At 39.2% G+C, this 72089-nt stretch overlaps 1 long non-coding RNA gene across 1 annotated transcript; it reads right to left on the bottom strand.

Annotated features, from left to right (window-relative positions):
* Window positions 1-30274: 30274 nt before the first annotated feature.
* On the bottom strand, window positions 30275-51259 carry LOC148048196 (uncharacterized). The gene is made up of 3 exons (XR_015695814.1): window positions 51181-51259; window positions 31634-31800; window positions 30275-30625 (listed from the first exon to the last, which is right to left on the bottom strand). It is a non-coding gene; the product is annotated as an uncharacterized LOC148048196 (long non-coding RNA).
* Window positions 51260-72089: the final 20830 nt, after the last annotated feature.

The following is a 72089-nucleotide window of genomic DNA, read 5'->3' as shown; positions in this document are numbered from 1 at the left end:
CTGAATACCATCTCTGTACTACAGTGAAAAAAATTCCACTTTCTTGGCTCTCCCCAGTGACACTGTTAAAAGATAGGGCTGAAAGACCTTCTATGGAGATTCTCAATCATCCAGGCCATGGCTGTCCCAAAAGTGCTTTTTTTCAAAAGGCAACTGGACTTTCTTGATTTTTTTTTACTTTGAAAACATTTCACTTCTTATCCAAGAAGCTGCTGCAGTTCACTGCAATTTCTCTAGTGCCTGATTACACCAGAAATGATGTATTTATCTTGTCTTAGTCTCCTTAAGCTCCAAAAACGCCAACTCAAAATTGCTTAAAGTCCTTTCACACAGAAGCAGTATGCAAATTATACTATAAAATAAATAGAGGCCTAGAGGTGGAAATGAAAAGCACAGAGCCAGACTCTTTGCACCACTTTCCTAAGGGATATGGCAGAAAGGAAAACCATCCCAATTAGATAACCGTGTTTAGCCTCTGGCTATTCAGTCAGAAAAGATTACACAAAATAAATTCTATAGGTATCTCTCAATGGTTGGATTCAAATTTTTTACTACCGGCTCTGTGGCTTGTTGGGCGTAGCTTGTTGGGTGTGGCAGGTGAAGGATAATGTAAAATCTCCATTCCCTCCCCACTCCAGGGGAAGGTTACTGCAAAATCCTCATTTTCTCCCAATCAGCTGAGACTCGGGAGGCAGAGAATAGATGGAGAGGGGGATCTCCATCTCTGTATCAGGACCACAATAGAAAGTCCTCAACTTACAACCATAACTGAGCTTGGAATTACAGTCATGCCAATCACTACATGATTTTACAACATTTTTTTGGGTTGTTAAGCAAAATGCAGCAGTCATAAAGTGAATGAATAGTCATAAAGTGAACATAGTGGTCATTCAGTGAATCTATGCCACAATGGGAATTTTTCTTCCTGGAAACCAGGAACCAGAAGTAAAAACTGGTTTCCAAAAAACCCCATCATAAATCATGGTCACATGTCCACAGGATGTTATCACATGACCAATGGGGGCAGCTATCAGAACTTCAAATCCAGTTTGTAAGTAGTCCTGGGGAGGTTCATTGCAACTTTGAATGATTTGATTTGATTTGATTAAGTTTGTATGCCGCCCTATTCCCGAGAGACTCAGGGCGGCTAACAATAAAAAGGGAGGGGATACAAAAAAATAAAATAAAAAACAGCAATTTAAAATTCTACAACAGCCATAACCTCGAATGGGGCTGGATAGTTCAGCAGCCCCAGGCCTGCCGGAACAGCCAGGTCTTAACTGCTTTGTGGAAGGCCGGAAGGGCAGTGAAGGTCCGGATCTCCACGGGGAGATCGTTCCAGAGGACCGGAGCCACGGAGAAGGCCCTCCCCCAAGGAGTCGCCAGCCAACATTGGCCGGCAGATGGAATTCGGAGGAGGCCTAGTCTGTGGGATCTGATAGGTCTTTGGGAGGTGACTGGCAGGAGGCGGTCTCTCAAGTACCCAGGTCTGATACCGAATGGTAGCTTAGTGACCAGTCTCAAGACAAAGACTATCTGTATATGAAAACTAGATTTTGACCACGAACCAACAAACATGATATCATCCATGAAAACATCAGATAGTTTTCAATCTTGATCCATTTTTCAGAGGGGCCCAGATCATGCAAAGAAATCGGTGCATTGATAGCCAATAGACTCTAAAAGGTAAATGGTTCCCCATGCATATATGTGCTAGTTGTTCCCGACTCTAGGGGGCAGTGCTAATCTCCGTTTCAAAGCCAAAGAACCAGCACTGTCTGAAGACGTCTCCGTGGTCATGTGGCCAGCATAACTAAACACCATTTATGCATGTTTTATGTGCTTTCGAACTGCTAGGTTGGCAGAAGCTGGGACAAGTAATAGGAGCTCTCTCTCTCTTACGCGGCACTAGGGATTTGAACTGCCAAACTGCCAACCTTTCTGATCAACAAGCTCAGCGTCTTATCCACTGAGCCACCTCATCCTTATGGAAAAATAATCGTGGGACTGAGCTGTGCTTCACATTTTTTTCTTCCAAAAGTACTTCAGAGCAAGCAGAAATGCAAATTGTCTCTGTGATTGTTGCAAAAAGGATTACACAGCTGCTTTTTACAGGTACTATACAATCCTGGAAAAGTTTTTTTTTTTAAGGTGTTGCACAAAGGTGTGATATTTGGGCTCTTGTGTGCTTTCAAGTACATTTTGCAGATCAAATCTGCCCAGCTCTAATAATTCCCTTCATCAGAACATTGTACTAAGGGACTTTTCATAGAGGGTGGGCTGAAACCAGGTATTAAAAAATAACTGCACATTTGGGCCTATTCTCATACTCCTTATTTAACTAGACAGCCTGTTCCATTTCTCTGCCACATAGCAATATCAGGTCTAGCTATATTTTCCCCGGGAAGGTGTGTTATTAATGATCCAGCAAAACTAGAAAGCATTTGAAAATCTGAATTTAAATTGATACTTCCTCTCTGCACTTATCTGAGGCTTCCTCACATTCCTAATGCTGAAACTAATCCCAAAATCTAATGCCAGTAGGGTAGTAGCACCCTGGTTTTGTATCTTGTTGAAAGCTGTCAGCTGGGTGCTGATCTCAACAGTTTAGTCCCTTACTCATTATATAGTTTAGTTCATTATACCTAAGTGTTCCATCTTGATAAACCTCACTGACTCATCTAGCATCTGACTCATACCAGATGGTTGGATATCATAGCTTAAAACATAATTTCCTGTATTATCAATTGCAAGCACATTAATTATTCTGTATCTCTATTCCTGCTGATGAAAAATCTGTGTATGCTAGTGGGCCACACAAGCTCCCTGATCTTCCCCGCTCCCCAAGCCTTCAGTGACTGATGAAGGTCAGGGGTATCTGCAGACCTTAAGCTTTAAACAATCAATCTGGTGACTTTTGTATCTAATCTCCAAGAGCCATGGTGGCGCAGTGGTTAGAGTGAAGAACTGCAGGCTACTTCTGCTGACTGCCAGCGGCCTGCAGTTTGGCAGATCGTATCTCACCAGGCTCAAGATTGACTCAGCCTTCCATCCTTCCGAGGTGAGTAAAATGAGGACCCAGATTGTTGGGGGACAATATGCTGACTCTGTAAACCGCTTAAAGAGGGCTGGAAAGCACTGTAAAGTGGTATATAGGTCTAAGTGCTATTGCTATTTTTTTTCAATTCAGAACCTGCCATGCAGTTTCCATGGCCAGTTTATAACACAACCCTTAGACACCATAGTACTTCAGAGGAATTTCCCTTTAAAAAAATGTATTTATTGATTGTTGGTATAAGCAGTCCTTGATTATAATCCTTCATTTAATGACCATTCATAGTTACAACACCATTGAAAAAAAGTGACTAATGATCAGTTTTCACACTTAGGATCATTGCAGCAATTCCCACATTTCCCATGATCAAAATTTGGGCATTTAACAACCATCATGTATTTATGGCCATTGTTCTTTCCCAGGTTCATGGTATCACCATCTGTAATCTTCCCAGCCAGTTTCCAACAAGCAAAGCCAATGTGGGAAGCCAGATTTGCTTAATGACTGATTTACTTAGCAACTGCAGTGATCCGCTTAACAACTGTGGCTGAAAGTCGTAAAATGCAGCAAAACACACTAGACAACTGCCTTGCTTAGCAAATAGCAATTTGGGCTCAGTTGTTGTCATAAGTTGAGGTCTACCTGTATTGACTCTTTCACTTGGCCTTTAGGTTGCTCAGTGGAGCATTTATTACTGTTATAATAAAATCCATCCATTTTCTTGCTGTCTATCTTCTTTCTCTTCCTCCTTGAACTTTTCCAAGATTATAATCTTCTTAAGAGAACTGTCTCTGCATGCATCCACAATATGATACTTAGAGATCTTTTTTTTAAAGAACAAAAGGCTTTGTAAAGTTAATTCACATGTTTGGTCATGCCTTCCTGTAGTTCTACTGCATTTTGGCTTAGTATTTTATACAAGTTACATAACTATGGTTTATGAATGGGGGTTAAAGAAAACATAGTTTAGTGTGATGTAGTATGTAAAATTACTATTCAGTTTTTCTAGTAAAAGACTCATCCTGGCTTAGACAGCATCATTTAATACTTTTCGGATATGTGTTGATTTTCTTTCTTTGTATTTATGAGACACCCAATTCCATGGCCTCTGGGAGGTGCAGAAAACTGGAAAACCTATAAACTCTGGCAAGCCTCCAAACCAAACAAGCAGCCAGAATAGAACAATCTTATAAACAACACAAATCAAAGAAAGAAAGACAAGGGTTCTGAACAAACAATAATACATCAATCCCAGACCAGGAACTAAAGTCAGATTTCAGACCTTCCCAGAACCCCAGGAGAAGACGTAATCCTTATCTTTGGTGCATCCTGCTCGAGGGGTGGGGAAGCATCGTGGCACAAGATGACAATAGAATGTGTGTGTGTGTGTGTGTGTGTGTGTGTGTGTGTGTGTGTGTTCCATACTCTCTCTGGGGAAAAATACTATGGGGGTAAGACACCTCTAACACTCCTCAGTGTGTGTGTTCTGTTAAGATACAGCCTGTTGTGCTGTATCTGGCTTCTACTATACTGCCGTAAAATGACTTCTACTGTGCAGTGCAGTGGTGTTGCCATAGTAATGGCTTCACAGTACTCCACAAGGGGGCTCCCTCTTGTAAGGGAGAAAATCCAACATTAGAAATTACGTTTGGTCCGGACATGTTCCCCACTATAAATAAATACCCAGGCAATGCCAGGTTATCAGCTAGTTTAGAATAAAATCACCTTTAACAGAAAAGACCTGGAATGCACCCACTCTACCAACAAACACCAGGGGGTAAGAAATGATTGAAGACAAATGGTCCCTCAGATATCCAGCCCTTATGTCATACCAGGCTTTATAGGTAGGAACTAGCACCTTAATCTTAATACTAGTCTTAAAGGATTGCACTGCTACTTACATATTATTACTAGGACTTCAAGTTTTTAGTAAGGATGTTTAAGGCCCTTAAGATCTTAGGATACTGACATTTGAAAGAGCATCTCTCTCAATATCTACCAGTCTGAAATTTAGGATCTCAAAAGAGGACTCTCTTCAGAGCCCCAAAACTGGAAGACCCTCATTATGTAGAGATGCCTTTATTGTGGTACCAAGTCTTTCATGTCTCCTTCTTTGAAAGTCAAGCGGTTTCACGAGGTGTTATCTGGTGAAAACTTCTTTTTTTAGGGAGGGATGGAAGGAAGAAGGAAAGAAGGAAAGGAAGGAAGGAAGGAAGGAAGGAAGGAAGGAAGGAAGGAAGGAAGGAAGGAAGGAGGGCAAACGTTTATGTAGAAAAATAAATTAGTATTCAGTTGCTATCCTTTCACTTCTGTATAACCCTTCCAACAGTATTTGAAGCTTTATTGATAACGTTTCATTTTCTTAAGGGTTTGGAGCAACCTCACAAGTCAGGAAGAACTCTTGTCTATTACTTCTCTACATTCCTGATCTGTCCTCTTCTTTGGAATATCTGGTTGCACACTGTGTTCTATTGTATTTAGACAATGTATTTGTTGTGAGCTATCTATACCAGGCAAGCCCTAACTTGCCTCGAGCAGAATAAAACCAGGCTCATACTGGAGAAAAAGTCTCCTAGTATTTGAGCTTATTTAAGAAAAAAATTTCTTTCCAGCTATCTCTATGTTCAGAAAAGTATGTTCCAGACATGTTTCTAGCATGACAGCTATCATAACAGAAGGTATTCTCTGAGAATAAGGAAAAAAATATTGAAAAATTGCTCTCATCATAGTTTCTACTTAGGCTATTAGCTATTATTATTATTATTATTATTATTATTATTATTATTATTATTATTATTATTATTATTATTATTATTATTATTAACTATTGTAGTTTCATTTCTGGCTGAGGGAAGCAAAACATAACAATGTATGATTGTGTGCCCCTATGCTCAGAAATAATGATTGGTCAGAAATTAATCTGGGCTCCCTGAATCTAAAGGGAAGCATCAAATAAATAGTATTTCTCAGTACAGTTGTGGTAATAAATGAATCTTCACAAATTCTTGTATAGGAAATATAGCATAGGAGTAAATTTCAATCTCATTGACAGGGAAAAATAATGTCCTAAAGGTAGCAGTACCAGTTAGCAGTTTTGGATGCTTTTTCCCCTTCATTTTATTATTTTTACTTCATTTTCCTTTTTTATTGAGAAGAGGATAGATTGTTCTGTTTGCATTATTGACAACATTGTCAATTTTTCATGCTTTTCCCTTCTGGATGGGGTCTATAAGCTTCACAGGTGAGTGCACACAAACACGTACACAAACAAACATTTCTGGGTTTTAATTGCCCTTGTTACATTTGCCTGTTCTACCAGATATACCTCTTTGGATGGAGTTTTCCACTTGATCTGCAAGAAAAATGAAAGCTGGCAAACTTTCACCCTAATTCTTTTGGCATTCCTTCTGTGTCTGCACACATGTTTCACCTGTGCAAAATCTTAGCATTCGTCTGGAGTAGCAATAGGAGCGTAAGGGAAATGATGGGAATTTTTACTCCAGCCAGTGATTTGTTCTTCTGCAGATCAGAGGCAGATGAATGACAGGAGAAATTGGATTTTAGGGCAAAGGCAGAATGGCAGGGTGGGAAGGAAAAGGCCTAAATTAAAACATCTGGCTTGGTAATTACATGCACTAAAAATTTACAGTCTAAACTACCCACATGTAATTGATCTAGCTATAGTGATGTGTCACTTTCATTTACCCATATTAAGCAGTGGGCTTCACCTAGTTATAACCCATGCTAACCTCCACCACTGACCTGCTACAGTATACTTATTAAAGCTGCAATTATGAGGTGATCCTTAATAGGTAGGGTCTTGGTTCAGAGAGAGATTTTTTTTCTCTCTCTCCCTGTAGCTCACATGCAACAATTAAAGATAATTTAAAGTGTAAGTAATTGAGCTCAGTTTCTGAAAACTACTGTAGGGGTCTTGTCCCAAAGCATCTGACAGATGAAGTGGTATATTTTGACAAGTTTTCTGCAGACTTCCATTAACTACCAACCGGGAGTTCTGTTTTCTTTGGAGTCCCTGACGAAGAAATGGCGCTTGCGTTGCCAAGAATGAGGATGGTGCTCACCTTAACGGGCTAACCACGGGGGGCGGGGGGCGGGGGGTCTTGCCGGCTGAGTCATTGTCAAGCCCCAAAGAAAGGGAGGGTTCTAATGTCAATGTCAATAGCTTTCAGATATCTATTTCAACATTCAAACCAAGGCACCTTCCATGGAGTCCTCATTTAATGAAAAAATTGATTGGGAGTCAACTGTGAAGTGCCTGGTTTGTGTGATATTCTGGCTGTTCTAATCCATACAGATGTCTTTTTATGAGGCCAAGAAGAGCTTAGAACACTTTTGAACACCAGGCCTTATATGAATGCAAGTCATTTGGATATTTGTGTATGTAATGCATGGTTTCCAAATTATTCAGAGTGATCATCTCCACCGCCTGCTGCCAATTACCTCCCAAAGACCCATTAGATCACACAGGGTTGGCCTCCTCCGGGTTCCGTCTACTAGCCAATGCCACCTGGCTACTACCTGGGAGAGGGCCTTCTCTGTGGCAGCTCCGGCCCTCTGGAACGAACTCCCCACAGGGATTCGGACCCTCACCTCTCTCCAGGCCTTCCGAAAAGCCATCAAAACCTGGCTTTGCCGGCAGGCCTGGGGTTGATGAGTTCCCTCCCCTCTCGACTTGTGTGGTTGAGTGATTCTTGCTGATTTTAATTATCTGTATTCTGTTTTTATGTTCCCCCTTTTCCCTTTTTGAATTGTTCGCCGCCCTGAGTCCTTCCCGGAGAAGGGCGGCATACAAATAATAAAATTCAATTCAATTCAATCCTTTTTGCAGTTATTGGACTAACTGTAACAGACTGTAGATGAGATGCTGCCTAGGGAATGACCAGGCAAAAGAGGGCATAGCCCATAGCTGTGCAATCAGAAGACATCTCCTTACCCAAGTTCAGGACTTCTGGGGACAGCAATAGAGGATTGAAGATGGCTCCACTTTTGTGCTGATGACCACAGCAAAAAGAGGAGATAGGCTCCTAAAAGACAGACTAGAACTAAAAATTAAAATAAGCAAGAAAATGGTAAAAACAACTGATTGATCTTAATGAATATAAATCACCAGGGTCTGGAGGAATCTGTCCCAGAGTTCTGAAGAAGCTGGAAGATGTCATCTCATAACCATTGTACCATATATTTCTTTGGAGCACTGGGGAGCTAATGGAGGATTGGAAAAGAGCTGATGTGATTTCCATATTCAAAAAAAGTAAGGGGTGGGGAGCAGAACAGGAAACTACAGATCAATCCATCTAACATCAATAGATGGAAAATACTTGGGGGGAGGGGGAGACCAGATCTGTAAACATCTAGAAAGTTATAACTAGAAGCCAGATGGGTTTGTTAAAAAAAAAGATCTTGCCAAATCAATCTTATCTCATTTTTTGATAAATTAGTGCCTGGCTAAATAAGTAGACCAGCGAAATACTGTGGATATAGTATACATAGACTTCAGAAAGACGTTTGACAAAGCAGGCCAGATTACTTATTGGTAAGAAAAAAAAGCTAGAAAAATATGGGATAGACAGCATCACCATCTGATCAGTAGTGGGTTTCAAATTATTTTACTACCAGTTTGCTGCATGCGCAGAAGTGTCCAGGTGGGTGGGCGGAGCCTCCCGCTGTTGCCACTACCGGTTCGCCCAATCCGGGCGAACCAGCAAAAACCCACCTCTGCACCTGATGGGATTTTTAACTGGCTGACAAACCATACTCAACAAGTAGTCCTTTAAAGGCACTACATCAACATGGAGGGGAGTAAGAAATGAGGTGCCACAGGGTTCTGTCTTAGGTCCAGTACTCTTCAACTATCTTCATAAATGACTTTGATTAGAGAATAGAAGGGGAATTTTCAGATGATACTGACAGGGATAGTCAGCACCCAAGATGATAGTGAAATCGTGATCTCCAGCGGGCTTGAGAACTCTGTGAGTTATGGAGAGAATTATGCCTAGGGCCTAAGCCATGGTGTGGCACTGGGATTGTCTGCTTCCTCGCTTAACTACTTTAGGAATCTCCTTATTGATATTCTAGATATTAAAAACATTAACAAATATTTCCTGTGGGATATTTAAAATTTTGTAAAAGAAATTGAACATTTTGAAATTAATTGTAAGAAATCCTCCCACTGAAAAGTTTGGTTGATTGGAAAATAAACAGATGATAAGAGATCACTTGAAGGTTAACTAAAGAGAACTAGACAGAACTAATGGTTAGAGACCCATTAATACAGTGGAGTAATATTCTTTGACTTTAGAAGAAATTAAGCTTGTTTGGGAAGAAAGTGCCCAAAAATCATTTACAAGATTTTCTGATACTATAACAGAGAACATATAAAAACCACAGATTTACTGAATTAAAAAAAGAGACTGAGGCTAATTCCGGATTACAAAAGTGATATGAAAATGATATTAGGGACATAAAAATGGATTTAAAAATATGAAGATACAGGAGTGATATGGAGAAAAATGACACAATGGCTTTAGAAATGAAATATACAAATAATAAATCAGACAAACAACTTGGAAAGCCACTTAGCCTGGATTTACAAAAAGGACATATTAACTAATGAAACTGTTCCTAAGAGAAGATAAAGAAAAAATGATGAGAAATCAGTTTATGGGACATGATTTGATGGGATTAAAGATCAAGTAAAGTAAATTCAGACTGGATTTCTTTGATCTGTGTGTGTGTGTGTGTGTGTGATGGTTTATAACAGCAAGATTTGTTTATAAATGGGGACAAATTTCTTTTGCTCTTAGAGAAAAAGATAAATCAGAATACAAAATGGAATCATTAGATTAAGGTTAAATATTTACTATTTCTGGTAGCTCTTAATACATTGATTAGAGTGAATAATAAGTTTTTATAATTTGATTATGGAAAGGGCATGAGATATGGGAATAAATTTTTTATGGACATATTGGAAATGGTGTTAAATTACTGGAGTTGTTTATATTAGTTTGGAAGGAGGGGGGGGTCATCTTTTATACAATATATCTGTGTGTTTTTTTCTTACCACTTCTGTTTTCTCTCTACTTCTTAGTTTGTGTTAATCTTTTATCTTCGTATTTGCAAACTCTAATAAAAGTATTTAAAAAGGAAGAAGAAAAGGCAACATTTCTCTTCCTCCCCACGTTATCAGGCAGAAGGAAATTTGTACTTTCAGATTTTCAAGGTTCTGTTAATGTTGAATTACAGTAAAGTATAATTCATTTATCCAGTTGTGTTTTCTGGATAGTTTTACCTGGGAATCCATTTTTAGTGATCAATTTTGGTCAAGGGTTAAACCCCAGTGCATGCCCAGAAATATGCCTGAGGCTGACTTTCAGTGTAGCCTTTTGCTCAGAAATCCCACAAACAGTTAAGAACATATACTTTCATTAATGCTTCCCTCACCGACCCCTGAATGGATAGTCTCCAGAATTCTCCAGCCAACATGTCTGAAATCTCATCTGAAATCGCCAGGCTGGAGAAAGCTATCTTAGCTTTAGCCTTGAATTCCCTTCTTGATGCCTGTTTCACATTTTGCTCATAAGGATGAGATATATTTATACCAGGACATCGAAGCACCCACTACTTCATACTTAAAATGATCTGGAACAGTAAGATTTTTTTTAAAGGGGTCTTTGCCTTCTCTGTTTTCAGCAGAAAACACTTTCTGGGCTGATTGTTGAGGGTGAGTCAGGGCGAATTGTTTAGTGGCTTGGCAACCGCAGCCTTAATTGTGCCTAATACAGGAGAATTTGCTTTACAATATCCAATGCCTCAAAGAGATTTCTTCAAATAGGCATCTAATTGCTGTCCCAAATATCCCCACTGCCTGAAGTTCCAAAGCATCGTGAGTTGCTAGTAAACAATTAAGTGTTACGTTGGGAGAACATAACCTATTGCCCCAGGCTGTCTTGATGACATAGAATTCAGATTTCTTAATTAAGAACCTAGCATTTGACCTTTGTGATAGGAAACATATGGTTGACGGCTTATTTGTGTACATCCTGCTGTTAGTACTTCCTCTCCTCCCCCCCCCTGCACCCAGGCTCTTGTTTCTCTCAAGCCTGGTTGGCAAATGAGAGAAAACGAGGCCCCCACCAACATTTTCTTTGGTTTGTTTGCCCATTTTCATTCACATGGAAGGGAATTGCTACTAACCTTTTCATTTTTCAAGAAAAGAATATGCCAATGACAATTCCATAGAAGAACAGTGGTGGTTACTGAAGTGACAAAATGAAGATGGTATGTATGTGTGGGAGAGTGAATGAGCATCCTGCTTTCATTATACAATCATCTCTCCAGTGGACTTCCTGGTTTTCCACACTGTGGTTGAGGGGAATCTCAGAAGGAATCCCAAAGAAACTTCCCTTCAGTCTAGGACTGAGGAGAGGGGAGCTTAAAATCAAGACTGCAGCTGTTATTATACAGGGCGGGGCATAACCTTTTCCTAGGGGGTCACAGCAAGATCGACAGCAGTTTACAACTTCCGCGACACCTCATTTTAAAGCCCATAAAAAACTGAATTGAATGAGCTATTAAATGTTAAATTTGCTTTAAGAATGGCTGGAAAATTCAATTCGGAAGAACAAAGGATCATTGACAGAATAAAATGCATTGCCTTTCGAGAGGCTCGCGATGCTGGAGCGACGTTTATCAATCGAAAATGGATTGCAAACAAATTGAAACGTCATCCGGATTGGGTTACTGATAATTGGAACAAAACAGCCCAAGAATGTTTCACAAAATTTGGAGAAGGGCGTCCTCTGCAACTGTCCCAAGAAAGCAAAGCCATCATTGCAACTGGCAGTCGCAAACAACGAAAAGGAAACCGAAAAGTGGCCCAAGAAATCCTTCAAATTCGTGGAAAACGAGTTGATCAAAGGACAATCGGCCGATATCGAGAACGAGAAGGTTTGAAGCCATTCCACGTCATTTGCAAACCATTGAAAACTCAAACACACGTTCAAGATCGGCTTTGGTTGTGCGATTGGTTGTCTGAATGGACCGAGGAAGATTTTCTTCATTTGGCGCCATCTGACGAATTCTTCGTTTATGCCATTCGAAAACCGAATTTCCAGAACGATCGAATTTGGGCTAAAGACATCGACGACATCGCCAAACATGAACGATATCGACAAATCGTTCGCAATCTGACTTGCATCGGGATTTTCGTCATTTTCACAGCCAAGAAACTGCATTGGGTTTTGAAGGATAAAGGGGAATCCTGGGATGGCAGTTATTTCCGTGAGAAAATTTTATTGGAGAATGTCATTCCATTTCTCAGTGATCCAGACAATGTCTTGGTGGTTGGTGAGGCTGTCTTTCTTCATGACAAAGCTCCTTGCATGCGTGCAAATGCGACTCAGCAATTGTTAAAGGAAAACAATGTCGAATTTTGGGGCAATGACGTCTGGCCGGGAAATTCGCCAGATCTCAATCCGGCAGAGAACATTGGGGCCATAATTAAGGATGAAGTGGAAGCTCTGATGATTCAGGAGCAAGGTCAAAATCTATATTCGGTTGAAACTTTGAGAATGAATTTGGAAACTGTGTTGAAAAATCTGGAAAATCGAACGGAACTGTTTGAAGATTTGTTGTGTTCTTATCCACCTCGTTTGAATGCTGTTCGAAGGGCTAATGGTGGTCATACTGACTATTAAATCGTGTCAATAAACTCAGTTTTTGATGGGCTTTCGAATGGTGTATGAATTATTTGTGTTGTTATTACAAGTGTTGCTGTGATCCCCTAGGAAAAGGTTATGCCCCGCCCTGTAGAACCAAGCAGCACACATTAAAAAAAATGATGCTGATCCACACTTTCCATCCGAATGTCAATTGTGGATGCCAATGTTTCACAGGATGCATGAGAAGTGCTTGTGGTTCTAAAATAAAAGGTTGCAGAGATTTTTTTTAAGTGATTTTTTGTTGAGACAAGCTTAACTTCTGGTGGCATCATGACCTGGTCTATATGGTTTTCTTAGCAAGAATATGGAAGTGGTTCGATACTGCTTATTCTGGGATTTTTTTAAAAAATGAACAAGGCCCCAAGTGTTGATTGTGTTTTGCCTGAAATAATGAAAAGTGGTTAGTGTAGTGGTTAGAGTGCAGCACTGCAGGCTACTTCAGCTGACTGCTAGCTGCAGTTTGGCAATTCAAATCTCACCAGGTTCAAAGTTGACTCAGCCTTCCATACTTCTGAAGAGGTAAAATGAGGACTCAGATTGTTGGGGACAATATGCTGACTCTGTAAACCACTTAGAGAAGGTTGTAAAAGCACTGTGAAGCAGTATATAAATCTAAATACTATTGCTATTTACATTCATAGATCAGACTGGTTATATGCCAAAAGATTCAGGACTGGCAATATTAATCCCAATGTATAATAAGGGCAATAAGAATGATCTATGCTACACTGTAAATAAATCATGGCTAAGGCTGATGCCCACATGATCGTGGCTATATTCCAATCCTCAATCAATCAGAATAGAGCTGGAAGGGACCTTCAAGATCTTCTAGTCCAGGGTGTCAAACTTGATCATGTCACATGTATCACAACTTTTTTTGCCTTTGTGGAGCTGTGGTAGGCGTGGCATGTATGTGACACATCTGGCCCATGGGCTACCAGTTTGACACCCCTGTAAAATCTTGTACAATCCCCTACTCAAGCAGAAGACCCTACCATTTTAGAGAAATGGCTGTCCAGTCACTTCTTTAAAACCTCCAGTGATCTCCAGTTTTTCATGCTGTTTTATGCATAAACTAGGCATCTTCAGCCTCTTTTGCTGGTACAGGGCAAGGTGCCACAAGCAGGCTGTCAACATCCTGTCTACTTGCCTCACTAAGAATGATTTTGAACACCACTAAGCCATTTCAACCCTGACATGAGAAAAGTAGGTGTGCTTATTACTAATTATGCCTCTGGAAAAAGATTCACTTCTGGTCACACACCTATCACATGGGAAACAAATCCATGCTAAGTAGTTCATGTAGCATTTCTTCCCTGGCACAACTAGTTGTATACTTTCAGAAAACTCAAGAAAAGGGCAGAGTGGAGCTAAACGTGATGAATAGCCACTTATTGTGAAGTACTGTTTGTGTAGCTAAATAAGCATGCAATGACTTGATCAACCTTGTCAGAACAGATTACGGTTATAAGGGTTATCCTTCCACACATAGTGTACCTCTTTCTGAAAGACAGGGGAGGATGTACTTATTTATTTATTTGTCAACAAGTACGAAACAAGTATGAAAACACATGAAAAAATGTCACAAATAAATGGATATAAATAAGCAAAACATAGCCACATAAACACATAAAAAGAGTACATATAAATGGGACACTAGGACAGGGATGGTAGGCACGCTGGTGCGCTTATGCACACCCCCCTAGGGACCTCTTAGGAAACGCGTAAGGTCCACGGTAGAGAGCTTAAGGTAAAAAGTAGGGGGGTTAGAGGAACTAACAACAGGGTCAGGTAGGGTGTTCCACACATTTACTCCTCTATTGCTGAAATCGTTTTTCCTGCAATCAAGATTAGAATAGATTACATTTAGTTTGCAGCTATTAATAGGCCTTGCATTATATTATGGACTCCAAACAACTCAGAGTGATAACTCCCCACAATCATTTTCAAGAAACATCAGTGGGAAGGAAGGAAGGAAGGAAGGAAGGAAGGAAGGAAGGAAGGAAGGAAGGAAGGAAGGAAGGAAGGAAGGACAACATGGCTTAAAAGAAAAAATATTTTATATTAAAAATTAAAATCTCAACCTACTCAGACAAAGCTCTCTCGTTTTGTGAGATGTGCTATTAAAGGGATTGAAGCAATTCGAAAGTTGTTACCAGGATTAAATTTATTGCAGTTTCGGCAACAGTGTTGCCAGCAAAGATAACTTTATGGGGCATTTGCAGTTGCTTGTCATTTTGGAATTTATTTTGCACTCAAATTAATCTGGCTATATAGAGCCAGTTGTTGCCATTGAGAGATTGAATAACGGCATATCTGAAGTACAGGGATTGAGCACGGTGTTCTTTTACAGTTCAATTCCCCCAATCTGTATAGAGGAGCAAGGGAGGCCAAGGACAGCCTTAGTCCTATGGCAGTCCTTAGGCTTTAAAACAGAGCACATAGTTCAAGTTTCTAGTCTGCTTTCTTGGGTGTTTCCTGCATATCTAATAGCCTTTGTCGCCCGGAGGCTGCAGCACCAACGGCCCCTTTCGCAGCCCCTCATTTTTCCAACATTTCCCCCTCCCAAATCATATGCAGAGAGAAGGTACTGAACAGAAGTCAGTCATGACTTTCAGCAATGCTGCAGGGAGACAACATGGGAATGGGACAACTCAACAGCTTACATGGCCAATTTGCTGCATCCAACTTGTTGTGGGACTATTTAACAATTCAGTTTCATTATTTAAACTAATTAAAAGTTATTATTTTTGTCATTCACATTTCAATTTGTCCCTCCTTTTGCATCCTTCCTTTCATGATTATATTCCACTATTTCTTTGATATTAACATAACTCTGTCCAATGGCAAATTGTCTCATAGCGAGTTGACCATGTCAAGTTATCCTGCAGCAAGTTGGCCATGATCAGTTGACCTCTACAAATTAGCTTTGGTGAAGTGGCGTGGCATGTTCCATATGGTGTGCTACCAGGTATATCTCTGCCAAAGATGGCTAAAGATGCAACTGCTCCATGTTTGTCTAGCCTTCTACAGCTTTTCCTCCAGCTACCTGTGCACCCCTTAGTTCCACATTATTTTTTGCCCCTGGAAGGATAGAGCAATGTCTTCATCACTCTCAACATCTGCAGTGAATTGAAATGCATAAGCTGAGAATGTGTTTCATGTCATTTCATGCTGGGTAAAGAAGAGTCCAGATCATAAAGAACACTAATGTATTCAACCGTTCACATGTATGTTCTTATCTGTGGATATTGTGCTGATTTTGTGACCATTTACACCCTGTGAATAACAGCATATAAACAACTGGAATGGAACTAATAGCTATGTCCCACACCCTCACTTCTGTAGGTGCCTCGGTGTAAATAAGGTGTTTCTCTTACAGGTAATCTCAACATACAAGCATTAATTTAGTGACTATTTAAGTTTACAATACTGAAAAAAAGTGACTGATGACTGTATTTCACATATATGACCATTGCAACATTCCGACACTCACGTAAGCAAAATTCAGATGCTTGGCAACTGATATGTATTTATGACAGTTGCAGTGCCCCAGATCATGTGATCACCTTTTGTAATCCTCTGACAAGCAAAGTCAATGGGAACGCCAGAATCATTAACAACTGTACTAGCTTAACAATTGCAAGGCTGCCGTGATTCACTTAACAATTGTGGCAAGAAAGGTTGTTAAATGGGGCAAAATTCAATTAACAAATGTCTCATTTAACAACAGAAGTTTGGGGCTCAATTGTGGTCATATGTCAAGGACTATCTATATATATGATAATATCTACATAATATCCAAAGGCAGCTAAATAAGCGAGAGTTGAATAAGGATGCAGACAAGATACCAAAAGCTTCGAGCAAACTAGTATCATCTTGGTGAGTTCAGCTCTGAAAAGGTTTAAGGCCACTTTCCCAACTTGGGGAGCTGAAACTATAATCCCCCCCCCCCCCCAAAAAAAAGGAAGGATCAAAGGAAGCATAGGAACTAAGGTCTGGGAATTCTGCAAACTGAAGTATAATACATTGGGATGAGTCATATCAGAGGTGGTATTCAGCAGGTTCGGACCAGTTCGCCTGAACCAGTAGTGGACCCACCCACCCACCCACCCTGGCTCTATGCAGTCCTATTTAGGCATGTTTTCAAGCCATTCACATGCATGCAAGCCACATAGGTGATTAAAACGCATGCATGGAAGCCTGAGCACATGCACATGTGTTCACATTTGCGAAAGTAAGTGAATACCACCCCTGGGTCATATGGGAGGAGGAATCTATTAAATCTATTCTCCTACCATATGTAGAGTCCCACAAATAGATCACAAAAAAATGGCAGCTTCCAGGAAATTACTCTGTTCAAAGACTTATTGTTTAATCAAAACAGACAAGGGTACGCCATCTTGCCATCCTCCAAGCCAAAACTATATATGTCTCTCAAATAAACAGAGGGTGAAATACAGATGAAAAATTACTTTGTGACCTCCCCCCAGGAATCCTTTATGGATCCCATGTGGGAAGGCTGTCGACCTTTTGATCTGATGGGTCTTAGATCCAGCTTTTTCCAAAGCCTCCTTGCAAACACCGGTGTGCTAACCTCAGGAAAACAAACTAAGAATGGCTGGCTGCAATCCTAGTGGGGCTGAAAGCATTTGAGTCCTAGCCAGGCTGAACGGAGCATTTGGTTGCTGTTTTTAAAGAGCCCCTCAATTCATTAAGACTAGGAGTTGGCTAATGTTTCCCAGATTGGTCATCAGCCCAATGTACTTTTCTGCTATTGCTACTTATCCAAGGCAGAGTGAGGGGGTGGGGGAGAGAAATAGGAAACCTTGGAAAACATTTATTTTTTTGAAAGGGGAAAAAAACATTGTTTGGCACTACTCTCTGTCTAATTTGCATTTCATTAAGGGAGATTGTGTTTGCCCAAACGTTATTTGCTTCTGATCTCTTTCAACCACATAAATGGTTTCTCCTGCTCTCCCCCCACCCCACCCCCCCAAAAATCTTTAGGTGATGTGTTTGTTCCTTTGGGCACAAGTATTTATATTTACATTTCTTTACTGTTACATGAAGTAACAGACTCAGCGGTGTTCTGAATGTCAGACAAGTCTAAAGAACGTGGACTGAGCATTTTTTTTATTTCAGTCATAGCACTGAGAGAAATATACATTTGGTTAAGTGTGTCTGATTGGGTTCATAAATGTGGTTCACTTAACAAGAGCTCGGTGAGGGGGATGGGCGGTTGTTAAATATGATAAATAAATATGTGAGGTGAAATGTTTCCATTTTTATTCTCATCTTCTGACTTTTTGAAGAGGGAATCAAATGAGAAGGGAATGTTAATAATAAATAATAAATATGTGAGGTGAAATGTTTCCTTTTTTATTCTCATCTTCTGACTTTTTAAAGAGGGGATCAAATGAGAAGGGAATGTTAATGTTAAAGAGCCGAGGTGGCGCAGTGGTTAGGGTGCAGTACTACAGGCCACTTCAGCTGCCTGTTATCTGCAGTTCAGCAGTTCTAAGCTCACTGGCTCAAAGTTGACTCAGCCTTCCATCCTTCCGAGGTGGGTGAAATGAGGACCCAGACTGTGGGGGCGATATGCTAACTCTGTAAACCGCTTAGAGAGGGCTGAAAGCCCTATGAAGCGGTATATAAGTCTAACTGCTATTGCTAACTGCTAGTATTCTTTCTTTATGTCATATTGTGCCCCAAGATGTATGTTCTCAACTTACAACCATTTGTTTAGTAATTGTTTGAAGTTATAATGATGCTGAAAAAGTGACTTAGGACTGCTTTTCACACTTATGATCTTGCAGCATCCCCATGGTCACGTGATCAAAATTCAGATGCTTGGCAACTGGCATGTATTTATAATGTTTGCTGTGTCTCGGGGTCATGCGATCACCTTTTGCAAACTTCTGACAAGGAGAGTCAATACGGAATCCAGCCGAAGTACACTAAACCACCTTACTAACATAACTGTTGCAGTGATTCACTTAACAACTGTGGCGAAAAGGTCATAAAATGAGGTAAAATTAATTGAGCAACAATCTTGCTTAGCAATGGAGATTTTGGGCTCAATTGTGGTCATAAGTCAAGGACTACCTGTAGACTTTATCAGAAGCAACTGATGTTTAGAATGGATATATCCATATCCACAAACTATATTAAGGAGTGGTAACCTTTTTATGCAACAAGCACCGTCGTGCAACAGAAAATAAAACATAAAGAACACAAACTAAAAAGGGAACTGGAATTTCATGAGGTTTTGTCATTCTTGCCTGAATCTTGTGGTATATGTGTAAAATTGTTGGAGATTGTGAAGATAATTAAAGTTAATAGTTGTTGGTTTTAGATGTTCTGTTGGCACCATCTAGGGCAGGGGGACAAATAAAGCAGCCTGAAATGTGCAGTCTGCCAATTTTTTATATATATTATTATTACTATTATTTTGCTCCCTGGACTACTTTCTCAAGTAGATAGGACATAACATTTAAGCTTTTATTTAGTTTGGGGCACTGGGAAGAATTTTAAGGAGCTATAGCAATAGCAATAGCAATAGCAATAGCAATAGCAATAGCAGTTAGACTTATATACCGCTTCATAGGGCTTTCAGCCCTCTCTAAGCAGTTTACAACATCAGCATATCGCCCCCAGAGTCTGGGTCCTCATTTCACCCACCTTGGAAGGATGGAAGGCTGAGTCAACCTTGAGCCGGTGAGATTTGAACCGCCGAACTGCAACTAGCAGTCAGCTGAAGTGGCTGCAGTACTGCACTCTAACCACTGCGCCACCTTGGCTCTTATATAGCTAGTTGAGTGCTTCAGTATTGGAAAGGTGTAAGGCATTCTTTCTTTACTCTTAAAAACTTTTCAGGTCTATAAATTTGGCCTGACAAATATTACATCTTTGGAGTGCAAGCTTAAGCATACCATGTCATGGTCCGACTTGTTAGAAGTTCTCTAGCCTGATCTCAGTTGCTCCAGGAGACCTGGTGATCACAAGCAATATCATCATATGCAGATATTCTCTGCTTAGTCTACCATATAAATGCAGGGGCCCAGTTATGATTGTCATCTCCATGAATAGGTGAGAAAGACTTAAACCTTCCCTCTCCAGGAGTTTGGTTTGTAAAATTGCCTCCTTGAGAAATAGCTATATACTAAATATACATTGTATTGGATACATAAGCAATGATATATAGGATACACAGACCCTCTTCATTTCTTTCTATGTATTTCATTTCTTTCTATGTAGATGCCACCCTGCTCAATATCCATGAAATTAATTGGCTGGTTGGGGGAGGGGGAGAAGAAAGGAAAAATGTAGATTCTTTAACCACACAAAATAAAAGAAAATTATACTGGGGGAAAAATGAGGGATGAACTATTGTGAGCAATTATTGTGAACAATTAGCAACAGTTTTACTGTTATGCCACTCTGCTTCTCTTATTGTACCAAGTCTTTTTAAAATACTTTTACTAGATTTTTTTAAAGAAAAAGAAAGATTAAAAACTAATGCAAACTAATATAAAGTAAGAAAGGGGACAAAAAAAGAAGGAAATCAAAGAGAAGGTAAAATTCAAGAAAGAAAAAAGTTAAAAAAATATAATTATAAATTTACTTTCTATGGTTGTACCATAATTCTCCATAATCTGTCCTATCCAATCAAAGTCATAAATCTTACATTCTTTTTTTTTCATTTTACACTTATAGTCTGTAAGTGGTTTCCAGTCAGCAATAAACTTAGACTTTGTCTTTTCTCCAATCAAAGAACTCAATTTAGCCATCTCAACAATTTCCATTATTTTTCACCAACCATTAGGAGAGTGTAGAATCTTTCCATCTTTGCACATTCTATACAATGATTGTATACATCATTGGTAGCCTAAGTTAACATAGATTCTTCCAAAGTGTTAGTCCTTTGAGATAGTCCAGGCAGAAAACCAAACAATGAGTACCCATACTACCTTTATTGTAAGGTTACAGAAACAGAACTTTGCAACTTTGAAAGTGCTTTCCCCCCCCCCCGCTTCTGCCTTTACTTTCCAGATAACTGGGAAGAGTTCCTTCTCCACCCCCATCCTTCAGATTTGGATGCCAATTTCTCTTATCAGTTATCTAGGCTGAATCCCTCCCTCCTGTCTCCCAAGGTCATTTTCTCATCCCATTACATAAATGATAAATGCATGAGTGTAGTTTCATCACTTCTAAAAGGTCTTCCTAAGTGGAAAACAGGGCCAAATAAAAAGGGGTAGGGGTTCAATCAAGCAGCTATTGCTGCCATCTTGGATTATTTTATAACTCTTTCTCTTGAGATACCCTTAGAGGAAAGGAACATCTGGAGCCTTCTTGGGATAGAGAGCTTTTTTTATATACTTTCTGTGTTTGAGAAAAATGGCTTTGAGGATTAATCATGAAAATGTGGGCTACCCCTACCAAAGAAAATGTCCAGAATTTGGATTTAAGCTGCTATTAAGCACAGCCAACGTGGCCAATGGCAAAGGATTTGGGGAACCACAGTCTCAAAACTGGTGACCATTCTGTTGCCTTCCTGCACTCTTCCACTTTAATGTCACCTCACAATTTTCTATGTCTCCATTATCCTTCTAATCAGAATACCAGAAAACCCAGAGAACAAAGTATCTTCTTACTTTTAATTGTCTTGTCCTTTCCCTTAGACTTTCTTTTGCTCAGGTGCAACAGATCCAACTTGTGCTTGATTTGTGCAATAGGCAGTACAAGAAATACCATATACAGCACCTTCTCCACCATCAAATCATTCCGCCCCAAGGATTTGTGGAGAAGTAGGAATTTTAAGTATTTTTTTTCATTCCCTAAAACATGGGGATAGAAAGACAAATAGAAAGACAAATATTCCCTCTTCTCACTTACTGTGCAAAATTAAATGCACAGAAGAGAAGGCCAGATGATGTTACTGAAGAGCAACTTAAGTGTTCACCTCTCCTAGCTTTTTGCCATGGGCAGCCTGGGCGGTAACAGGAAACATAATATGCCAGGAATATTAAATTAATGCTATTATGTCTAGGCTGAGATGAAGCACATTCCACAGCAGTAAATAATCCTCAACTTCCAGTTCAGGTAAAAGATTTTTTAATCAGTGGGTTAATATAAGGACAGATTATCAGTCCCAGGAATGCAGACTTGGAGTTGGATAGGTAAGTTAGAAGAATTGGATGTTAAGGCTTGTGTCCGCAGTATTTTTTTTTTAAGTAGATATTTTCATGTCTGCCAAAGCAGTCATAGAGTAGTTCCATTGTTTTGCAAGCTACAAAAAGCCTAACTGGAATGGATGAGCAGCCCTTGCCTTCTCAGACCAAAAGAGAGATACAGTGGTAAGTAGTATAACTAACATTTGGTTCAGTTATGGCACTCACAAAAGTGCTCTGGATCAGTTGTCACCATACGTGACAAAAATTAGAACCTGATTTTCTAATGAAGACTTTGGAATTTTTGAAATGGATCCAATGATTCAGGAAGAAGCAGTTTGGTAAAAGGTTCCATCCTTCACAGGAAGAGAAACCGAATACCTGGTTTTGCCAATTCGTCTGTTTTTGGTGGGAAAGGGCAAATTCAGTGGGACCTACTGCCCTGGTTAGACTTAGGCCAAACTGCCCAGTTCATTTCCTCACCAAATCCAATGACAAACTGGAGTATTTTAAAAACTTTTGGGGCTTCTTTTCTAAGAAGGAGCAGTTGCATTTATTTTTCAAGATATTCCCCTTTGTTTTGTTTCTGTGAAAACTTGGCATGTGATTGTCATATATCAGAGGTGGTATTCAGCAGGTTTTGACCAGTTCTGGAGAACCGGGAGTAGAAATTTTGAGTAATTCAGAAAACCGGTAAATACCACCTATGACTGATCCCGCCCCCATCAATTCTCTCCCTCCCGAGTCCCAGCTGATCGGGAGAGAATGGGGATTTTGCAGTATCCTTCCCCTGCCATGCCCACCAAGCCATGCCCACCAAGCCATGCCCAAAGAACTGGTAGTAAAAAAAATTGAATCCCACCACTGTCATACACGTAGATGTGAATCTTAATCACTGTTCTTCTGAGTCAACCTCACTCGTGTGTGTATATGTGTGTGTCCTTTTTAATTGCATATTCCTGAAAGTTTCATTTGACCTTATTATTTGCTGCTTCTGAATTCACACATTTTATTTGAATTTAGAAACCCAGAACTTTCTTGCCACTTGTGTATTTTCCTCCCCTTTTCAGAGAAAAGGCTACTTTTTTAAAGACCTGGGTGACATGATTTACTTAAAAGAAATTATGGATTTTATCAATTGCAGATCTTTCCCCCTTTTTCTGTTCCTCTTCAGTTTACAACAGAAATTCTCAACAGCGTCAGCTCTCTGGCTGTGCCCTTTCAGCAAGTAAAGATTCTGAAAAAGTAGAGAAAAAGCGGCAGCTGCTTTCCAACCCTTTTCCTCGAGAACCAACCATTTAAGACACAAGAATAATCAAAGGGAATGTTCAGGGCTCTGCTAGTCTAATGACAGACATCTGGAGCCCAGAGGGAGGTCGAGGGATGCATGAGGGATGTGGAGAAGCCTCAGAAGACAGGGAGAAAATAAAAGTCATATTTCAGCTCATTGTGGCTCCTTTGGAATTTGCCCGTAGATCATAGCTGCAGCTTAACACATGGCTCTAATTGCAGGCATTGCTACACCTCAGCTACATAGACCTGGGAGTAGAACCCTTCTCAATTTACAGGTGGTTTATGGAAAGAGAAGCTGTAGAGAGGGACAACTGGTTAACTCTGATCCCCCTTTTCAGTGGCCTTTATCCTCTTTAATGGATCCCCTAACTTTCATTGCCTGGTTCAACACATATGCAGCTTATTGGCAATACCCCTTGCCTCTCACATTTATTGCTGGCTTAGTAAGCATTTCTGTAACACTTTAAGGAATAAAGTCTTTCTTATTTATACAGGTAGTCCTCGAGTTAGGACCCTAATTGAGCCCAAAATTTATGTTACTAAGCAAGATGGTTATTAAGTGAATTTTGCCCGATTTTACAATCTTTCTTGCCATAGTTCTTAAGTGAATCACTGCAGTTGTTAAGTTAGTAATATGGTTGTTAAGTGAATCTGGCTTTTCCATTGACTTTGTTTGGCAGAAGGTTGCAAAAAATGATCACATGACCCAGGACCAGAGGTGGTTTCCTACTGGTTCAGCCGAATAGGTAGTAAATAGGTCGCCCACGCCCCCGAACCAGTTCTATCGGCGGTGCGGTAGGCACCGTCATCTTGTTTTTTGCTTCTGCGCATGTGCAGAACAATTTTTTCAGTATTGTGCATCAAGTGCAAGCGCGCGCTCAAAGCACATCCCTGAGCAAACCGGAAGTAAAAGAAGCCAGAACCTACCCCTGCTCAGGATACTGCAATCATCATAAATATATGCCAGTTGTCAAGCATCTGAATTTTGATCACATGACCATGGGGATGCTGCAACAGTTTTAAGTGTGAAAAATGGTTATAAGTCACTGTTTGCAGTGCCATTGTAAATTCAAACAGTCACTAAATGAATGATTTTAAGTTGAGGACTGCCTGTATGCAAAAGGCAAATTTCAGCTCTCTTCTCCATCCCAAACTCCATTAAGGCTTTTAAGGACAAATTATTCCTCTTAATTTTCATGACACAATCCTTACAACAAATAAGAATCTTCAAGGACAGAATTTTTTTTTCTGTGTACAGAAAGAACAAAATGGTGACCACAGCTGTGAAATATCATTTTAGAAGCTGATCCATACGTTTTTCCTCCCAGCAACTTTATCTATGTATAGATAAAGTTACAGAGTCCTGAAACCTGACAAATTGTTCCAATTCTCCATGTACACTTTTAACCTGTAGGATTTGTTCAGGAGTTCCATAGCAACTCTACAAGCTGTTTATATGTTCCTCATTTTAGTAATTCCAAAATAAACCTCACCAGAAGTTTGAATCCCATAATTAGTGGAATGTTCTTTTCTAACTTGCTCCAGTATGTTTTACTTCTCTTACAATATCATCAAAGGCCAAACGAGACATGATGACAGTAGATTAAATCTTAATCTCAGATTTGCTGCCTTGTATTTTAAAAAAAGCAGACAGTGAGAAGCTTCCTGATTTAAGTAAATGTATCTGCACATGTACTCATGTAAAGTACTTTTAAAGAACTGAGGAATTCAGCCACCTCCTCTGGCTGGACTGTAACAATGGCTCCAACTAAGTGCTCCCTTCTGAATGCTGAACTGGTGGAAACGTTCCCCTGGGAATGAGTGAGGATGGGAGGAAATAATTTAATGCTTTAAATCACTGCAGCAGTTACAATAATTGCAACCTCTTTTACCCAATACATCAACCAATTAATTCATATTTAATATTATTAGTTAGCTTTGCAATTAATTAGTGTAATTTACAGCAATAAAGTCAGCATTTGACTTTTCATTAAATGTATTATACCAACACATATAGTACCACTGTGGCAATAATTTAAGAAACAATTCTTCCAAAATTAAAAATGTAAGAAAACACATCTCACAGGTGCTGTAGGGGATTATAACTTGCTTTATAACTTGCTTATAGTTTGTACACAAAATGTCTTTCCAACTCATTTTTATTTTAACTATTCTTGTCTTCTGTAGGGAAATAACATAAACCTTAAAGTGATTGATGAGCCTTTTATTTATCTTTTATGAAAGAATTTGTATTTCATTTCATTTGTCTTTCAGATTAATAGGGCAATCCCACATTTTAGGAGACCTTTACTCTTCCAAGAAGATACATTCCACCACCAGGTAACCAACATACTCATCACTTTAATTTCTTTTTGAAAAAGTAATATGAGAAAGGGGGTGGGATGGCTCAGCGGTTAAAAATGCTGAGCAGGAAAGCTGACAGCCCAAGTTTGAGACCGAGCATCGCACAACAAGGTGAGCTCCTGTTCCTGCGTCTGCTTCTTCCCACCTAGAGGTTTGAAGGCAGGTAAATGTGAGTAGATTAATATCTACCTCCCACTTTGGTGGGAAGATAAGTGTTCCATGAGCCTTTGGCTGGTCACATTACCACGAAAAATGTCTTCAGACAATGCTGGTTCCTCTGCCAAGAAACGGAGATGAGCACCACAGCCTAGAATCAGATACAACTAGACATTATCTATACCCAATATGAGAAAACGAGCATGGCTGTCCAATAACTTCTTAAAAGAATGAAAGACAACAGATAGGGAAAAGGGAAATAAAACATAGCTAAATCTAGTGTACACTAAGCCATTCATTACATCTCTTCATACCTTTCAGCTCTTCAAAGCCATACCTGATCTCTTCACCTTCATGCTCAACTTCAGATTTCGCCTTTTATTCTTTAAATACTTCTCTTTCTGTTTGGGGATCTTACCGATGCCATGAAATCAATAGTTTTTTTTCCTACCACCACCACCCTCTTAACCCATTCATTTTTCCTTCATGTATGTGTTTTGTGTTTGTATTTGATCTTCCTTCATTCTCTCTATGCAACCAAATCGCTTCAATTTACTTCCTTCATAATAATCAGCTGTTCAGTCCTCATCTATTTGTCATCCATTCACTCTTGACTTTACTTCTTCTGGTTTTACAACTCACTCTCTTTGGAAATATTCCATTCTCACGACATCCAGATCTTCTCATTACCCTATCTCTCATTTCTATTTCTTGCAACAGCCCAACAACCCTCTACCAACATTTGCGCACCCTACATCGCCTCCATCCATTTTCCATTTTTTTAATTAAAAAACCGGAATTCATCTTTCTGCTGTAAGTTTTTGCCATTTATTTATAATATGTAATTATTCATTCTACTTTCCATGTCAAACTGTTCTTCCTTGATCTTTGATACTTACAGTTTTATGCCCACGTTCTTTGCTATATCACACAGTCTAGTTTTCATTGCAAATCATGTAGGTCAATAATATGCTATGAGCTGCATATCACAGTTCAAACATATTCAGATCACCAACTATACATCTCTAACATCATCATAAACATTCCTTATACATAGTGTATGTGTGTTTGTTTATACATACATACAACGACACACAAACATATACAATATATGGGGACCAGCTATGGAGTTTTTTAAATATACTTGCCCCATGCAAATAAATAGATGGCGGATTGAAGCAGATGATTGTTGAGATGACATGCTGATGCCATGCATTTTTAAATACAGTTTTCTAAACATCACAATGATCACAAAAACACCACTGTTGGGCAAGGCTTCTGAATTTCCATCGACTGCTAATATATGCTACTAAGGGTACAAAGACATATTTTGAACCTCAAGGTTTCCTATTGCCTTGCCCTGGCTGGCTCCTTCATTTCCTCTTCAATGGACAGGCTTAAGTTTTGCCTTGAAACTGACTTTGGTTAAATATATTCCTGGTTTACAATGATTCTCTAACATTAATTGAATTAGGAATGAGGGTCTCCACCTTTGAAGTAGCTACCAACTAGATTTTATTAGAAATTGAAAATATAAGTATTTTGTCTAGTTGGAGCAAAACCGGGTAGTCTTTGACTTACAACCATTTGTTTAGTGGCTGTTTGAAATTACAACAGCATTGAAAAAAGTGACTTATGACTATTTTTCACATTTATGGTGTCTTTTTACACTTATGACCATTGCAACATTGATCATGATCACATGATCAAAATTCAGCTGATTGGCAACTGGCTCATGGAGTCATGTGATCACCTTTTGTGATCTTCTGAGTCAGTGGGGAAGCCAAATTCACTTAACAACTGTGTTACTAACTTAACAACTGCAGTAATTCACTTAACTGTTGCAAGAAAGATCATAAAATGGGGCAAAACTCACTTTACAAATGTTTCACTTAGCAACGTAAATTTTGGGTTCAATTGCGGTCATAAGTCGAGAACTACCTACATGACCGAAAGAGAGACTTAGTGAGCTACTGTGGAAATTGAATTTGGACTTACAAACATGTTTGGTCTGACGTAAGAACATTATTATGCTCTTATTCCTTACACAGTTTATCTAAATGAAGAATGTGGGAACTGTGGTAGGTATATTCAGAATTATTTATGCGTTTGTTCTTGTGTGCTTTCGCTAAAGGAATGCCCAAGAAGAAAAATACAATTAGAAAATCATGCAATGCATTTTCCTCCTCTGGCTTTACTATTACATGTTTATTTTTATGAAGAAGAAAGCACAAAAATTTGCCCAGTAGATAGGCAACAATTTGTTGAAATTGCGAAGTTTAATTATTAAGAAGACAAAGGCAAAACCTTTACTTCAAAATGGCTTCATCTAACTGACTGGTTTTAACAGCTAAGCCAGCTAGTGACTATGCGCCAATCACTCTCTCTCAAATCAACTTACCGTACCTCACAGGATGGCTGTTATGGGGACAATAAGAATAGAAAAGTGTGTTAGGTATGTTCACCACCTTGAGGTATTTGTAAAAATAATAAAGGCAAAATTGAAACAAAATCCCTTCATACACGTAGCCTAATATTAAAAGAATTACAGAAGCATCTTATCTTATGTAACTTGAAACATTTGTCTGACCTTACTTGTAAACTGCTGGTGAAGAATGACTCGGAACCTGAGTAGGTCAAGAACCATATGATTAAACAGATGCAGAATTTAGATATTGTAAAAGATATGCAACAACAGGAGTTTCAATAGAAGAAGAATATTAAATTTCTACTGGATATTAGAGAAAAATGGGTTTTACTCAGTGGTGGGATTCAGCCAGTTTGCACCACTTCAGGAGTACCAGTTGTTAACTTTCTGAGTAGCAAACTGGTTGTTGGAAGAAATCTTTAGGGCAGAGAACCGGTTGTTAAATTATTTGAATCCCACCACTGGTTTTATTGTTGATATGTTGATGATGTTTCTATCCGTTCAATCACATCTGACTGCTGGGAGATTCTGTGGACCAGTTCTCTCCACATTTTCCAATCTTGTGTGGCTTCTTTCAATTTATGCTCTGGATGGTGTCAACTTTAATGCTATCCAGCCTCTGTGTTTCCTTTTACCGCGAACCATTTGGAGTGTAAATACCTTTTCCAGTGAGCTTGATCTTATGCCATGCCCAGAATAAGTAAGGCAGGATTTTGTGATTTTTCCCTTCCAGCAATATGTCTGGTTTTATACTCTCAACTACTTGTCACCTGTACTGTACAAGGATTGCTCAGGAGCTGTGATGAAATGTGCCTATGATGGGGAAGGGGATATGATGGACTACAATTGGGACCAGAATTTCTTCTGCTAAAAAAGTGGTTGTTAAATGAGTCATAACTGATTGTATGATCTTTTTGCCATGGTTAAGTGAGTCCCACCGTCATTAAGGAAATCTGGCCATTGACTATGCTTGTAAGCTTGGAAGGTCGCAAATATTGTTCAGATTATGAAATGGGACTTTTGCAGATGTTCTAACTATATACCAGCTGCTGAGCATCTACATTTTGATCATGTGATCATGAGGATGCTATGACAGCTGTCAGTGTGAGGACCAGTTGCTTTTTTCAGTGCCATTTGAACGGTTAGCAATAGCAATAGCAGTTAGACTTATATACCGCTTCATAGGGCTTTCAGCCCTCTCTAAGCGGTTTACAGAGTCAGCATATTGCCCCCAACAATCCGGGTCCTCATTTTACCCACCTCGGAAGGATGGAAGGCTGAGTCAACCCTGAGCCGGTGAGATTTGAACAGCCGAACTGCTGAACTGCAGTCAGTTGAAGTAGCCTGCAGTGCTGCATTTAACCACTGTGCCACCTCGGCTCTAAACGGTTGCTAAATTAATGTTTGTAAGTTGGGGACTACTGTGCAGTGAAGTGGCAGATTCCCAAGAAGGAAGGAGCACATTCCAAGGTAGGGGCAAGACAAGACAACACAGTTCAGAGCTGCATCACAGAAAGAGGAAGAGATTTAGGACAGCAACTCCCTAGAATCTCCCAGGGTATATCTGTTAGGGATAGCATTGCATAGGTTTAGTCTGGCAAGATTCTGTCTATATGGCATAAACAAATAAAGAACTGACTTTTTGGCTGGGTTTTTCTATGTCATTCTTGGGCTGGGCCTGACAGGAGCCTTTTGCAACAGCACAGCTCAAATGAATCAATTTTCTGCTTTTCTACTTTCTTCATAGTCCAAATTTCAAAACTGGAGATAGTTATAGGAAATACAATAGTATGGACTAATCTGTACTTAGTTGCCAGGCTGATATCCTTGCTTTTCCATGTCATCTGTTCTTGGCACCTTGTTGGTCAAACAGTTCTTTCCCTTGTTTATTTTTGATAATTCTTTTATGAGCAGCAAATGGAGTTCAAATGCTTTTGACTTGCGCAAATGCATTCCTGGTGTGCCCATCCAAGCAGTTTACTTGTAAACAATATAGCCAATGCTGGTCATAATAAACTTTGTGGTTTTTCCTTGCTGCTCTTTGGAATTTCTTTGGAAAGAAATTCATATTCATTTTCCTTGCTTCCTCTCATTTGCTTGCTATTTTAGTAGCTTTTCTTAACGTGATAGCGTAGACATAGTCTGCATTTAGTTGCCAGGCTGAGGTCCTTGCTTTTTCATGCTTGATTCATGCTCATCATTGCTTTATTTCACGACTGCATTCACTCTTTCGATCAATCTGCTATCCTAGGAAAGTGAATTCTTGCACGCATTTGATCTTGTTACTGCCAATTGTTGTTTTGACATTTCTATTCCTTGCAGTGATCATGAGCTTAGTCTTTTTGACACTCAGGAAGAGACCAAATTTCTTGCTTTCTTCATCTTTTTCATCCAATGTTCAGGCCTCCTTTGGTTTCTAAAAGGAAGTTGTATTATTAGCATATTGAAATTGTTGATATCCTTTCCTCCAGTAAATATTATTCCAGTTTTAGGAGCCTGGTGGTACAGTAGCTAGAATGCAGTATTGCAGGCTATCTCTGCCCACAGCCAGGAGTTTGACTCTGACCAGTTCAAGGTTGACTCAGCCTTCCATCCTTCCAAGGTCAGTAAAATGAGGATCCAGATTGTTGGGGGCAATAGGCAGACATTTGTAAACTGCTCAGAGAGTGCTGTAAAGAACTATGAAATGGTATATAAGTTTAAGTGCTATTGCTATCCCAGTTCTAATTGCTAAAATGGACTGTTAATTTTCTAAAAATTGCTGGTAATATACATAGTGCTAAGATCACATCCTCTTCACCTATCGGTATCTGGTAGCAATGTTATAAAATCAAAAAATGGTTCACATTAGAATGAAACAGAATTTCTATAAAAGTTGAATTCCCAGTGATATTTTTATTCAACCTTACCAAACTGAGTATTCCTGTAAAATGCATGCTAATTGTTGCAAAGATGATATATGTCTTTTATTGGAAAGGCTGCTCGATCCCTTATATAAAAGAATGGCTAATTAAATTGTGTGAGTATGCTTTAGTCTCTATAATGATTTCATGTCTCAAAAGTAATTCTGCCCAAGAACATAATTCAAATCAGTTTCATTACCTGTTCATCTACATCAGACAACAGAAAATATATATATTTTTCCTTCTAAACTGGACTGCTTCAATTGGATTAACAAGGATGTGATGAACCTATCTCTAGATTCCTGATATAGCTGGCAATGAAATAAGTAAATGGTTAAATCTTCCACCTGTGGAAGGCTAGATTACAATTTGATGCATATATTTGTACCATATACAAAAAATGGATTTCTTTTTTCATGAAATCTATATTTTTAATTTATAGGTTTCTAGATTAGAAAAGGAGAGATGTAGTAATTAATGTACCAGGATAGAAACAAGGAGACAGTGAATTCTAGTCCCACCTTAGACTACATGGATGAATGCCACATGGATGACTTTGAGCCAGTCACTATCTGTCAGCCCACGACATCAGGCTTGGCCATCAAGCCTAGCGGTTATTTCCTGTCACAACCCATCAACCAAGAGTTGGTCTGGAAAAGGCAGTAGATCTTGCATTTATGGGAAAACACTAGGAAGGGAAAAAAGGAAAAGAGAGAATTTATTGCATCTCATAATTTAATTTTATGATTTATACTGTGCTAAATTTCCTGATATTTATCCTTTGCTCAGAACTTAGTAGCACTTTTCAGGCTTTTAAAAAATTTGCAAATCCTTTACTCATTTGTATCCTATACTTATATCCCTTTATTATGTTCTTTTTGTCTCCCCTATTTGTGTATTTTCTCTCAAATGTCTAATAAGTATATTAAATAGGAATAGAAAAGAATGCATCGCTTGGCAGGAGCCAGCATGGTTTAATAACAATAAGTTTTGCAAAGCCAACTTGATCTCCTTTTTCTGATTGGAGTGACCAATTTAGTTGACCACAGGAATGCAGAGGATATAGTGTACCTTGAATTTAGCAAAGCATTTGACAGGTCTCCCATGAGGTTCAAATAAAGAAGAGGCCAACAATCAGATGGGGCTAGGCTACCATTACATGGATGAAGAATTGATTAAATAATTGTTCCCAAAGTATATACCGTATATACATATACATATACATACACTTATGCATATGCATATGCACATACACATACACATACACACATGCACAAACATGTGTGTGTGTATGTGTGTGTGTGTGTATCTGCCAATGACTCTGTGTCAAGCTGGAGCAAAGTGTAAATTTACATGGCTGTGTTGTATTCCATCTGTTGCTCATTTATGAATGAGTCAGATGATGTAGTAGAAAATGTGAGTATTAGATTTGCAGGTAACCAAAGGATAGCAAAGGACAGAATCAGGATTCAGAAGATATTGTCAAGCTGGAATTCAAGAAGAATTCAACAGTGACATCTGAAAAGTCCTAGATTTCAATGGAACTACCATATTTTTCAAAGTATAAAATGCACTTTTTTTACTCAAAAAAGAGGCTTATACACTGAATACAGCATTTTTGGCCTCCTAAAACTCTGCCCCCTTTGCAAAGGGCATAGCCTTTAGGAGGCTTCCAGAGTGCTCCTGGGGGCTGGGGAGGGCAGAAATGAGTGAAAAACAGGCCATCGGCCACCCAACCCACCTAGGAGCACTCCATAAGCCTCCAAAAGGCTATGCATGCCCTTTTTTTTGACAAAAAATGGGCCTGTTTTTGCAAAAAACAGACCATTTTTTGCTCATTTTTGCCACTGCCAGCCCCAAGGAGCACTCTACAAGCCTCCTAAAAGCTATGCATAGCTTTTTTTGTCAAAAAATGGGCCCATTTTCATTATTCCAACGTTTATATTCTGTGATTCTGTGAAAAAGAGTCTTAAACACTGTCAGAAACATGAGGGACTGGATATGGGGAGAGAAATACTGTTTAATTTAGCCTTACAAGGAAGTAAAATCTATCCATTTTCTTAGAAAATGCTAAACACCCTATGCAATATTGACTTTGTGCCAGCCAACCATCTGAAACGGGCGCATTATTTCTAAGTCAAGTGAATAGTTTTAACACATTTTAGAACTTCTTTGCTTCCATATTGTTAACTTTTAATTGTTCATTCTCCAGGATAATGACGAAGCATCATCAAGATACACACAGATGGCTATGTATATAAAAACCTAGAGACACTCGGGGTTTGGTGAATTAGTCACGATAGGCTATAATAACTTGCTCCCTATCTGAAAGTTTTCTTCAATTATTTCTAGCCTTCCTTTCCCTGGGAAAGTCACATCCAGGGGTGGGCTTCAAAATTTTTAGCAAGGGGTTCTCTGCCCAGTTGCTGGGTGGGCATGGCCTAGTCGGCTTCCGGCACCACGGCAGGGGGACGGACGTTTTTGCCCTCCCTGGGTTCCAGAAGCTTGCCCTCCAGGAGGGCAAAAACAGCCTGCCCAGGCTCCAGAGGCCCTCTGAACTTCCAGTAGGCCTGTTTTTCATCCTCTCCGAGTCTCCTCATGCACCCTGCACTTACCTGCAACCAAAACAGACCACGTGGGAAGTCCTGGGAGGGGCGGGGTGGGAGGGCCAGGGCCAGCCAGGAGTGGGATTTGGGGGTGCTCCGAACTGCACAGAATCTTAGCTAAAGGTTCTTCTGAACCCCTGTGAAACCCCAGCAGCCCACCTCTCGAACACCGTATCCATTATAAAACAGAATAGCTGGTAGTAAATCTATAGTGATTTACAGAATGGTGATCTGTTTAAAAAGGAACTAAAAAAATAGCAACCTCACTGCTGCTTTAGTAAAGATGAATCGTTCTTAAAGCAAACATATGAATCAGTTGTTTGGGGAGCCAGGCTTCTTTTCATGCCTCATTTTGTTCCCAAGTACACATTCTGAGGAAAAGTAGATACAGACTGCATTAAAGAAGGATAAAATGTGCTTGTATTATTTGGCACTCCTTCCTTTCAAATTCATATGACTACTGGCAGGGGGTGGGATGGGGGAATCATGAGCTGCATATTCAACTCCTGGATAGAAAAGTCTCATTTGAGAAAAGGCTGGAATTATTTTCTTCCAGAATAAGTTTGAGTTTCCATTCTATTGACAGCCCTGGAAATTCCTGGTGGTCTCCTATCCAGTACTAACCAGGCTTGACCCTGTATAACTCTTCTAGCTCAGCCAAGAATGTCTGTCCTAATCTCTAAATCTATGGTGTTCTCACAGTCAGGGTCTCTTGGTTGCTGAATTTATAACCAGCCTGAGGGTATACAGTAAGGAAAAATAAACCTTCGCTGATTTCGTAAAAATCTGCTTCCACCTATCCTGTTTCCTTTATCCTCTGCCTGTGTCTCTCCAGATGTTCGTAACTTCAATTCTAGCAATTCAACCCAACATGGCCAAGCTCAAGAGATGCTGCAAAATACAGATACAGAAACCCGTATTTCTCCAATCCTGCAAATTTCTTTCCAAACAGTCTTAAATGCTTGAAGCTATTTTACTTTAAAACAAAAACAAAAACAAAAATGGGACAAGGAAGGAGTAGGAATGAAGCCCAGGTTTTCTATGGACATGATGTTACAACAAATTAAAAGCCTTGTTATAATATTAGAAACAGGGAAATAAGCTTGCAAAGTGTTTACGCTGCTGCTGCTACCATGAACCTATATATGGAACATCTGGATCCAGTAGTTGGCTTTTACTCCTGCTTGTTATTGTCTCTATCTTTCCCCGTTCTCCTTCAATGTTCAGGAACATTGACAAAGGAAACATACATCATAATTTTTGACCCAATGCAAATCCACAGCTGTATGCTACAGCAACACCTGCAGGGTGCAGAGTCTGCTGTTTTAGCTAGGCAGGCCTCCTGCCATCTCAACAGGGAGAGTTCATGGAGATATGAGAAGTTTGCAGACTCTGAGCAAACAGTGTATAGTATTGTTTTCCCAGTGGGCTGGTTCTGATCGCTTATGGGAAAAGCCATAATAATCAAGGTGTATAAAGCATCTCAATCTGGCAGAAGTAATCAAACAGTTAATTTAATATAATGTTCTACAGATGTCTGTGCACATAGAGTCACCCCAGAGCCACTTGATTGTGAGATGGGCTGCATATAAATTTAATAAATAAATAAAAATAAATAAACAGAAGTGAGTGAATAATCATTCCAATAATGAAATGACATTTGAATGAATAAATGTCATTGCTTTGGTTTGCTCTACATGCCAAGTCATAAACCACAAAACATAATGGCGGAGTCCATACAACACAATGCCAGACAAAATTCTTTTATCACTTTGTGTGATGTAACAACCTATTTATTCTAGCTCACTTAACAAACGTTAATTACAGGGAAAATTAGAGTGACTTGGGAAACTAATCTCCAGGTCTATTGGAGTGTTCTACTGCCTTCTTTCTGTTTAAAAAGAAGAATGTATGGACTTTAGATGGAGCTTAAGCCACATGTAAATGACTTTACTTTTGAACTATCAAGTTTCTCTTATAGGCAATCAAACCTTTGTAGGCCTTGTTCAGGGTTCCCATTTTCCTGAACATGAACTACTAATGTGCTTGCAATAGTATTCACTCTCCACATTTAGTGCTTTTCCTCTCCCCATAGAGAACAAAATGAAGGGCTGACTGTTCAGTTCAATTCAGTTCAGTTTATTGGTCTTGTATGCTGCCCACTCCCAAAGGACTCCGGGCAGCTTACAATAAACAGGGGAAGGGGATAAATAGACAAAACAACAATTTAAAATACACAACATTCATAGTTACCGTGGGGCTGGATACTTCGACAGCCCCTCGGCCTGCCGGAGCAGCCAGGACTTAGTGGCTTTGCGGAAGGCCGGGAGAGTAGTAAGGGTCCAGATCTCCACGGGGAGTTCGTTCCAGAGGGCTGGAGCTGCAACAGAGAAGGCTCTCCCCCGGGGAGTCACCAGCCGACATTGGCTGGCAGATGGGATCCGGAGAAGGCCTAGTCTGTGCGATCTGATCGGTCTATGGGAGGTAATTGGCAAGAGGCGGTCTCTCAGGTACCCAGGTCTGATGCCATGTAGGGCTTTATAAGTAACGACTAGCACCTTGAAGTGAGTCCGGAGACTAATGGGTAGCCAGTGCAGCTCGCGGAGGATAGGTGTAACGTGGGTGTACGTGGGTGCACCCACAATCGCTCGCGCGGCTGCGTTCTGGACTAGCTGAAGTCTTCGAACACTCTTCAAGGGCAGCCCCATGTAGAGCGTGTTACAGTAATCCAGTCTTGAAGCCACAAGGGCGTGATTGACTATCTGAAGGGCCTCCCAATCCAGGTAGGGTCGCAATTGGTGCACCAGGCGAACCTGGGCAAAGGTCCCCCTGGTCACAGCCAACAAATGGTGTTCTAAAGTCAGCTGCGGATCCAGGAGGACTCCCAAATTGCGAACCCTCTCTGAGGGGCCTATAATTTCACACACCCCCCAGCCTGAGAGATGGAATACTTGGCCAATCTTTGGGAGGGAACATCAATAGCCACTCGGTCTTGTCGGGATTGAGTGCAAGCTTGTTCATACCCATCCAGACCCTGACAGCCTCAGGCACTGGCACTGTGTATAGAACACTTCCATGTTTAGAAACTCTGAAAAGACTCCTTTTCACTGGGAGGAAGTGAACTCAGCTAGATGCTCTCCTGATCTTTTTGAACCTTTCTTGGTCTATTCTACAAGGTCTGCAGGGAGGTAAGACTGAAGCAGGCAGAGAAGATGGGACCCTAACTTCGCATGTGTTAAATATATGCCCTGAAATTTGCTGTCCACCTTAGACTAGTCAGTGACTTTGAATATATTAGAAACTGGAGAAAGGCTGAGCACTGCAATAGAGTGAAGAAAATTTAAAATAAAAGTAATGAAATTATTTGAAGTGAGGGAATGTTGGAAGGATTATTTCAGAGATTTCTACACATAACCTCAAACTGACAGGAGGGAAGTTCAAAAGTAATCTAAGAAAGTATTACTTCACAGAAGGAGGTAGTGAGTCAATCATCAGTAACTAAGTTTAAACATACTTGGGATAAACACATGTCCATCACCTGACAATATATATATAAATGAAAAAATTAAAAATAACAAATAAAAATAACAAATAAAACAAAAACCAATAAACAAAAAACTCAAAGAGGAGACTCAATGGACCACTGGATCTTTTTCTGCCATTAGTTTTGTGTAAGTTTTGTTGCACATTTAAATCCCATTGGAATAACAAAATGACTACTGATATCCCTTGTTATACTATTAAGTCAAAAATATTTCATCAAAAAGTTTCTCAAAACTCTAAAGAACAAGAGTGGGAATGAAGACATACTTTTCAAATGCAAAGAGATAAATGAAGACAATAGAGTGATAACTGAATGGTTAGTGAGAGATTGACTACAATCCCTTAGCATATATGTTATAAAATATTGTACTGTAATTGTGGTCTATAGTTTATTTTAGTTAATAGTTCAAGCCATACTGAGCCAATAAATATGAGTTGCGAGATCACTTCATCATATAACTGTTATCCTGTCTACGGATTGCATAGCTGGGTAGTAATCTTTCAACTGTGTCTGTCTCAGTGGGAAGATCATAAGGTCCAAGGAACCTTAATGGAAATGTGTTAACAGAGAAAGCTTTTGGAGGTCCTGAAGAATGTGAATAAGATAAACCAGCTTTTGAATGGGATTATTTTCCAGTGGACCTTAAATTATATCCTATACAAAAAACATACAATTTGTGAGAAAAATGTCTTTGTCCTGCACTGAAAGAATGGAGGAAGTTGTATTCATAAAAAAGGCAGTTGAATATGTTATGTCTTTCCTATGGCACAGTTCACAATTTGTTCCTTGATTATTTGGAGACCTTAAGTTACCTAGTAGATGTTATGTGCTGATATTGATGAAGCTGTATTAGCACTCCGTCATTTCCATGAAAACAGAGAGGAAAATGTGTGACATTGATTTCCTACCTTCTACTTCTTGGTAGGTATGTACATTGTCTGGTCATAAATTTTGCTGCTGTGTAATTCCTTCTGCTCCAAGCCTGAGCACTAACAATCAGGATTAGAAAATTATTCTACTATCTGAGTTGCTTTTTAGGTAAGAAAAAGAAGGCAAAGTTCACTGCTTCACCGGTGGGTTGTTGTTTTTTTTTACCTTAAGCATTCAGGGTTGAATTTGCAAACTAGAAAATGGCAAATTGTGATTCACAATTCATGATAAAGTATTATGGGGCTTGTGCGTTTCAATTTTTGAATATATTATTTTTAATTCACCATAAAAAGAACCCTAAACAGAGCAATTCACATCATGGGCCCAGTGTGATTATTGGAGGGGTTTTTAACCAGTGGTGGGATTCAAATTTCTTTACTACCGGTTCTGTGCGTGTGGTTTGGCTTGGTGGCGTAGTTTGGTGGGCATGGCAAGGGAAGGATACTGTAAAATCCCCATTTTCTCCCAGTCATCTGGGCAGAGAATAGATGGGGGCGGGACCAGTCAGAGGTGGTATTTACCGGTTCTCCAAACTACTCAAAATTTCCGCTACTGGTTCTCCAGAACTGGTCAGAACCTGCTGAATACCACCTCTGATTTTAACCATATGTAAAACTCTACTATGGAAAGCATTGGGAATGCAGTTCTTAATTCCAGTCAAGTTCCAGAATCGTGTCCATACAAAATTCTCAGAATCAATTCATAAATTTGTTGTTTGCAGATCTGGTCAAAAGATGGAAGGAATTTTTTAAAAAAACTAATTTCTGATTATCATTATTTCTTTTTGCATATCTCAAAAAGCAACTGGGGAAGCTTATTTGGATCACTTGATCAAAGAGTGTGATCTTTCAGGAGTCAGGAAAGAACCTTCTCTCACGTGGCATCTGCCCTGTGCAATGAGATCCCACCCCTGAAATCTGGATAGCGCCTATCTTCTGGAGGGCTTTAAAAACCTTGATTTCTTTTCCAAGTGATGGGGAGAATGGAAACCCCTTGTTAAATATATTTATCATGTGTTACATATGACTTCGTGTTAGTTTTATTTGTTTCCCTTATTTGTATGACTATTTACTTTGTTGTATTTCTATTATGAGTCAGCCTGGAGTCAGGTGGCACAAAGTGAAATGAATTAAATAAATAAATGTTCAGACACTCATGTATACATCAATGGAGTTTGTATCTTCCTTGAGTTGGGTCTCATTTTTTGTATAGCCTTAGGACAGTGGTTCCCAAACTTGGCAACTTTAAGACTTGTGGACTTCAACTCCCAGAGCTGGCTAGAGAATTCTGGGAGTTGAAGTTGCCAAGTTTGGGAACCACTGGCCTTAGGACATATCAAGAAACCTATTTTGTTTAAGAAACCTTTTTAAAAAGATGTAAATACATTAGTTCAATACTATTTTTAAAGGTAGCATTATTTTTCATTTGATTAGAGAAGCATTTTGTTTTCCCGAATACTGCTTGAGGGCTCTTTTGGAGAGAAGAATGGTTCTTAAATATTTTGATGAATAAATACAAATGAGAACTATTGGTGCTTGAAATCTTGAACCTGCACAGAATGGTCAGTGTGGCAAATTGTTTTCTGTAACTTGCAAAAGCTGAATGAGATTTGGTAAGGAGGCAGAAGATATCAACATGATTATTATATATTCATTATTTGCTTATTTTTAAAAGGGTTTTTTGGAATATGCATACTTTTTTCCTAATGTATTTTCTTTTAAAAAGTACAAGCAATCTTTAACTTGTACTCTTTCAGCAACCTATGGGTATAAAGGGAGAATATATTGTAAATTAAATAAAAATAACTTATTTTCTTCCTTTTTTTTGTCTATTGTAGTAATGATGGGTGGGTGGACAGAGGATGATATAAATAAATGAATGATAAATACATTTAATAAACAAAATAAAAATATTTCTTCTGGCAAGCCAAATAAGAAAATAACTGTTTTTCTCTTTCCCTTTAAAAAAAAAAACTTTTTAAAAGTTTATCCATGGCAGTTTGGTATAGCTAGCCAAGAAACTTATTTAGTGATTTTGATCAAAACTTAATTTACACTCCCACAAGTCAATAGGAGAACTGGAACTTTGTCATCTGAGAAGTGGTAAATTGTACCAGGACAGCCAAATGCCATTTCATTATTGCCAAATTAAGAAGAGTGACCCAAATTCATACTGATATCTGAGAAACCTTTGTGGGACAGGATCCTCGTTTCCTTCACCTTGCAGTTCAAAATGCAAGTAGGGCTTGGACCAGAACATATGCTACCTTCAAACAAACTGGGGAAAGATTTCTTCACCACTACAAAACAAAATCCAGAAGGAGAGCAAATAGCATAGACTGAACAAATACCAGGGCATCTAAAGAAGCCCTTATCCATCGAGAGTCGGGATTCTCCCATTTGTTAATAGGACAAAGTGAAACTGAAAGCCAAGCAAGACCAGGTGGATCCTGTTAAAGATAGGTCAGTCTATTGAAGGAGAGGCTTTTCCAAGTATTGTGCAGACTTCATATAGGGAAGCCAAGAAAGCTTTTAGAGGTTCTGGAAACAGTTTCATTACTGATGGTTTGGCCATGGGTAGCTATTTCTTCCCTTAGGCATGCTGGAAATCCCAACCAGATTCTTTTTGACATCACGGGGGTTGGAAGTCAGCACCCAAGAGGAGGTACCCAGCTTTAGAAAACCAAGCCAGCTCTATCCATTTGAACTTACTAAAACAGGATAATGTAACAAATTGCCTCTTAAAGGACTATACAATCAACAGTTCACTTTCAATACAAGTTTATAAAGTTGGAAAGGGATTCCAGGCTTGGCTATTGATTCAAACAACACCATCAAGGCTGCTGCCTAATTATAATCTAAGTACACATGTGGGCTATCAGTTTGTTCCTCCAACTTCTTTCTAAGAAACTCCAAGGAGAAGCAAAATAGGATCATCCACATGATGATAGTGCTTTATGTTTGAGTCAATTCTTCTGGGCTCCTAAACAAGGAAACTATAGCATGTCAACAGTTCTTTAACAAAGGAGCTTCCACATTCTGATCAAAATTATACATCTTCCTCCAGGTGTTCCTTGGAAGAGTTGATATGGTAAAAATGGTAAGAAGATGCAAAATTATCATGTGATACATGCACCGAGATGAAAGAATACCATGAGTTCAGTATGAAGGTGATCAGACTGCCATGATGTTCTAGGATGCTTCATAATTTTGTGAATAGATGTGATAGGAGGAGCACATCTCCAAACAGAAGCCCTCCAAATTTGCTGTGATAGAATGCTCACTGAGGATTCTGAAATTTGCAGTCCCAACAGATATTGACAGAGCAGATTTGGGAGTTCTAAAATATTTGAATTAATTTTCCAGATCTCTTTCAGGATGCTTATCTTTCTGAGCTTTGCTTTTGATCATGCAACCTCTTATCAGTACCCCAACAACAGACTATGCTGACTCTAAATGACTGACAAGTATTTTCTTTTCAAGTGAAAAAAGTAGTAGCTTCTGACCATATGAGTTTCTCACTTTTAATCAGGAGGAAGTGAATAAATATACTTTGTGCCTTTTTAATGCAGCTTACTGCTAAAAGTTGGAGCTTCCATAGAGACTCATATCCAGTGAATTACTCTAGGCACATGGCTTTATAGTTTGTTGTTTTCATATTATTTATTTGAATATGTGTGTGCAGGGTAAAGATAACACTGGTGAAATTATATAGGGCCTATTAAGGAAAAATAAAAGTCAAGGGAAAGGAGAAGGTATAAGACAGAAATTCAAAATAACTCCTTCTGTTTGGCATAAGGGAGAGTAGAAGAAACACCGGTAGGTTTTTATGATTCTGCTATTATATCTTAGAACCATTCTCATAGAATTTTGCAATGTCTCTTTCCTGATCTGGCCTACCTCTAAGAACTGACAGCATTGACCATATGGTAGTCAGAAAACAGTCAAACAGTTTTTACATTAACTTTAATAGCAATTTGAATGATAGCTCATTAATCACTGGTGGATTGGCAATTAGTGATAGAAATGAAATCATTTCAAATAGTCTTCAACTCTGAAACCAACCTGATCTGTACCATTCCATTGGGCATACCTAGAAGTACTCCACTGAAAATATGGCACCTTTAAAGGGCCTGAACAAAGGGGAAGGACATGCTGCAAAATTTAGGCCATGTGGTAGCCAGGGAAAGAAACATATTCCTGTTTTCCAACTTAAGCACTTGACCTGGCTGTGAGCCTTGTGTCTGAACAAGCACTAAATATCTTGGGAATATAACGAAAACTATGGACTTTGCATGGCTTGATTTTGAAAACATCAACACATACAAATAGTACAATAGAAATAGGTGTAAAAGCTAAGAAACTCTGAAGAGAAACAAATTGAAATAAAACTGAGAATCACTCATACACCAGCCGACTGCTTCAATGTAAAATATTATGTGGATTACCTTTACTATGGCTCTTGAACAACGAATATGTATTCACACAGACACAGTAAACAAAATTCCATACTGCTGTAGGGGAATGGGCTGTCATGAACCCTGTGATTTTTCAGATTCTATACAAGGGCACACTTGTATTATTAGGCTCGGTGACAAGAACAACATGAAATAAAACTGCACCCACTCATTAAGAACACCAAATGTGTCACAATCATCCCGTGTCATGCTTTTAAAAATAGTTCCACCAGCAGTTTAAAACAAAATGGAAGGGAAAGGGAAAGGGAGGGAATCCTTATTTATAATGTTTTGTAAATAATCTGACTCAGCCAGGTGGAAAATGTTTGCATCGGAAGCAAGGGCACTGTGAGCAGCCTTTGCAACAGCATGAGTCTGCTGTGGCCCAGGGCAGAGGGGAGAGGTCCCTTCCCTCTTAAAACCTGAGAAAAAGAAGGGAGGTGAGGTTCTTCTTGGCTGCGTAGAATCTCCAAAGCCAGGCAGCCTGGAGCAGAGATTTTAGAGGAGGAAAGGGATTAGAGACTAATTGAAAGGTTAGGGAAGGATTTGGTCCCTCCAGAGGTTTCCGCTTTTTGTTCTTCATATTTGCCCAGAGGTGTGCAGTACTCTTGGCAGCACAAACTGAAACTTAATGCAGGATTTAGAGCCCAATCTAAAACTGGATCCACATTTCTCAGAGTCATATACAGGAAGTGGGTGGTTCTTTCTTTCTTTTTCAGCGCAACTGTAAGCAATCCCTCTGACTAAAGCTTTGGATAGAATGTCTGCTGTAGCAGACATCATAGCTAATTGCTCCATTTGCTTTTGGCTTGTCTTTTTTCTCTTTCCCTTTCCCTTTCCTTTCCTTTCCTTCCCTTTCCGTTTCCATTTCCCTTCCCCCTTTCCCTTTCTTTCTGACAAAGGGTATATTCCTACTATCTCTCTATCACTTCTCTATTGCTAATGTTCCCACCAAAAACCCCAGACTGCTAATGAGCTTCCCAAATCAGATTTATGGCCAAATCACAAGACTGGCAAACAGAACGGATGTGGTCACTAGAATTCCATCCTTCCTTATGGCACTGTAAATTCTGATAAATATTTCCTGTCCGCCTTCCACCCTCAGGGTGAATATGTCAATCATTCACTGGGACAAATGGAAATGATGTTCAAGTGCAAGAGTGGTATAAATGTTCACAGTGTCAACCTGTGAGGTGTTTAAGTTGCATAGACTCTGACCCAAAGAAAGTAGCTGCAAAAGTCAGGGTTCTGGTCTCCCTTGCAGTCAAAACAGCAATGTAGAACCTGCAGAGAACCCAGCGACTGGACTGAAGGGGACACTCCCATAGTGGGCCAACTAATTCTGAAGGCATCACAATTTGAAAAGTGTTAAAAATGCTACACTAGTTTTCAGGCTGCCTTTTACTGGATGCTAGCAGTGCACTAAGAGTAGTGTTGAGGGGATGTAATCCTCAGCAAACTGTAAGTGAGGCATATGTATGCCAGGGCGGGGAGACAGATTGAATGAGCAAAATAAATATAAATCTTCGGGGATAGGGGAAGGAAGAGGAGGAGGAGGAGAACTCTTGCTTGTAAACATCAGAAGAAAAAATGTGGACTTGAAGCTCCTGAACCTGCCAGTCTCTGCTAGGAAAGATATTGCATTATTGTCCCATGCATCACTACCCACTACACTTTTCCTTGTCCCATACCATCATATGTTTTTCAGTTTTGAGGAAGCACATGAAGGAGAGGAATTTATAAGTCATCTCCAAGCCAAGACTCGCAAAATGTGTAAATTCTTTATGAATCTTCAGCTGAAATTCTTTTGGAAGTTCAGTCCTTCTTAGTGATAGTCCCAGGGCGCTTATACATTCCTAAGTGCTCCAAGCCACACTGTGAGATGCATCTCTGAGCAGGAAACAGAACCATGGCTGGCCCTATGTATGGGCCGAGTAAATAAAGCCTAAACTTTGAATAGAAACTTCCATGGCAAGAGATAAGCCATGAGAAATAAATATGTATTATAACATAATACATTATTTATTTATATTTATTTATATGCATCAAACAATGCATATGTATTATAGTCAGTCATAGATATATAACAAAATATGATTAAAAACCAAAACTTGTATGGTGGGAAAACATCTACACCTGTTTAGGTTTTAGAAATTCTACAGCTGAACTCTTAAACCTTCTTTCATTAAAAGGAAACCCTATTAAAGGGAAATCTAATTAGAAATTAGAAATCAAGAGTTTTCAATCTAATTTTCTCTCACCCAAGATAGCCTTCGTACCTATGCTGTTTTTAAATTTTTATTGTTGGTCATGAGAGGCATTAGGTCCAAGAAGAGGCCGTATTAGCTATTCAAACTGTCTGTGAGAATTTAACCTGGGCATTGAATAAAATTTGAATGGGGATTCAGCAACTAGTTGGATTGGATGATAGAAATAAAAGGGCTTTTATTGTTAATGTTTCTAAACATGTGAGAGCAGATATTATTCCTTCCCCTTCATGGTTTCCATCCATTAGAGATTAAATGAAAAACTTCCTGGGAGCAAACGGAGAGCATTCTTGGTTGTTTCCTGTGAAGCATTGATTTATTGCCTGTTACTGGGGACCGTTTCTGCTCTAGGCCATAGTTTTACACAGTGCATTAGGGGGTGTGGGCCTAAATGTATTTGATTCAGAACCAGCAGTGCTTTTGGACAAGGGATCATTTTGATTTAGAGACACAGATTGACACGGGATGTCACAGCTGCCTTGGATGAAACTGAAAACAGAGCCTTCCCTCCATTTTTACACCAGTGAGGACCTCTTTGCTCACACGGCAAGCTTCTTAAGCTAGAATTTCAGTACTTGTATCATTTTAGATCACTTTAGACCACAATCATCATAGTTTAAAGGTAATCATAGATTGCTTTCCTCAGCTTTATGTTTCATCAGAAGCAAATGCATAATTCTAATAAATATGGCCAATGAGGAAGGGCATATGTACTTGAACCTACAGTGGCATACAATCATACATATTTTCTGGGTTCCTAGCCATCAATGGTTTTTTTTTTTCCAATATTGAGGTGATACGATCATGATACATATACTGATTAACAATTTACCTAGCTGGGACTTTCTCTCTGTAAATTATAATATAGCCTTTTATCAGGTTGCTCTTTAAGATTTTCTACTTTGTAAAACAAAGCCCCTCAAATGCTTTGCCACCTGATCTGGATCTGTGGTAATCAGAACATTGCAAAGTCACTATGGGTAATCAATGAATTAGAACCAGATGTCCAGTCAACTATAATAGGCCTTTAAGGCTTGAGGGATCCTGAAGTGGTGTGGGGGGTGGATCATGTGACTTAATCAAATATTTTGAAGAAATACCCTTCCAATTGTGGTGTCCCCCATCCCTGGAAGAAATGAAATCTACATATTAGGGTATGAAATGGCTTTAGAATCACTCCATCAAGTAGTGCCATCTGGATACCTCATAGAGCAAGCAAGCACCATCCAACCACATTTTGGATGAACAGGATTAGGGTGGATCTTTGTTTTTTCTTCCAAAAGGTGTGCCAGTTCCACCTCTCTTGTCTTGGCATGAAGCCAAGGTAATGCTCATAACTGCTGGGTAGTGAGCTAGAAACAGCATTAACATATGCTATGCGGGGTGAATGTAGACAGAATTAGAAGGACAAACATCAACCTAGAGAGTGCAGAAAGTTCTGGGCTGAAGCAAAATAGCTTACAGGGAAGAAGAGCCAACATTTCCCAAGCATAATTTTGTTTAGACATAGGCACGTGAAACATTTTTTCATCTGAATTAGCTGATTGTATATATGTATGGGATCTGCTTCTAAAATTAATCCATGTTGCTAAAACCAATGGAATCATCACAGACACATTTACTGCTGAGTGGAAAGAGGTGGAGGGCAGAGGTGGTATTCAGCAGGTTCTGACCAATTCTGGAGAACCAGTAGTGGAAATTCTGAGTAGTTGGGAGAACCAGCAAATACCACCTCTGTCTGCCCCCCACCCATCTATTCTCTGCCTCCCGAGTCCCAGCTGATCAGGTGGGAATGGAGATTTTATAGTGTCCTTCCCTTGCCACGCCCACCATGCCATGCCACACTCATCAAGCCACACCCACAGAACCAGTACTGAAAAATTTTGAATCTCACCACTGGTGGAGGGGACTATGATGACTCATTTGGGGGGGGGGGAAGAGATTTCAATCTGTTCTAGAAACTACTTTCTGTAGTAATAACAGTAAAGTTAGTAGTTTTCATTAAGTTTAAAGTGTCCTCTCCCTTCCACTGGCATAGGTATGCATCCCCTGCATTTACCAGTTTAAAAATTAAGCATTGAATCCAAAAGTTTGAGATCACTTTTCAACTTCAATTCTTAATCCTAGATTTCATATTTGCTGTATGCAGTCATGGGAATCATCCCCAAATCTACACAAATGTCAGCTGTTGGTTGCAAATACATTTGTATGTCTTTCTCAAGTCAAACGAAGAGCAACCCACAAAGATTCCTCCCAATATTGGACCGCATTACTGAAATAGAAGGAAGCAGACAGACTGACAGAAACTTTAGTTAGGTCATTGACCAATAAAAATACAATCAATAAAATGAACAATACATAACCATCCCCTAACAACTATAAAAATTATCAGCAACCATTTGTGAGCAAAGCATATGCATAGTGCAGCAAAATTTTGCTACTTTTAGAGAAATAGACTCATCTTGATTTTTAAGCAGATAGTGTAAATAAAAGCTACCAGAAATTTAAATAAAAGAGGAATAATCAACTAGTGGCGAATGTCCTTGTAGAACTGGCAATACAGAAAACATGAGCTGTGGTTTCTATGGTAGCCATATCACAGGGACAGTATAGAATTTCTTAAAGATTTTTCCTATACATTCCTTCCAGGACAAGGCATTTTCCAAGGCATGAATGCTGGGAAAGTCAATTCAAATTCTTGCAATGAAAGGTACTGTAAGTAGTTTGTCTTTAGAAGAGGTGACAGTTCCCAGGTTACAAGTAGGAATACACTAGTTCCAAACGTAAGCACTAAACACTCATAAGCAATTTTGGAAGTATATTCATCTTTCCAAGAACTGCCAGTGTCTTGAAAATTGTTTTTCACAGGTACAACAGGACAACCATGGATGTTGGACATGTTTATTGCATTCCCATATCACGCTAAATGTGCATTTAAGCACAATCCAAACTTCCCAATGCTTTTATGAAATATGTTTAATTCAATTGTATAAAAGTATAGTTTTCTCCTTCATTGTAATCAAAAGCTTTTTTTTTAATTGCCAGAAATTCACAGTTGAAACTCTCCTTTCCTTATCCACTGTCTGTTTTTTTTTATTATTATTATTATTTCTGCAACAGGAAGCTGAGACACTCAATTTGGGACTGATCTGTAGCTTTTAGGATGTTATTTCAGAAAAAGAAGACATAGAAAAATGGCATGATTGATTTCCAGAACGCCAATGCTATTTTCAGGACATAATTTTATGTGCAAAACATTACTTCATTTCCCATACTCACTCCCCCCCCTCTCTCCTATGATGTGATGCCCATAAAATTAATTGCTATTCCACATTTATTGCTGAAAAAACCCTACTTATCTAGATCTTGACAAGATGCTTATGATTCTACCTTTTTATCACTGTTTTCCCCTCTTTCCTCTCCCATTTTTCCCTCCACCAAACCGAAGATACTTCGGAGCTCACAGAGAGCTTCTTGACTCACGTGCTTGTGCAATTGCTGTTTTTGTTGTTGTGGCTGTTACTGCTAAGGCTCTAGAGTTGAATGATAGAAAAGTAATTGCAAAACCAATCAATACAGGGGTGAAATTCAGCAGGTTCTGACTGGTTCTGGAGAACCGGTAACAGAAATTTTGAATAGTTCGGCTGGGCAAAGTGGGGTGGGAATGGAGATTTTGCAATATCCTACCCACAGGAGTGGGGAAGGAATGGGGATTATGCAGTATCCTTCCCCTGGAGAGGGGTGAGAATGGAGATTTTGCAGTATCCTTCCCCTGCTACGTCACCAAACCATGCCCACAGAACCGGTAGTAAAAAATAATTGAATTTCACCACTGAGTCAGTATATGTAGCTGTGGGAGGCAACAATGCTGGGGATGAACCAAGGGATGAAGACAGAGGTAACTGATGAAAAAAAATCATACCCCACTCCAACCCCAAAAAACAGATGTGATAAAAGTGAGATGCAAAGCATCCACAGGTTCAATGCATATTGCCATTGTTTTGGGCCTTTCTATCTGAATGATTGTTCCCATTTGGATAAAAGGCTGGGAAAGAGGAGATAAAAATATGGCCTGTTCACCAAAGAAAGATGGCATCACCTGGAAGCTCCATTGTGTGTATGAGTATGTTTTGACTCTGGCAACTGCCTGAACAAGTCCCTGTAGTTTTCTTGGCAAGATTTCAGAAGTGATTTGCCATTACTTGCTTCCTATGGCTGAGAGTGATTAGCCCATGGTCACCCAGCTAACCATGCCTAAGGCAGGACTAGAGCTCACATTCTCCTGGTTTCTAACCCAGATGCCTTAGCCACTGCAGCAAACTGGCTCGGAAGCTCCGTTAAATTGCTGCAATTAACCATCTGCTTTGCACATTAGAAGATCCAACTGGACATGGCTTAAGCAAGCAGTTCCACTACAGTCATATAATTCATTGTAACTTCCTGTTTTCTTTTGTAACTGTGGATGAAGAGAAACAGAAAAGCAACTAATCTGAGCTTTTGACTTGCTGTTTTTGGCTTTCGGATTCCCTGACAAACTTAATTTGACAGTGGTCAGAATACATTCTCAATTCCAGCCCCAACCACAAAACCTGGTCAACATCAAACTATTTTTGTTTATTACAAGGAAGCTGTTACAAAGTGTCCTATTTGAATTTTTTTTTTCAGTGAAATCACAGCTCTCGGACATCCAAAATGGCAAATGTTAAATATTTATGCAGACGGGCTTGTTCCTATAAAATAATTAGAACATCTTAAAAATCATTAGCGATTCAGGGTGGAATTCAGTTGCATTTGTTGAAGGACAATCAATCAATCATTTGTGGTACATGAGTATGGCAGTTCTTGCAATGCACAAATGAAGAGCCACTATATATGCATTTAGAAAGCTTGCATCTAATGCTGAGTTTTGCCTTGTAATCAATGCCATCTGTGCGCCTTGAATCTTTTAATTTTTGGAATTGTATAACCACCTATTTCTATGCCATGAAATGATCTGGCCTTTGATTTACTATATATTTATACATACATACATACATACATACATACATACATACATACATACATACATACATACACACACACACACACACACACACACACACACACACACACTGTCAGTATTCCAGTACTTAGACTGCATTTTTTTCGGTAATGGCTGGTCTATTGAGAATTCAAAAGAAACCAGTGATTAGATAATCCAGAATCCCAGAACAAGGGTTAGCCAAAATCTGCTAGGCACGAGTTGGGCATTTGACCGTGAATTGCATCATCCTCTCCTCTAACATTTCCACCAAAATCTTAACTCTGCTAACCTTTAAGTACAATGATGACATATTTTAATTCGATCCTTCAGACTTCTTCCAATTTGGCCTGAAATAAATGAGGAAATGGGGCATACAGCTGAAACAAATTGACCATATTGTGCTTGCATATAAAATTTGATTATTTGTACAACCGAATACATAACTGAATTTGACATTCCCAATTCAAGAACGTATTTCCTTCATTTTCATTGGTCCTTTACTGCTCCCTTAGGCACAACCCAGCTGAAGATGTGTATTTTAGTCCCATGGATTTTAATGGAAAATCTTAAATATATGCCTAGGTTTTTCCCATATCACTGAATGAAACCTTAAAAGGCAGAGGTTTGCTGAGTATATCTATTGATTTAGACAGAGTGTTATGCCCTTGCTTTAATATTTCAATTAGCTCACATCTTTATCTCTCTGAAGCAAGTGGGACATAAACCTATTGCATCACGCTGCATAACAAAACCAAAGCAACAAGCACACACACACACACACACACATCTTATGAAATGAAATTGATGACACACATACTACTAAAATACACATAATACTACTGTACAACAAGAATGTAATGAGTACAAATATTGATTCTGGAATCAACATTTTTATGTCAGTTGCTTTCTCAGGGTACATAATATATCCCTTTCATTTCTTCAATACCACAGTCATTGTTATAAATCCAACATATTAAAATACAGACCATTTGTTGAATGTCAAATCAGCTTCTAGATTTTATTTTAGAGCCAGTCACTTTTATTTTTCCTCCCAAACAGCAACAGTTATTAAGTACAAGCATGTATGAAATTACACGGCTTTAAATCCAACATTATCCTAAGCAAATGTCTACTATTCCTAGTAGTCAATGATGAAGCAAATGTCTACTATCCCTAATCGTCCTAGGGTAGTCACGAGCAACAGATCATAGCCTTGGGATATTTGTGTTCTTTGCTACTCACATCAACAAAGTCATTTGCTGTTGCCTGGCTCCTAGTTCCATCACAGTCACAACATTCACAACTTAATATCATGTGATGCTGTGGTGAAGGATTTCAAAGAAGATAGGATTATTGTCTAATTGGATTACTGTTGCCAATAAGAAAAAGGATTAGGGATGGGAAACCTAAATCAAATCCCCCACATGAACGTTTTTCTATATCTTTAATAACTTTTAGATAGTTTATGAAGTAACCCAACCCAGGATAGAATTTAGAATCTGAATTCAGGTGATTGTCTAGAACTGTAGTGTTTACCTTGCATATATTTATATATAGACAAAATACTTCTCAGGCTTAGATGCGCCTCCTTTTGTGCGACACAGCAAAATGGAACAAAAATAGTTACAAAGATCGCCTGTGGGAGACATAATGCTAAGACTCATAATCTCTGCTATCGTCCTGTTTTCAAAATGTGAATCAAGTATGTCAGCATGTTTGATTTATTTTTCAGGGAAAACGAGGGCAGCGGAGGGACAGGGAGACAGACCTACAGACCAGGGGTGAAATTCAGATTTTTTTTACCACTGGTTATGTGGACGTGGCTTGGTGGGCATGGCAGGGGAAGGACAGTGCAAAATCTCCATTCTTACCCCACTCTGAGGCCAGCCATAGGTGGTATTTGCAGGTTCTCCGAACTACTCAAAATTTCCGCTACTGGTTTTCCAGAACCTGTCAGAACTTGCTGAATTTCACCCCTGCTACAGACACCGCCCCTCTCTCTGACTCCTATGAGTACATATGAAAGCCCAAACAGTTTGAAATTGAAATCAAACCATGCTTGGGAAGTAACAAGCAGTTTAAAGCTAGGATTTGGGTGTCTGCCACATGTTGCGCATCAGAGGGGCCACATGAGGTTAATCATTGCAGGCCAAGGATTTGCAAAGCTGCTGAAACATTTCCATATGGGGACTAACCCTGGAGACAACTAGGGCAATCTGGAATTGGGGGAAACAAACCATCAATACTTCGGCATACCGTCACATAAAAGCAAAATCTCTACCCATCTATATCAGACTGGGACCCTACCGGCTCACTACTGGGATGTATGGAATGCACTTTTCTTTCTCAAATATAAAAGTGAATAAGCTTTCAAAAGGAGAAATAAAGCACACTCATTTCAACCTTCGCTTCCTAGGAATGCTTGTAAGTGCAGGTAGTCCTCAACAGAGGTGGTATTGATCCAGTTCTTGAAACTCTGCCCACCCGCCCCGAAGTAATGCACAACCTTCTGCACAGGCAGAGCACGCTCACCTTTGTAGCAAAGGTATAAGTGAATCCCCCCACTGATCCTCAACTTACAACAGTTCATTTAGTGATGTTCAAAGTTACGATGTCACTGAAAAAAGTGACTTGTGACCATTTTTCACTGTTAACAACTTTTGTAGCATCCCCCGTGATCATGTGATAAAAATTCAGATTCTTGGCAATTGGTTCATACTGATGACCATTGCTGTGTCCCAGGGTCATCTGATTACCTTTTGCAACCTCTTGACAGGCTCGCTTAACAACTGAGTTACTAACTTAGCAACTGCAATGATTCACTTAACAATGGTGGCAAGAAAGGTCATAAAATGGGGTAAAACTCACTTAACAAATGTTCCACTGAAATTTTCAGCTCAATTGTGCCCATAAGTCAAGGACTACCTGCACACGTAGTCTTGGATAAGGACTGCCTTGTTCAGCAACCATTTGAATTGCCAACAGCACTGAAAAATCTGCTTTACAACTGGTCTAAGTTAACTATTCGCCAGGATGGTAATCATAAAAACGAGGGTTCCGAATTCCTATTTCACTTTCTCTGTTAGCAGTAACTCTGATTTATGCAGCATTCACATTTACCTTAAGGGCTACAGGCAACATTGTTTAAATACATGATTTAAAACCAATGTTTACCCTTACTTAACAAACCATAGCACATATTTGCATTGACCGTTTTGGTACCCGTGGGGCTAAGCTATTGTTTTAATCAGTTAATAAGAGCCAAGATATGCTTGCATTCATAGACTTTGGCGCTTAAATTTATACTGGCAGAATTTTGAACTTCTGCAAATAAAACTATCAGATCTGATAATGCATTTGTAATTTTTTGACAAAAATTCAACAGTAACACTTAAACATTTTTAAAGACTGTTTCTTACCTTTTTACTCTGAAGGAAAATATTATGTTTAAAAGAAACCATATCTATTTTCAGAGTTGTACGCACAGCTTCAACACCTAAAGATGTCTTTTATAATCACACTATTTGAATTGCTCCAATACTAAACACGATTTTAGGTCTGCTTCTTTCTCAGCCTTGTTAGCTGAAATTCTTTGAAACAAAAAGATAATGAAATGAATTCAACTCTACTTTATACAAACAGCATAGCTATTTATATTTAAAAATGGCCTCATCCTTTGGCATCACACCTGACATGTTCATTTTAAAAGGATCATTTTTAAGGAGAAGTGACTGTAACAGCAAAACATTTGAAACTCAAAATACTTGGGATAGCCATAGACCAGGGGTGCCAAACTTGATTTCATTGAGGGCCACACCAGGGTTGTGTTTGACCTCAGAGGGGTCAGGGGGGGTATCACCAGCTAGACATCACTTGTGTTGGGGGCACCTGTGGTGGCCCGAGCGTTCTGCCAGTGAAAATGGAGCTTGGGAGGGCCAGAACTAAACATCCTGCAGGCTGGATCCAGTCCCAGGGCCTTGGGTTTGACACTCCTGCCCTAGACATTAATAAGAACATTACCTTCAGCATCCTTTAATATGACTGAGAAAATGAAATGAACATGAAAATGAGAAGATATTGTCATGCCTCTTGAGCAAATGCACTGTACATCATAATGAAATTTCTCATCAATATTCAACATAAAACCCTTTATTCTTTTTCAGAAGAAAGTGTTCCTTTATGCTTCTCTTTCTTGCTAGAACCAAGCTAATCCCTACTATTTCATTCTTCTGCTATGAGCTGAACCTGGATACTTACTGCTTCTTCAACAGTGCGTAACTAGGCTTCCTGGAAGTTTGACATCTCAAACCAACATGTGATCCTTTGGAACGTGCCTTCACTGATTTCAACTGTACTTGAATGGGTTCAAATGGGAATACCTAGAGTTTGCCTATAAATAGCATATGTGGAGTATGAGCTAAGGCATACGTGACATTGAACTATGATGCTGGAGAAGACTCCTGCAAGTCCCTTAGACTGCAAGGCGATCAAACAGGTCATTCCTAGAGGAAATCAACCCTGTCTGCTCTTTAGAAGGCCAGATCCTGAAGATGAAACTCAAACACTTTGGCCACCTAATGATAAGGAAGGACTCACTGGAGAAGAGCCTAATGTCGGGAAAGATTGAGGGCAAAAGAAGAAGGGGACGGTAGAGAAGGAGGTGGTTGGATGAAGTCACTGAAGCAGCAGGCGTGAGCTTAAATGGACCCCAGGGGATGGTAGAGGAAGGCCTGGAGGAACATTGTCCATGGCGTCGTGATTGGTTGGACACGACTTCACAACTAACAACAACAGCAAGCATACGTGGAGAGGAAAAAAGTTGTGAAACAGTATATTTGGGGTTGTGATAAATTGGGAACAAAGCATGAAAAGGGAAGCAGAGATATCCCAAAGGTGCTTTTTCATAAGGCAACTAGACTTCGTTTTTCCTTGAAGGTGCTTCGCTTTTCATCTAAGAAGCTTCTTTACTTCTCAAGAAAAGAACTGGAAGAAGTGTCTTGGATGAGAAGTGAAACGTCTTTAAGGAAAAACAAAGTCCAGTTGCCTTTTTTTAAAAAGAAAAAAAACCTTTGGGACAACCAGGACCTGGATTATTGAAAATCTCCATAAACAGAAACAGGTTTGGGGTTGTTGTTTTTTTTTGGTCTGATTGTTTAAGCTTGATGGTTTATATGAACAGCCCTTTAGGAATGAAATTACATTCTATGTCTTTGCAAAGGGAATGCCAGACACACATTTGTGCCATCCCCATTGCCCTGGCACTTGGTTTGCCTGGCAACGTAGAGATAGTGAGCCACATCCTTCCAAACGGGTTCAAATTGGATTACGCTGGCACCATTTCCATTCCTTGGCAGGTCTCCTGAAACCTCCTCAGGGAGCTCCTTTGTGGTGACAAATATATGCCCACACCCTGGAGCAGCCAGAGACTACCAAGTTCCATCTGCTTATTATATCAGTCTTCATTAACTTCAATTTGTATGGAAAAGACTCTGGAAAGGCTCCCTGGGTTGCTGATGTCACAGGGTGTCTGGCGCAGTGTGGGGCAACCACATGTTTATGGCATAAGTTATGAGGAAGATTTGCTGCAACAAATGAGGGAGTCTTAATGTTTTCCATCCACGGCACTGAAGCATATGCACTGGAGGCTATTTATAGAACTCTGAAGGAACTCCCATTCAGTTGAAATGGGGCTCAGATCCTCAGCACTCTAAGCATCTCCTGATGGCATAGGCAGAGAATAGGCTGGGTTTACAATACCCACTTCCAGACAAGAACAAATTTAGATGGAACCTTCTGTTTTCAACTTTTTTGTGCAGTGTAAGGAATATAACTGAAAGAAAGTGGTACATACATTTGGTTCAGGGGTGGGTTCCGGCAGGCACTACTGCCAGTTCATGAGCACACCCTGTGCAAGCGCACACTTAATGCCCACTGCACGCACATGCACAATGCAATAAACATTGTTCTGCGCAGAAGCAAAAAACAAGATGGCGGCACCTACAGTGCTGCCCAGAGAACCAGTTCAGGGGCTTGGCAGGCCTGGATCACTGCCATTTCCAGCTACCCAGGCTGCCAAAACACTAATGGTTTGACCAGACCAGTCCGGACCAGTCTGAACCGGTAGGAACCCACCACTGATTTGGTTCCTTGTGAGACCAGTTCTGACTTTTGATTGTTTTAAATCTCAGGGGGTTATATACAGTAGTTCAAACTTTCTTTGGCATTTTGCTCAAAAGAGAAAAGGGTGTTTAAAATCTAAAAGAGAGAGGCAGTTTGCTCTAGTGATTAAGGCACTAGGATAGAAAGTAGGTGGCTGTGAGTTCTAGTCTTGACTTAGCCATGGAAGCCAGTCATTATCTCTCAGCTCAACTTACCTCACAGGGTGATGTTTCTTGGGAAAATAGGAAGAGGAAGGAGTAGCAGATATGTTCAGTATCTTCAAACTTGAAATTGAAAGTTTCAAATGGTAAGGCATAAGGTGAATCTGAGCGAAATGACAAGAATTCTGTAATTAAAAGAGGGCGGGGTGGTGAGATTAGATAGGTAGATGATAGATGATAGATGAGAGAAAGAGAAAGATGATGGATAGGTGGGTGGATGGATTGGTAGATGGATAGATGGACAGACAGATAGACAGATCTTATATAATCAGTTTAGGAAATTATACAGCACAACCTAACCATGAAGAATGGGCTTCTGAATAGCTGCACATCCAATCTCTATACATTTTCTCACTCTGTTTTACCAAGAAAATCTGCCAATGTAATAATGTTGGTGTTGGTATAATTTTAAATTGTTTTCTTATCCTACCCGGTTTTGCACATGATTGTTTGTTTCTCTAAAGTCACAGTCACACTAAACCCTATAAGGATTAAGGGGAGTGTCTTGAATTGGACATGTGTTTCTTAGGTTTGGAGACGGTTCATTAATCTTATTAGTGTATAATGAGGCTTCCTATAAGTAGTACTTTTCATGTTTACCCAAACAGAACAGCAAGCAGTTTGGGCTGAACTTAATTTTCATTGAGTTTATTTTTCCAGTGAAAGGTAATATTTAGGGATGGGGAGCCAAAAGTTTTCTCTGATCCCCGGCTACAAATGTGACTTTCCTCTGTCTCAGTTGTCAAAATCCTTGCAGGAAAAGGTAAAAACATGTTCATCATAATGCTACGGGTTTCAGCTCAATGTTTTATATCCAGCTTTTACAACCAGCGCATGAAAGTGGATTTTTATTATTTCTAATAAGATAAGAAATAGTTGTAATAATATTTCTAACCCTGTAGAATGCCTGAAAGAAATTAAGTAAAGAAGGTCGGTGGGACGTGGTGGCTCAGTGGCTAAGAGCTGAGCTTGTTGATTAGAAGGGTCTCAGTTCGACGGTTTGAATCCCTAGTGCTGCGTAACTTGTCGCAGCTTCTGCCAGTTCGAAAGCATGTAAAAATGCAAGTAGAAAAATAGGAACCACATTGGTGGGAAGGTAACAGCGTTCTGTGCGCCTTTGGCATTTAGACATCACCACGGTCTTCGGACAGCGCTGGCTCTTTGGCTTTGAAACAGAGATGAGCACCGCCCTCTAGAGTCGGGAATAACTAGCACATATGTGCGAGGGGAACCTTTACTTTTACCTTTAAAGAAGGTCAGAGCCTGGTTTGTCCATCAGTCTATCTGATCCTCAACATGCTAACTCTCTAAAATGAGAACAGGGACAAATTTGGTGTTGGGAGAAGCTGACAAAAAAAAAGATCAGTACAGAAAAATATTTCTGTATAGAGCCCTGGTGGAGCAGTTGTTAGAATGCTGATTTGCAGGAGTTTGATCTTGACAAGCTCAAGGATTCATCCATTTATGGTCAGTAAAATGAGAATCAGGTTATTGGGGGCAATAGGCTGTTATTTGTAAACCGCTCACAGAGTGCTGTAAAGAACTATGGACAACACATAAGACTAAGTGCTATTGCTATTTCAGAAATACTATAATTTCCCCAGTGCATCTCTATGGGAAAAGCTGCTGAAAAGGACCTCAGAATGTTACTGAATGTTCCATTCTAAATGTCCTTGCCTCACACTCCTAGTCCAATAATCCAGAAAGGTGGCTACAGCTAATCCTTTGCTTCCCAGTGCATTTTTTTAAATTTCTGTTCAACTGTGTCCAATTCTTGGAAACTTCCTGGACAAGTTCCTGCAGATTTCTTGGCAAGGTTTTTTGAAAGTGGTTTACCATTGCCTCCCCACTAGGGCTGAGAGAAGGTGACTGGCCCAAGGTCACCCAGTTGACTTCATGCCTAAGGCAAGAATAGAACGCATGCTCTCCCAGTTGCTAGGCTGATGCATTAACTATTACACCATACAGGCTCCCCTTGTGCATATAAACTGTACACAGAAACACTAATCTGTACCTGACGTGTGTGTGAGAGAGAGAAAGGGAGGGAGGGAGGGAGGGAAAGGGAGAGGGAGGGAGAGAGGGAGAGATGCACATACCCCGATTAATCCCTGGGGAGAAGAACACACACAAAACTAGGAGCAACACGTTATTTCAGTGCACAGAAGAAATCCAGACACCTTATAAAGCCACTGCTGGTAAGGGATTGGAAGGAATCCCAAAAGCTGTGCTCTGCATGCTATCCCTGGCTTGTTAAAACATCAGTGGCAATTTAAAATAAAATGATTTTTTTCCAACCCTCTTTGGCTGCCTGTTTAAAATATTAATGAAATTCGAGCAGGGAGGTCTTCAGGCAAAATACTTCAGTGCTAAAATTGTTACTGGACTACAACCTATGGGTAGTGGTGAGGTAAGATTTGTGTCCACTGTTAGGTGGGGAATGGGGCGATGGGAGCATTTCTGTCTCCTCCGCCAGCCTCAGAATGATTTATATTAGAATAAAATCTAGACAATTGTGCTACTTATCATCTAAAAAGAGACAATGCTGAATGAAGGAAAAAGAAAGCAAAATAACCTGGACACTAGTTCTTAATGTTTCAGGATGACCATAATGGCTGTCTATGGTGAATTGGGTCTGCTCAGAGAAGCTGAGAAGATACTTCTTGGAGCAAATAGAACAAGGTAGTGGGGCTTGGTGGACACTGTGTCAAAGTGGGAGAGATTCAAGCTAGAAGGAGCAAAGATGGCAGTTCCACTTTTTCTTCCTCTCTTCCTCCAGTCAAGATAGTTGGGTCCAAATACATCAGTGAAGAAGACTGAAAATCATGGACTGCATCCACCTAAGCAATTCATTTCACTTTGTTGTTTCAAAGACGCATAGGACATGGGAAGAGGTCCCTGGACTATTATTTTGTATCAATATTCATCAGAACGAATCCCCCCCAAAATACCTTGAAATTCTAGTGCGCTTCAGAGTGATTCCCCTTATCTAAAATTTGGCCCAACCCTGAAATAAAAAGATCAGGACACACAAAATGATACATTTAGGATAGCAAGGCAAAATTTGCCTATAGTATTCAGATTTTCAGTATGAAGGAATTTTCTTCCTTTACGGAGAAGTATTCGTATCTGTGATTTCCACACCTAACTATCTGATATGATATAATTCTGGAACAGCTTTACTACTTTGTGTAAGCTAGGCCCACCCATTCACTTGAAGTTTTTTTTTCTGAGGTAATGGCACATCGTTGAATTTGATTTTGACCCTAAGAGGAATCCTTTTATACCTTGAGAAAGAGGTGAAAAACCAAGTGTGTTTTTGCAGAAAGTAAATGCCAATTCCTCAGTTCTGCTTAACCATTTTTTTCCTGTTCTATCACAAAATACAATTAAAACTCTGCTTTACTGTGGCTCTCCCAAGAAGTATCACCATTATTTCTGGGCTTCAAAAAATGTCATCAAATATATATTTTATGACTTGATTGGTACTGCATTGTTATTCTTATTTTTCTTAATACTAACTATTGATTTGATCATTATTGATGATTATTTTGTTTGGTTTAATTTATTATATTGATTCATAATCTACTTAGAATTTTTGATTGATAAGGCATACAAATTTAGTAAAGGAAGAAAAATAATATAGAAATTAACAGAAACATATGCCTAGTTTAAGTTGGAGATAATAATAATTTGAAGTTGCCATTTAATATTATTTTTCCCTTATTATAACTATGAGATAAATTCTTAATAGTAGCATGTTGCTGGAGACTCCGTACAAAACCTTAAAGTACTGAGAATTAATTTGCACTGTATTTTGCTAGCGATCTTTATTATTTTTTATTTTTTTTCCCTCTGCGTTATTGCCTCCAATTTAAATCATCCTCAGAGTAATGAGGAAAAAAGGTGATGAAAAGACTCAAATACCCTGTTTCGTTTGGATATGCATAGCCCACTTGTGCTCTGTGGTCAATTTTTGCAGAAGCCTGTTGAAATTTTGCTTGTTTAGAGAACATGAAATATATTCCACAAAGGGGAAGTCTAGCACAGAAGATGCATCTAAGATACATGTATGGGCCGGCCATATAACAATTTTATTCTGCCAACTCTGACTGGTATACAGGTCCCTAGTAGCTCATACAATCAAGTGAAACAATGACTAAAAATATCCCTATGTAAGCAGAAGTCATATCTAAAAACATTAACAGAATAACAAAGTTGGAAGGGACCCTGGAGGACTTTTAGTCCAAACCCCTAACAATATTAATAATATTCTCTTGATAAAAAGAATCACAGTCTCAACCAAGAGACCATAAAAACAATCTAATCTCCTTAGCTTGATAGAATAACAAGGTTTTTTAGCAGATTAACAGAGTTGTAAGGGATCTTGTAGGTCATCTACCCCCCACCCAATCAGCTTCCTTAAAATCAAGATTCTTGAAAATGAACCACTTCATAGTAGCACGTGCTTTTTCAGAGTAACAATTGGTTTATTACACAGATAGGTTCTTTTGCTTGTTGTTGTTGTTGTTGTTGTTGTTGTTGTTGTTAATATCTTCCCACCTCCTGAAGTGTAGAAAGCCTTTTCTACTATTTAGAAAGAATTCCCAAAGACCATCATGTAAATCAGGACATACTGAACATTAAATGCATTAATGAAGCAGTTATTGCAGAATACTCTATTGGAGATGTGAAATAAATCAGCTTTAAATTTCAATGGGAGCAAAAGAACAAAGCATGCTACAATGGATTCCACTGTTGCTCAAATAATAAGTGTACATGCCATAAATAATAAAGAAGTTGTTATGTTATGCCCCAAAAGATATACTTAGGAAAGATGCCCCAGTATTGTTATGGTATTAGTTATTTATGCATTATTTTTCTTTTAAACAGCAGCTAGAAGAGGAACACAAGGAAAGCCCAAAGTAATAATTGTAAGTAGTGGTAAAAAAAAAAAAAGAAGAGTAAAAATAATTAAAGTCCAGTTTTTACTGAAAAAACACATCAAGGCATTTATCAAAGCTAAAACATAATGACCATTTCAATATTAAAGACAGCTTGGTGTTGAGATAAATGTTATTCTGCAAAATCTAGAACGACAAACATGTCTTAAAATTTAATTTAAACTTAAAAAGTATTGTATATAGGCCAGGAATACATAACAAGGACTGTATCACTGAGGAAGTCAATCTCTAAATAACCATTAAGTGAGTCTCGGGCATTGGTGGGTCAACAAAGTCCTTTCCACCTGGTCTTAACACACCGCTTAGGTGATATTGGATAGTTTTTCAGATTTGGTTCCTGAGCTGATGACTCTCTGTCACCATTTTGATTGGACCCAATAAAGTATTTGAGATTTGCATTTTTTTTAAAAAAAAATGGTTATCGGGGCAGCTGTGTTTTTAAAAATCATGTTTTATAGCAAGTCCAAGTACACAAATCCTGAAACATTAAGGAAAAATAAGAATTACAACAAATGATGATTTTCCAGTGTTAAAATAAAATTAGGCAAGGAAACAAAAATGGATTCTATTGGCACAGACCATATTTAGATTGATCAGTTCATTCCTATGCTGTTTGTGCCTCCAAGTCAGTCTGATTTCTGGAGGAAGTATGATCATGTCCCTGCAGTTTTCTTGCCAAGATTTCAAAAGTGGTTGATCAATGTCTCTTTCCTAGGGCTGAGAGAGACTAACCAGTCTCAGGTCACCCAGCTGTCTTCATGCTTAAAGAGGGACAAGAACTCATGGTCTCCTTGTCGCAAGGGTGCTTTTTCAAGAAACAACTGGACTTTCTGGTTTTTCGTTGAAGATGTTTCGGTTCTCATTCAAGAAGCTTCTTCAGCTCATGGTCTCCTTATTTCTAGCCTGGTGCCTTAACCACTACACCATACTGGCTCTTTCTATGCCTCTCATGTGTCATTTGGAGTAGGATTTAAGGGATGAATTCTCCCAAACAACTGATTCATTGGACAGCCTTGTTGGTGAATTAGTCAAGCTGTAAGATATCCAATCCAGAATTTTGAAGGACATCGATTTACTCCCATCTCAACAAACTCCATAAATCAACAATGACCATCAAATAAATTGTGCTTAGGCTAAAGCATTTTTCTTAGGACTTAGGGCTAGAATGCCAGATCCAAATCAAATACACCTGGAGATAGCCAGCTGTTCCTTTTCCTTTTCAAACATGGACTTTCATTAGCTTCAACTATTTTGATCTAACACAGTCCACTATGAAATATAAATTGCCTCGTACCAGAAGCAGCAGAATTTCTAGCAGGAACTGGAAGAAGACATCCACCATATGGGATCTCTGGCCACCTTTAGGTGCTACATTTGGAATATCTACACTTCCTTAAAATGCTTCCTTATTATACATTTAATGATACAGAATTTTCATGGAATATCTACAGCACCAATAAAAAACATCTGCAAGTCCATTTAAAAAAAAATCTTCCTTTTCCTGCCTTTCTCTCAACTTAAGCTCCTGCTGCTGTTGTGCCAGAATTAATAAGGAAATACAAAAGTGGATAGCCCCATTTCTAGCAGTTTTTCATTGACCTAATGATGAAATGTCCTTCTGCTTTGTAGATAAGGATATGAAAGAGTCCTCTCCCAATGCTGAAGGTTAACATTTCTCCTTTTATGGCAGGGGCGAGTGAAATGAGCATTTGTGATTGTCCTAAAGATAGGTTTTCATAATTGTATCATTATTTCTTCTTCTTCTTCTTCTTCTTCTTCTTCTTCTTCTTCTTCTTCTTCTTCTTCTTCTTCTTCTTCTTCTTCTTCTCCTTCCTCCTCCTCCTCCTCCTCCTCCTCTCTCTCTCTCTCTCTCTCTCTCACACACACACACACACACACACACACACACACACACACAGAGCGTATTCAGTGAGTTAGTAACATACTGATTAGAACCAGATTTGCTGGAATTATGAGTCTAAATCGGAACAGCAACTGCTGTGCAAAGGATGTAAAGGGAATAAAATGAATGGTGCATTAACTTCCAACCACTGAATATTAATCAGCATTTCACAAAAAAGAAAATACAGAAGCTGCCACACTAAATATTTTTAGTGCTTATTGACAGTCTTGATTTCCTTCATCACTACACACACACACACACACACACACACACACACACACACACACACTTTTGTTTTGGCGTCCAATCTGGATTCTAAAGAAAGTACAGATGAAAATCTATTTTTTTAAAAATGAGGCAGGGGGTATACTTTCAGAAAATAATGCAGAGTGTTGGAAAGTTGTATCTCACAAAATGCTTTATACCAATCAAAGCTCTGTGTCCCTAACCAGAAACATTCCAAGCCTCAAGGTAAACAGAAATCTAAACTGAAATATGGAAAAGCACTTGGAAAAAAAATGAATGCACATAGTGACTCGTTCAAAAAATAAACTTCCTAACTACTTAAAAGTTTTTTTTAAAGTACTCGGTGTTTTGCAAATGTTTGCTAAATGTAATTATGACATATTCTGCTTTTAATCAGAAACAAGCATAAAGACCTTATCGCTGAGCTATCCAAGATTTATGATGTGCATGACATCAAGTTACACTTTTTCCCATCATTTTCCCATTCTGGATGCTTCACCAAAATTAGAAGATGTCAATCTTTCTTCCTATATGGATATCTGCTTGGTAATCTCTACCCACTGAGATCAACAAGACAAAATTGTTATCCGTGTCTATTTTAAAGCCAAATTGGGCCACATTGTAAATGTAAATAAACCAGGGTATCATACTGTGGATTTGAAAGTTTGCTTGTTATATAGATCTTTTTATAATCTATACAAGCAAACAGTAAATTCTAGTTCAGTAAAAATATTGTTCCCTTGATATGCATTTTTTTTTGGTCCTTAACAAATTAAGCATGTTTCAAACTTATTCAATTGAGGAACTTAAAAGTATAAATATATATGTACCAGGCTCATAGAAATTTAAAAATTGTATATAGTAAACATTTCATCTGATATAAAAAAGATTACCTGAAAAATGTGACAGACTTTAACCTTTTTTTTTACCATAGTGGTTATCTATCCATTTCATGAAATCTTGAAATTAAACTCTATTGCAGAACTCATTTTAGAACATTCTCTATAGACTTTCTATTGCAGTAATCCACCATCCCTTGGTTGTTCCAGTTATAATGCTTTTGAAGATAGAAAGATCTTTGAGACGGAGACAATTTTACTATTCATTCCACTTCTTAACACAGGACTTTATGAACAATGTTAGCTATTAATTGTTTGCTCTTCCACTTGAACATTTTTTTTAAAAAAATGTTTTAAGAAAGTCAAAGAGATATGCCATAGATCCTTGATGACTGCAGTGGGAACCAATATTAGTTCTGTGGGAACAGCATTTGGAAGTAATGAAAAAGGAGGTCCAAATCAAAAAATGCAAGATAATTTCTAGAAACCTGGTACTCTTACAAATTAGCCTTCAATAGAGACACATAAACATAAAGAACCTCTACATATTGTGCAAAATAGACAATCAACAAGCCAAAAGGGGAACAAAAGGACCAAAATACCTTCACACCAGCAATCAACATGCAGATGAGCATAGATTAATTCCAAGATTAACATCAGACCAACAATCAAGAAGTAAACAATGATCCAATCAAGGACTGCTAAACAGTAAACAATTAAAGAACCTCTAAAACCACTCCTACCAAAACTGACAGGACAAGCAACTAGATAAACCTAACCCACTCCTTACTAGCACTGATGATGTTACCTAGTTTGGGTAATGAAATGTCTGCAAGAAAACAACCAATCTCAGAGAGGACCAAGGACCCCTCATTTCAACCCTTCAGCTACATATATTCTCCTTTATTGGTGAAGTCCTTTTTACTTGACAAATTAACCTCTGCAATATAGATATTCAGCTTTATTGGGCCTTCTGGAATACGCAGATGCTTGGGTACTTCAAAAACAGATGTTCTATTTATGATAGCGTGCTTTATGAAGTGATCTTTTTCAAAGGCTTTGCTTAGTATTAATCCTATACATTTTTATTCCAGAGATAACTACCACTGATTTTAGTGGAGCTTATTTCTCCATGCAATTATGCAACGCTTCTAAATGATAGTTCATTTCAACCAAGTTCACACAGAATATCCCCCTGAAGCTGCTTCGGGTCTCCTTGCCTCCTTCTGAGGCATCCTTTGGTATTTACAACAGAAGGGAATAGTTTAACGTGACACGAAACATCTTGTTGAGGCAGATCATATCACATGTCAGTGATGGCTAATCTTTTTGTTGTTGGGTGGCAAAAATTCTAGTGCACGCAATAGCAAATGTGTATGCAAGCACCCATAATGCAAAGTGTGCCCCACATGGACATCCGTGCACAACCTCCCCCCCCCCATGCTCTCCCCACCTGTGCTGCACTGCTTGCCTCCAACCTGAACTTGGTATTTCCCTGGAGGGGGCGGGGGAGGCTGTTTTCGCCCTCCCAGGCTTCAGGAAAGCCTCTGGAACCTGGGGAGGGCGAAAAACAGGCCCAACTTTGCCTTCCCCAGGCTCCAGAAGCTTTCCGGAAGACTGGGGAGGAAGAAAACGGCTTCCCCTGGCCCTCCGGAAGACTGAAAATTGGCTGGCCAGTAAATGCATGAGCACTGGAGCTGACGGCTCGTGTGCTGGCAGATATGTGCCATAGGTTCGCCATCACAGATAGCAATAGCAATAGCAGTAGACTTATATACCGCTTCATAGGGCTTTTCAGCCCTCTCTAAGCGGTTTACAGAGAGTCAGCATATTGCCCCCAACAATCTGGGTCCTCATTTTACCCACCTCGGAAGGATGGAAGGCTGAGTCAACCCTGAGCCGGTGAGATTTGAACCGCTGAACTGCTGATCTAGCAGTAGCCTGCAGTGCTGCATTTAACCACTGCGCCACCTTGGCAGATCTCCGTGGTAGGATGTTGTCTCCAAATCAAGGCAACTCTAACTACCTCCCACACACCTAGTTGCAAGTATAAGACTGTAGGTTTGCAGACTGAGTATTTGACTTCAGTTTTCAGTTTTTGCTTTCTTAAGTGAGAATAATAGCAAAGGGAAGACGTTTATAGTTTCACTAGGGATTCAGAAAACCCAGCCATGTCTTAGTACTTAATTTTCACAAGAAAAAAAACCCTGCAATGAAACCATTGTTCCTATAATCTCATCACATCCTTCATTTAAAATTGCCTTTTGCAATGCTGGCATTAAGAAACATGCAGAGAGTTTTCTACCTACACACAACTCTGAAAGAGACCAAGAGCTTAAGCTGTATAACTGGATATCTGAACTTCTGCAGGTTTCTGTAGCCAAGACAACAAAATCACTTCCCTTGCCAGCACAACTGTCATTCTTCCCAATATGCCGGAATTCATTTGTTTTCATTCATTCCTTATCAGGTTACCTGCATTTGAGTCATTGCTCAAAATATATTTAGAGAAGAAAAAGTGGTAGGTTTTCAGGAAATAGCAAGTTTTTTTAAAGGAGATAGAAATCACTTGGCAGGAGATGACAAAATACTTTAAGTTTTCTTTCAGTAGTTATAAAACCAAGTCCCAGGGAATGCAAACAAGTCAGTGATGATAATAATGCAGGAATAAAATTTTTCAAAGAAAAATAAATATATTTCCCTGTGGCTAATCTGACACAGTTTTCAACCGCTATTGAATGCAGATAGATGTGACCGTTTTTCATAAATTATATTTTGGTAAAACAGTGGGTAAAATACCAAAAAACAATAATTATCATTGAAAATATTAAGCTTTAACATATTACCGAATATGCTATTTTAACAGACCTATCTTTTTTTCCAACTTTGGAGCATTTATACAATCTTGCATAAATGAAATAATGTAGTTTTGTCAGTGTGACAGATTATTTCACTAATTATGGACCCATTCTGGCTGTCCTTCAAGGTGACATTTCCTGATAAGAAAATGTTATGAATAAAATGAATCAAATTTGGAAACACACACTGAGGAATTTACTAAATGCCACTGCAGATTCGCTAACACAAATTAATCTTACATTTAAGAAACATCCAACTACATTCATTTTTTCTTTCTTACTATTACGTCATTCTCAACTTCTATTATAAAGAGGCAGATGGAAATTGATCCTATTATTCAAAGAAGTGGCTCTGTTCTTATGGGGTGCAGAAATACAATTGATCACTAGATGACAACAAAGAGATACCAAAGCCACATTCACTGCTGACATCTGGTAATCATCCAGATTTTTGCAACCATACTTAGGTCTATGGAGATTCCCAGTCATCCAGGTCATGGTTGTCTCAAAGGTCAACCAATTTAATCCTCCCATTCCCCTCCATATACTATCCAGCCAGAACTGATGAAACTTCTTGGATAACAAGCATAATGTCTTCTTCTTTCTCAAGGGAAATTTTGAAAAATCTCCTTTGAGACAGTCATATTTACATACATAAAGGACAAGGAAAACAAAAACTGAATATTAGAAAACTTTGAATATTAGTAGCTCAGGTTGGTAGTTATGTTATTGATTTGAGCTCTGAGATAGGCAATTTAGTTGCAAACGTTTCATCCCCATTTGAGGAGACATCTTCAGTGTGCTTTGGATTGTTCTTGTCTGGGGGAGTACTGGCCTTTAAATATATTATTATCTCTTTGATTCATTAAACATGAAACTCAGTCAACTGAACATTTTAAAATGCATCGCAAATACCATTGACTGGTACTGATGTTTGATACGAGTTGCTGCCAGTGTCCTAGATATCAACCTAGGTATTTTATGTTCTTAAAATATACAATGTTCCTAGTAGGGCAGTTTTTTGCAGTTCCGCTGGTGTTATTGTAGGAAGCTGCAATTTCTTGATGTGTTTTGTAAAATTCTTGGACATGGTACCAAGTAACCTGGTGACAATGGATATCACTGTTACATGTTTCATCCTTAGCCATGTAGTTTCGATGGCCGGTTGTGATATTTTGTAATTTTTTCCAGTTCTTTTTCTTCGACTCTGGCATCTCCTGGTACAGTGATATCAATAAACTGTACACTTTGGCCCTCTACAACTGTGATATCTGGCGTGTTGTGTTCAAAAGTCCCACAAGATCTTCACCTTCTCATATCCGATAACTTTTTCTACTTTGTGTTCCCATGACACCACTGGTTGTTGTTGTTGTTGTTATATAATATTTAAAGGCCAATGCTCTCCCAGACAAGCACAATACAAAGCACCCCAAATATGTCTCTTCAAATAGGGATGAAATGTTTGCAACCAAAGCTCGGAGCTCAAACAACATAAAAACAAAAACTAAAAGAGCAAAAGATTATGGCTTGAAGTCTCAACTAATTTCCAATATTTAGAAATGTAGTAATTTCTCTGATGGAGAAAATCAAGGGTGTTGTTTCAGTATGAGCATTCATTGTCTTTGTTTGAAATCAGGACTTAAATCAGAATATTACAAATCAACATTCCAAAAGTTTAAGAACTGTGCCTTCCATTTTATATTTATTCCCCAAATCCCCCCCAAATAAGGGTATTATTATACCATCTGATGCAGTGGCTAATTCAAATATTTTTATTAGTCATGTGCAGAAAAAAAATGACCTGACATATTTCTCAAATTAAAGTAATTTGATAGTTATTTCCTATGATTTGCAGAGCTGGAGAAAGGCTATAAGAGAGATGAGTAATTTTTAGAGGCCAAGAATTATATTTTAGAATTATTATGAGAGGTCTCACCGTCTATAAGGGCAGGGTGGCAATACAACAGGTGGAGCAGGGCTTATTTTATTTTGTATGTTCTCCTTTTCTCTGTGGGGGTTGGCAGTTTAAAGGAAATAAGTCAAGGGTGAAATACTACTGGTTTGGACCAGTTCACCTGAACTGGTATTAAAAATGCTACTGATTTGGCCGAACCAGTAGTAAAAAAAATGGGGAAAAATTCCAACCATCAGCTGTGATGCACGATTTATATTAGCTAGAAATCAGGATTTCCTGCTTTCTAGCTAATCTAAATTGCATGGCACAGCAGATTCCCCCCGCTTGCTTTCCACTTACATTACCTTTTTGATGCTCTGCGCATGCGCGAGAGGTCCTTTACATGGGCGAAGGTGGCGCATGTGAGTGACGTAAGTAAACTGGTAGCAAAGGTAAGTGGATTTCACCCCTGAAATAAGTAGTAGCAAAATGAAGGTTAGGTCAAGCAAAAGCATAATGCATTCATTTTGTTTGTTTTCATTTTAAAAATGAGCATTGCCACTGAATTTTGGCAGTGGGGGGGTTGGGGAGGCTGCCAAAAAGTGGCAATATGGACAGGGGTCTCTGAACTGGTACAGATGTGAGTAAATCTTCTTCAGGTGGAATTTCAATGTGTCTGGAATGAATGTGTAATTGTAGAGCTCTCAAAATGTGTTTCCAGACAGTCTTGAACCCTCCAATTTTTATTTTTTGGCCTGTGTTTAGTTGAGGACAAAAAGATAGAGAAAGAAGTAGGGGAAGGGGAAAAGTAGAGAAGGGAGGGAGGGAGGGAGGGAGGGAGGGAGGGAGGGAGGGAGGAAAGAAGGAAGGAAGGAAGGAAGGAAGGAAGGAAGGAAGGAAGGAAGGAAGGAAGGAAGGAAGGAAGGAAGAATTTGAGAGAGTGATCAGCCATTCTAGCCCTGCAACACAAAATAATACCTCTTCTTGAAAAGGCATATTAATGTATCAGCAATAATTCATGGGGAAGTAATCTCCAAAATAAGAGGATATTTTCTCCAAAGACTTCTATGTTGAATTTAGAACCCTCTCAGATTTTCAGCTCTCCATCTGTTTCCTGCTGTGAAATCAAATAAGCGCCAGCTGCTTTCGGCTGCTGCTCCCCCCCTTTTTTAAAAAAAACCTGATGTGTTTGTTTGTGTGTTTGTTTTTAACAGAAAGCAATGCTTTTTATCCATTACTTCCATGGATGAGGTCCAGCCTTTACCAGAAACAAACTGCACACTCATATATACAGCAAACCTTAGGTGTCAGATGATTGAAGTTTTTGATCTGAGCATTTTAAAATAAGAAACATATGTTTAAAATAAATTCTGCCTGTGGAGAGCTGCTGTTTGTAAAATCTAGTAGGTGGCTGCACTTAAGCACCCATGTAGAAGAGACACTGTGGTGTAGATTTCCATAATACTTTTTTCTATCACTTGGCTAGAATTATGAATTCATTTATTGTGGAACAAACAACTCACACCAACCACTTGAACCACTCAGGGATGGCATTTAGGAAAAGGAGACGGAAATGTGTCATCTACTCATTTATCTATCTGCAATGTTGCAGACTGCATGTGATCTCTGCTCAGAAACACCTATATCTCTGGATACACTTTTGTGTATCCACAAACAAATGTCCTTTCAATATATTTCTTTGCATTCTTATGGCAATTGAATATGAAATCTGTGTAAGGGGAGTTCTTTGAATTTTGCAGTGAAAATTAAGCCTCAAATGTCCTAGTCTCCCCTGCTCAACTTGAGCTGCTGTGACTGCATCCATCTTCAGCATCAGTCCCCACCTCCCATTTACCACATACACCAAAGGCTTTCATTTCAAACAGCAGAAACATAGATACATTTCATGTCATAGTACAGGGGGGTCTCCAAATTGAGCAACTTTTAAGGCCGGTGGACTTCAACTCCCAGAATTCCTCAATCGGCTGAGAAATTCTGGGAGTTGAAGTCTACAAGTCATAAAGTTTGCCAAGTTTGAAGAACCTTGCCATAGTATATTCAGTATATTAGTATATTAAGAATGTGAAAGTTCTAAATACATAGTCCAATCTTCTATATATATAAAACGGCTGTCTGTGTGTGTATCTTTCAGCATAACTCTGGAACGCCTTGAGCAATTTCAACCAAACTTGGAACACAGCTGACTGACTCTCTAGAAACAAATATTATGGGAGTAAGACACCCCTAAAACCCCTTGGGGTGTGTGTTCTGTTAAGATACAGCCTGTTGTGCCTTAAAATGGCTTCTACAGTGCAACGCAGTGGAGTTGCCATGGTAATGGCTTCACAGTGTTCCACAAGGGGGCTCCCTCTGGTAAGGGGGAAAATCCAACATTAGAAATTATGTTTGGTCCAGACATTTTCCCCCTATAAATAAATACCCAGGCAATGGGTTGTCTGTTAGCCTAATATAGATTTGCCTAAAAGCAGATCCTCTGCTATCAGTAGAGATTATTTCCAGGAAAATGAATATAAAATTGCAATCCCAGGCTCTTGTACAGACTCAGGCCAATGCCATAGGCATCACATTGGAAAATTGGACTGTTTTATATATATAGCATGCAAGACATCTTAAGGGCATGGATTTCTGGATTCATCCACCTTTCTTTCTCCCACTTTCCACAAGGATATCAAGTTAGAAGGAAAACAATCTTTAACCACTGGGTAGGTTTTGACAAACAGCTAACTAGACACATAGGCTTAGACATCAGTCAAAACTCATTCAGCTTCTTTGCAAGTGGTTTATGAAGATACCAAGTTGAGCTCCCTTTGAAGTGCTCCCAATCAAAATACTTGTCCAAAACCAGAACCGATCATTATCCTAGAACAGCACTAAACCTGTTGTTCAAAAGCAAGCACAACAACAACTAATAGGCAGAGGGATAGTTGCACCATGAAACAGTAGAGATGGGTCTATCCTACTTCATGATGCAAACATTGCCCTCCACTATCACTGCTCATCAGCTGCAGTTCAGGCTGATTAGGTCTCTAGGCCAGGGATCATCCGGACT

This window comes from Thamnophis sirtalis, unplaced genomic scaffold, assembly GCF_051295495.1.
Source record: "Thamnophis sirtalis isolate CommonGarterSnake01/CBP01778 unplaced genomic scaffold, rThaSir2_p1.2 scaffold_3, whole genome shotgun sequence".
NCBI classification, from domain to species: Eukaryota; Metazoa; Chordata; class Lepidosauria; order Squamata; family Natricidae; genus Thamnophis; species Thamnophis sirtalis.
This window is presented reverse-complemented; position numbering and strand designations above follow the sequence as displayed.